The 71,785-nt window shown below is 42.0% G+C and overlaps 4 protein-coding genes across 5 annotated transcripts in view; all 4 read left to right on the top strand.

Moving 5' to 3' along the window:
- The window catches only part of Ms4a14 (membrane spanning 4-domains A14), a 17,113-nt gene extending 6,694 nt beyond the window's left edge, over positions 1–10,419 (top strand). Inside the window, exons 4-6 of the mRNA XM_050136492.1 lie at positions 3,058–3,207; positions 5,242–5,340; positions 7,807–10,419. Of these exons, the coding sequence (XP_049992449.1) occupies positions 3,058–3,207; positions 5,242–5,340; positions 7,807–10,419 (2,862 nt within the window). The remainder of the gene's footprint in view (positions 1–3,057; positions 3,208–5,241; positions 5,341–7,806) is intronic.
- Positions 10,420–18,043: 7,624 nt separating this feature from the next.
- Positions 18,044–33,266, top strand: Ms4a5 (membrane spanning 4-domains A5). Its single transcript, XM_050136490.1, has 8 exons — positions 18,044–18,193; positions 21,392–21,520; positions 23,117–23,173; positions 24,312–24,464; positions 28,128–28,198; positions 29,434–29,534; positions 32,496–32,585; positions 33,082–33,266. Exons 1-8 carry the CDS (start codon positions 18,044–18,046, stop codon positions 33,264–33,266), a joined length of 936 nt encoding a protein of 311 aa, XP_049992447.1.
- A 236-nt stretch (positions 33,267–33,502) lies between these two features.
- Positions 33,503–46,567, top strand: Ms4a1 (membrane spanning 4-domains A1). The gene is made up of 7 exons (XM_050137184.1): positions 33,503–33,617; positions 38,259–38,432; positions 38,873–38,992; positions 40,364–40,423; positions 41,897–42,133; positions 43,175–43,276; positions 44,875–46,567. The coding sequence occupies exons 2-7, from the start codon at positions 38,274–38,276 to the stop codon at positions 45,100–45,102; spliced, it is 906 nt and encodes a 301-aa protein (XP_049993141.1). The 5' UTR covers positions 33,503–33,617; positions 38,259–38,273; the 3' UTR covers positions 45,103–46,567.
- Positions 46,568–61,565: 14,998 nt separating this feature from the next.
- Positions 61,566–71,785, top strand: part of LOC126498723 (membrane-spanning 4-domains subfamily A member 12-like) — a 15,798-nt gene continuing 5,578 nt past the window's right edge. The window contains exons 1-3 of one of the 2 annotated variants that reach the window (XM_050137619.1): positions 61,566–61,685; positions 65,042–65,317; positions 71,488–71,625. In XM_050137619.1, coding sequence (XP_049993576.1) covers positions 65,048–65,317; positions 71,488–71,625 — 408 coding nt within the window. In that variant the 5' untranslated portion in view covers positions 61,566–61,685; positions 65,042–65,047. The remainder of the gene's footprint in view (positions 61,686–65,041; positions 65,318–71,487; positions 71,626–71,785) is intronic. The other variant, XM_050137620.1, reaches the window with a different exon arrangement.

The following is a 71,785-nucleotide window of genomic DNA, read 5'->3' as shown; positions in this document are numbered from 1 at the left end:
TAGTTAAATAATTTTTAATTGGGAGTAGATTTTTGCTCCTTCTCTTTCCACAGGGAATAGTTCACAACATCCGAGATCTCTTTTGGTTGTCAAAACTAGGTGGGATATACTATTGGCAGCTGGAGGGTAAGAGCCAGGGTTGTCTCTAAGCATACTTTTTGAATTTGTTTTTATTTTATGTGTAGGAGTGTTTTGCCCAAAGAGGCCAGAAGAGGGTATCAGATCCCCTGAAACTGGAGTTACAGATATTTATCAGCCACTATGTAAAACTGAACCTGGGTCCTCTAAAAAAGCAGCCAGCTCTTAACCACTGAGTCTTCCCTTCAGCCCCCTCTAAACAAGCTTTAAACCAATGGGAACATGGGAAGACTTCCTACAACAATAGAAAAATCATCTGAACAAAACATCTACAGTTTCAAAGTTGAAAAACACTACCTGAACCAAACCCACCCCAGAACCCTGTCACCCTCACTTTCTATCCCCAGCCCCGCCTCCAATGACAACAGGTGCTTTGCTCAGGGGCTGTAGTGCAATTTTTAATTGATCTTAATAATAAAAACCCAGAGTCAGATACTAGGGGGGTGAAAGTTGAAAGATCAGAGAGAAGCAGAGCAGCCAGTCACTAGTTCATACCTATATGAAATCCTCAGACCGAATGGGGTATCCCGTCGCTACAAGTCCTTAGACTGAATGCTGAATGCCTTCTCTATGAAACCTCAGACTGAATCCTGAGCTTCTGTCTCCTGTCACCTTATATTTCTCTCTCTGCCTGTCCTGGTTGTAGGACTGAGTCAGAGCTGCTTGGCTCTCATTGCTCTGTCAACTTGAAGGGAGATTCCTAAGAGCTACTGTGAGGACTGAGATAATACTTACAAAAGGCTTGGTGCTGTGTAAATATTCTTATTCTCAGCTAATCATTGCAGGAAGCCCTAGAGCTGTGGGCTTCCTCTCTGAGTCACTGGATCCGTTTTCATGGCTCTCTGTCAATTTCCTGGGGATAGTTACAAACCCTAGAGTGGTCCTAGGGAGAGGGATGAAGGCCTCCATCTGCTCCTCTGGAGATAGATGCTGATAGCATCTATATTGTCTTCTTCCAGAGCTGAGATATCCACAAAGGTTATCTATGCCTCGTGGAGAGCTTTACAGACGGAAGAAGGCATGGCATGACACACGGGGGTGGGACTGCATGGATGGGATGACCACAGTCACTTAGTTCCTAATTCCTTACATGATGGACAGTAAGGGTCTACCTGATATGACAATCCCATAATAAGGATCAGGTGGGACTAGGGCTGGGTGTGCTCTTTGTAAGACACAATCTGCATGAGGGATCATATATTCAGAGACCTGAGTCTGTTAATGTTCCCTGTGGAAGCCAAAACAGAGACTAAAAAGACCAAAAGACTTAATATGGAGAGTGTATGACAGATTTGCATGCTCCTTGGTTTTGTGTCTTTTTGGGTTTTGAGGGTGTGTGTATGTGTGTGTGTGTGTGTGTGTGTGTGTGTGTGTGTGTGTGTGTGTTTTGCCAAAACCAAATAAAGATCTTCTTCAATAAAGATCTCAGCTTAGGGTGAATAGCTGTAAGTGCACTTCCCAGTCTTGCCACAGCTCCAGGAATGTAAACTCATGGCTTCATTTCCAACCTTAGCAGACAAGATACAGCCCACAGAGGTACAGCATATACACTCTGGAATGACACTTTCTTTCTAAAAATTAAGAATGATGATGAAGGAAATAATATGATGCCCACAACACAGCTCTCTTGTAAGAAACTCAGACATGCCCACCTCTCCCATCAAATGTACTGGGAACGAATAAAAGGAATTAAGCAGAGGGTGCCCAACACCAACTGATCTATCTACAGTACAACTGGAGGCTCAGGGGACAGCACGCAGGGTGTAAGAAAGACTGGAAGGGCCAGAGCATCTACTGTACAACTGCATCTTCCATTATGACAGGGGATCTGGACCCGTGATCTCAACACCACCATGGTTGCCTAAATAAGACCTGAAAAATGACACCAACTGACATGCCAATACGAATGAGAAATATCATGGGGCTTCAGCCCAGAACTACAATCTAGTAGTTGAAGAACTATAATCTATGACTGCTGAGACAGGGGCAATCAATTTGTTCAGGGATAAGCCGCATAGATGATCTAATCCCAAGTGTTCAGTCCTAAAGAAACATACAAATGAACGATGCCTAATTAACTCTGTAGTTGTATTACAAATTTATACGTACATATATGTAAAAAATAATCGTTAATAATTAGAGGCCATGAATTTGAGGAGTGAGGAGACAGAACGCGGGAGAAGCTGGAGTGTGGGGGGGTGATGTAAACACAATACTCACATATGAAATTCTCATAAAATAAATAAAATAATTTTAAAAATTAAAAGGAACTAAGTGGAGCAATCAGCTTTTTATGTCTCCCATGGTGGAGCACGAAGACCAAAACAGGGCAACTTTAACCCCTAATCCAGATTTTACCATCTTTAACCAGACAGTTGTGTTGGTCATTGTTTGAAACTTCCTGGGGGATGTAAGTGAGGCAGATGGTGAGCTGTCAGTTCGCACATGAATCTTTATATGTCTGGGGCCTAATGTGGTAATGATATATATTTAGTATATGCACTAAATCTTTAGAAAATAAATTATTATAGTTAAGTCATTCTCATTTTCAAAGGTAGAAATTGAGACTCAGACAGATTAAATAGTTGGTACAAATTCTAATAAAAGCAGGACTCAAAATCAAATCTGATTTCCAAGGTGAGATACTTCCCAAGGCACCATGTCCTTCCAGGTTGTGAAAGATGGTTTGTGTTGAGATGAGATGGACATTTCAGGATCACTAACCACAGGGCATTGTTGGCCCATTCTACAGTTTGCTTTGCCTTCTGGCTTTGACCAGTCAGAACTGAACTTGTCAGACCTTCCAATCACATGGACCTGATGCAGACTCTAGAACTAGAAAAGTTCTGAGAATTTCCTACAAGGTATCTTTATCTTTAGTTTTTATTTATTTTACCATGTCTTAACCCTATTTTCCAGAGACCAGGAGTCACAACCATGAATATCCTCAGCTCGCTGGTTGCATTAGCTGGGATTGCCTTGATCCTCGTCAGCTTTACACAGCAGCACAAATTCTGCCAGGCGCCCTCCCTCGAAGGAACGTGTGTCGTAGGCAGAACGCTTCTCCTTGTGAGTGACCTGATTCTGGATGAGGAGTCTGTGTAACCTTAGCCAGGCAGGCTATGTCCACGGCACAATGATGAGTTGCTTTTTACCCCTGACCTCAAGTATAGCTGCTTCTAGAACCACAGTCTCTTGATTTTTAATCCTACTTATAGCTCCGGGGAGCTTGTGAGCTTGGTGTAACATTGTACAGCCTCCGTATCTTGGTTTGTTTTCTCTTGTAAAAATTTAAGATATTAATATAAAAGCTGCCTCATTGACCTGTGGTAAGGATTACTTCAAATAATACTTGATAAAGTTATAAATACTTAATAGCTATATTATAACTATTATTACTTCAATTGTATTAGAGTTTACTTTTTGCTAATCAAAAAGTTACTCTATTGGTATAAAACAAAATATTGTGGGAGAAAGTGAGGAGTTGCAATCTTTTAAATACACAAGCCATTTCATATCATTGTAAATTTTTACTTGGTAGCGTATATGATATATTAATTTATGAGGAAATATAATTATACATGTGGTTTTTATTTTGTTAATTTATTTTTGTATGTGTGGGTGTTTTGCTTGAATGTGGGACTACGCACCATGTGCATGCCTAGTGTCTCTGAAGCCAAGAGATGGTACTAGATGCTCTGGGACTAGAATTACAGATGTTTATTAGCTACAGTGTGGATTCTGGAAAGTGAAGCCAGGTCCTCCAGGAAAGAGCCAGTGCTCAAAATTTCTGACTATCTCTAGCTCCTAATTAAAATTAAGGTTTTAAGAGTCTATCATATAAGCAATACACGACATTAAATTATTTTAATGATTTTTTACGTTTATTTGCTTGAGGTATGTGTGGTCCACAATGCCACAGCTTGCATGTGAACATTCGAGAACCGCTTACAGGAGTTCTTTATCTCCTCTCAACATGAGGATTCTGAGGCTTAAACTAAGGCTGTCAGGCTTGATACCAAAGTGCTGTCACCATGCCAACCCCAACATCATTTTTAATCATGTCAAAGATGCCAATGGGCCTTTTCCTCTGGTCCCAAAGAAAACTCTGGACTTTTAATCTGTTTCTGATAGCAACATCTTGAAGACTTGGATCCTAGAATTTGAAAATTCGACAATAAAAACAAAAGTGAAGTAGAATCATGGGAAATTATCTCCTGTGATTTAATTCCTGTAATCATCTGTTGAAGTAAACTAAAGGACCTCTTTGAGTGTGCTGAGATAAGGTCCCAAATTATACTTGGGTTCCTAAGGAGAGTCAGAAAACAATTATAGGGAATAAAATCCTGCCCTACTCGATCCAAGTGCATAGATGGAAGTTTTATAAGGACTGGGGCCAGTTCTCTCCTGCTGGAAGGCAGACAGCACGGGACTTAACACAGCGGGGTGTGTACACACTCCAGGCCATTATCTAAGCTTCTGCAGGTGTTCAAAAGAAACTGAGAGACAGGGAGCTTTATTCACGCTCCCAGGGTAAGTGTGACCTTGCGCACAATATTGTACCCAGCTTTTGCTGCCCTCAGTATTTAAGCTTTTAGAATACCACACTGCGTGCCTCTCAATGAAGACACTACCTTAAAGTAGCACCTGCAAAATGTCAACCTGGGTACTCGATCCATCTTGTAGGTTTGTTTTAGTTGACACATAGGTGAATACATAACTGAAACTTTCACTTCCAAAACATGGGCATCCCCAGCTGCCTTGGGGCAGGAAAAAGCAGGCATTGGGGTACTGTATTCTCACACAGGAAACAAAACAAGGTTTGGTAATTAAATGGCAAGTGATTATAGGAATGCTACTGCATTCTACTGTGCCCTTTCTTGTTTCACTCCAAAGACTATCTTAGCCCTACTGATACTGGAGTTTGTTACCCACTCCTCATCAGAGAGACATGAAAATGATGCAATGTTTAATAGCGACAGAACAGTATGAATGTAAGTTTTCCCAAACTGGGTCATAGGGTCTAAAGTATTCTTGGCTTCTGTTTTTAAAGTGATGCTGCTTCTGTCCTAAATATGATTTCTTTCTCCTTCTTATTTTTAGGGAATTTTGTCCATTTTATTAATCATCACCATTGTGGAGTTCAGCATCTCTGTGACTATTGCATCCTTAAGAAGCAATTGCTGGACCAGTTCGAGAAAGGTGCGCCCAAGATTATCATGAGAATTGAATATCTGTGTGTGCGCATGTACGTGTGTATACACGTGTGTGTTCTGTGTGTATGTATACAGTGTGAGTGTGGAGATAGAAGGACAACCACAGATATTGGTTTTCACCTCTGATTTGAGAAAAGGTCTCTCCTGCTGCTCACTACTGTATACTCCAGGCCAGCTTGCCTACAAGCTTCCAACAATCCTGATTTTCTTGTCCTCCCACTTCCTCCCTCTAAGGATAAAAACAGCACAGAGGTTGGTACTACTGCATCCACACTGAGATCATCACCCCACACTGGCATCTATTTTCTGTGCAGAGGCAATATGCTCAAATGCCACACTGAAACTCCTAAATTAGGAAGATCAGAGGGGTCCAAGCTTAAGAGTGATGCTCACTTTAAAATAACTTGCTTTCCATCCTTGTACTATCTACTGTCCTCAGTCATCTCTGTTCATATAGAATTCTTTATCATCCTGAAAATAATAAAAAAATATGGGACTTTGTGGAAAATCCATAGCACTGTGACACCAGGAGCATATCCCCTTACTGATCGTTTATAATGTCAAACAATATTATACTCACTCAGTGTCAACATAATAACCATTTTAATATATAGCAACACCCTTATTCTACATCAAAATGAATTAAGATTTAACACAGGGATTAACTAACATCTCCGGTATGACAGAACATAGGATTTGTTCTGACTAGTGTGGTGCTGCTCCTGGCCGTGTTTTCTGAGTTATGACAGCAGTCTGGACTGTGCTTGACAGTGTTTTGATGTGGAATTCCCCTCTGTATGCTGTGAATATGTTTTATTACCACTGGTTAATAAAGAAGCTTCTTCGGCTGATGGCAGGGCAGAATAAAGCCAGGTGGAAAATCCAAGGAGAGATATATAGAGAGAGTAGGCAGAGTTAAGAAGACGCCATGTAATTGCCAAAGGAGACAGATGCCACTGAACCCTTACCAGTAGGCCATAGCCTTGTGGTAATACACTGACTAATAGAAATGGGTTAATTTAAGATGTAAGAGTTAATTAATAAGAAGCCTGAGCTAGGAGGCCAAACAGAGATGGAATTAATATAGTTTCTATGTGATTATTCAGATCTGGGTGGCCAGAAATGAATGAGACATCTCCAGTTACAGTGTTTGCTTGCTTCCTTGCTTGCTTTTAACTTTAAACAATCAAACACACCCATTCTAAGTATGCTGTACGACAAGTTTTGACAAATTACACATATCTACTTAATGACCATCACAATCAAGATGTAGTTCAACCCCACCATCCCAAAGGTTAATGTCGATTTTCATATACCTCTTAGCAGAGGTAGATCAAGAGGTTGAACAAGAGATTTTTATAGACCCATGCCCATTTCTTAATTAGGTTGCTCATTTGTTGTTGTTGAACTGTAATGTTTTATAATATATACAGTTTGGTAATTTCTTATCAGACACATGATCTATAAATATTTCATCCCACCCTGTCCCTTCAGAGTGATCCTGGCATCACTGTTGAAACTCAATGAACTATTTATATCATGCTTGTGTCTGGGTCCTCTATTTTACCTACCTGTCTATCTTACCATAACTTCATTGAGGTTTCAAAATAGGCAGCTATTATATCACCAAATATTCTTCTGATTAAATAGTTTTGCTATTCTGGCCTCCTTAAGATTCCATATAAGTTTGAAATATGTTTTATGTATAACTGAGAATGAGGATATTTGTATTTTGACACGGATAGCATTAAATCTGTATATTTTTGCATAGCATTGATTTTTTAAACAAGTTTATCTTGTTATAAAAAAACATGGAGAAGATCTCCATTTGTCTAATTCTTCTTACAAATACATTCAGCAATATTTTGGAGGTTTCAACGTAGAAGTCTTTCTTTCATCTTCTTGGATAGACATTTTTCTTGAATGTATCATTCCTTTAAATGATACTATAAATTAACTTCTTCCTCAGAACCTAGTACCTATTTCAATAGTAGGCATCGTACTGGGTGATTTTTATCATCATCTACTCATATGTTATTCTGGTTATAATTTTCAGCACTTAAAGGGTGAGTTCTGATTGTCTTTAATCACCAACATTCAGTTCATCTAAATAATTAGCAAATCAAATAGTAGACATTTGTATATGGACATTAACTAGATATTTCAAATATATGAATATTAACTGGATACTTTAAATGTCTTAGAAAATTTAGTATTATTCAGTATGAAAAAAGGCAATTTTGATCAAATCTCTTTGTTCAGTATCTAGGATATATGAATAGTGACTCATCCAAATCAATGCTGATGAATAGACAGCAAAGGCTGGAGAGCTTCATCTCCCTTCTACTTACATGTGCACATGAGAGAGGAAAGATAGTATGAGAATACAGTAAGAAAATGACAAAAGACAGCTGTGGCCTACTAACACTCTGTTTTCCCCTTGGTATTATAGGCTGTATTCTTCTTCCCTTCAGAAGTTCCTCAAAATACTGAACAGCCTGTGCCTGAAGAAAATAATCAATTACAATTTGAGTTCCAAGGAAAATCTTCCAGTGATAATACAACTTCAAATGTAACAGCCATTTTCTTAGGGGGTTATGCTTTATTCAAGTTAAGAGGCTTAAGAAATCCTTCAGCTCCCAAAAATATCTCACAGAAAAGTGATAAGGGTACATCTTCTATGCATGTTCCAGATGAACAGGAGACTATCCCTCCACCCTCCCTAGAGGAAGAAACTAAACTGGATGCTTTACCTCCCCCATTAACACCAAAGTCTTCAGAAAATATTCCTTCCCCACAAGAGTCTAGAAGCAATAACCTGAATGATGAGGACCTAGAATCTATTACACGTCAAACCTCTGATCTGCAACCCAAATTGATTGACGACCAAAATATGTCACCCAAATTTCTAAAAGCTCCATCTTCACATAATTTCTCCCCTTTGTTACCTGACAGTTTATCATCCCAAACATTAATGGCAGCTCTGTCAACACAAGTCTTACAATCTAAACCCCCATCATCCCGTATTTCACAGTCTTATGATCTGACATCTGAGGACTTGCCTTCTGAAGACATACCATCTCAAGAAACCCCACCCCAAGACATGCAATTCCAAGATACACTCACTCAAAGCATATCATCCCAAGAGACTCAATCAGAAGATATTCCATACCAAGATATACTAACTCAAGATATACCTTCCCAAGAGACTCCATCCCTAGAGACTCCATCCGAAGAGCTGTCATTCCAAGATACACTAACTAAAGACACATCATTCCAAGATACTCAATCTCAAAATACTCTATCCCAAGAAACTCCATACCAATATACTCCATCCCAAAAGATTCCACACCATTATACTCCATCCCCAAAGACTCCATCCCAAGAAAGCCCATACCAAGATATTCCATCCCCAAAGATTCCATCTCCAAAGATTCCATCCCAAGAAAGCCCTTACCAAGATACTCCATCCCCAAAGACTCCATCCCAAGAAAGCCCATACCAAGATATTCCATCCCCAAAGATTCCATCCCCAAAGACTCCATCCCAAGAAAGCCCATATCAAGATATTCCATCCCAAAAGACTCCATCCCAAGAAAGCCCACACCAAGATACATTAACTCTAGACATACCATCCCAAAGGACTCAATCTGAAGAAACTCCATCACAAGAGATTTCCTCTCAAGAAACTCCATCGCATGATTTGAAATACCAAGATGTACTATCTCCAGAAAAAATATCGCAAAGCACACAAACCCAAGATACAGTGGCCCATGACATGTCATTCTCAGATCTTCAAGCACTAAACACTGAAGTTCAAATCCAGCAAGATCCAGAAATATTTTATAGAGACATTCGAACAGAAGTCATGGAGCTGACTCAAGAGTGGAAGACTGATATGAGCAAGAAAACCCCAAGAAGACTTTCCTTATCCTTGCCAGGCAAACATAAAATATTCTTTCCCAAGAGACATTCCCTGGACCTACAAATCAAAGGTGACGAAGCCCCAAGGAGACATTCTGTAGACGTACAAAGGAAAACTTCAAGACGGAAATCCATAGATCAGCAAATCAAAGCCTGGCTATCCACAAAGAAGCACACCACAGAGAAAAAAGATGCATATACTCAAACCTCAGAGCTATTCCTCCACCAGCAACCTGATCAGCAGCAGGTCAAAGAGGAGGAAGTCCCAGTACAACAACCCCAAGATGAGCAAAGCAAAGACCAAAAATCTGTAGAGGAGCTATACCCAGGAGAACAGCTTAACAGTAAGGAGGAAGAAGATCAGCAGTCTGATGAAAAGCCACGTCCAGAAGAACAAGTTCAACCATCTGAAGATGAGCAGCCTCTAGAGCAGAAAGCCCTGAATAGCCAGCAAGAAAGACAGCAAGCGCTAGTAAGGAGAACCCCGATGCCGTCATGTTTGGACTGGGACTCCCAAAGCTTTCAGTTCTCAGAAAGGTCATGTTCATATTGGTCAACTCCATCCTGGCAGCCTGTTAGCCTGGGATCCCAGGACTGGAGAAGTCAAGGCTGGAGAAACAAAGATTGGAAAGCACAAGAATGGCAGTTTGAAATACAGCCTTCCCTGGACTGGGAATCCCAAGAGCTATTAGAAAGAGAATCCTTAAGGCAAAGGGCACTATATCAAGAAGTCCAACCCCGCAGCACCATAGTCCAACACACCCAAGATCGTCAATTGCGTAGCTTTGTATTTCAAGTAGGTCTGTGTCAAGGTAACGACCAACAATCTGGTGTTTTAAGAGGAGATATGTATGCTGCAGATGATGTACAAACAAGAGACAGGGAACCCCAAGACACAGAAGACATAGAAAATACATGCCAAAAACCAAAAGACCAGCAGTCAGAAGACATAAGGCCAGATAATTCCCCTGTTTCTTGTCAGAGCTTGGTTCCATACACATATATAACTTGTTTATCCAATATAGCTTCAGAGCAAGAGGTGCAGAACAATACACCCTGTTCAGATTCACCCAAAGATCTGAATGTCACTTCTTCCTCATGCTATCAAAAAGATCAACAGCAATCTGAGGACTCAAACTGACATACACATCTAACCAAAAACCACAGACCCCAGCTAATGGAGCCAGATGAGGAGGAAGCAGCTGATTCTCTAACCTGCGCTGGCTGTCTGATTCACTCACCAGAGATAAAGGGCATGCAGGACCTTCAAAGAACTCATTCCTTTTTCAAACAAAATGAAAACAAGCCAGATGTCAAGACTATATCAAAACCTTCTGGGAGTGAAGAAATAAATCTCATCTAAACTATAAAATTTTGTCATCGATTATAGTATTCCAATGTATGATTGTCAATTCATCCCACAGCTTACTGCTTAACGGATCTATTTTCTCATATGCTAATATTTTTTCTCCGCACATTTGTGTTGAAGATACGTGTACTATGTTTGCCCAATACTTGCTGAAGTAGGAAACAAAGCTAGAGAGAGAAGCGTAGAAGTCAGGGAAGTGTAGTCACATGCATATTCTAATAGAAAATATGGCAAACTAGACTGTATTGAAAGAAGCTGCAGAGCTCGCTCTCTCTCACATGCCTGCACTCACAGCTTTGTCAGTACTGGGAGTCAATTTCACCCTCTGTGGCCAAAGTGAATTGTGTTTAAAAAAAAAAACTCTCAGTTCCCCTCTCTGTCTTCCAAGCCAAGCACAGTTTTCTAATCCTCTTCCTCTTTGATGCCTTTGATAAAATCTTGCTTTTCTGTCAACTCTGAAGCTCTGCATTTTGCTCAGCTGCATGGTGTTTTCTTTGCATGTGTGTGCACCTGAACTTTCTAATCTGTAACTACAAAAACCTCAAGAACATGCATGGAAATGGATATTGAGGGTAAGGGCTAATTTTGGAAGCACATAATGTTGGACCTCACATACTCTTTATGTATTCTAACAAACTTCCTGAGCGACTTTTTTTTACCACAAAGTTGGGACCTGTGGTCAGTAAAGTCCAGTTATAGTACAGAAATAATGAGGGTGGGTAGAAGCATGTCCTGATAAAGAAGCAGGAGTGTCTGACACAGTGGCTCTTTCAGGAAAGGCCATCAGGGTCCTTTAAAGCAAGGGATTGTTCACACAGATAGCCGGGCCCCACTGGGGAGAGAGAGACCTCCTCCCCTGAAAATAGTAGACCCATCAGAATTCAGGGCTCATTGTTTTCAGATTTTCAAAGTCTTACCGTACTTAGCCATTCCAACTTTAGAATCTCATTTGTTCTTCCAGTGTCCTTACTTTAATAGCGGTGTCCCTGAACAACAGAGAATTCACCTGGTATTGTAGCGCAGCCAGTTGCTAAATGCGATTCTGCATTTTCAGAAATGTTATCATCTACAGATGAGCAGGGGATCCTTCAGACCACACAACAGTGGATCCTGTCTATCGTGCTTGATCTGGGAACTCAAACCCCCAAGCTCCTCCCTCTCTTTCCCTACTTGACTGCAATGAACTTCATTCTAATTCTGCACTCTGAGAAGTGTTTTCAAGCGTCCTGAGTAGTGTCACCCAGGCTCTCATATATAAATGCTCAATTAGGAGCAGGAGGTGGGGACATTTTATAAGATTCTGAAGCCAGGTCATGCCATGACTAACAGTGCTCTATGACTGAAAAGAGCCTCATTAGCATCTTTATATATGATGAAACTGGAGAGTTTATTTAGAAACTCCAGAAAAAATTCTGTAAGCGTTATTCTTTTTTAAATAATGGCCATCAGGAAAGGGAGGTAATTCTGTTCTGCAGAAGCTTTTCTTCAACCAAAACTTGTAGTAGTCATAGATGTCTGCGTGAACAAATCGTTATTAGATAGATGACAGACAAGTGGGTGATAGATGTTGCTTTATAGTATTAATCAAATTAACTCTTTGCTTTGGATTGAAATATCCTACCTCTAAATTCTAATGCAGAAGTCCTAACTCCTAAGATGATAACATTGGAAATAGAGCTTTTGAAGATACTAGGTTCAGATGAAAATAGAAGAGTCTGACTCTCATGGTAGGAGACTCTACTATAGGCACATGACTATAACTCTAGCACTCAAGAATATGAAGAAAAAATGTGAGTTCAAAGCCAGCCTGGGCTAGTGAGTTTGAAGCCAACTTAGGCTACACTGTGAAAAAATTTTACACACACGCATAGGAGGGGGGCAGGGGTGAAGATAGAGAGACAATGAGAAAAGGCAAGGAAAGCCAGGCGATTGGTGGCACACAACTTTAATCCCAGCATTCGGAAGGCAGAGGCAGGTGGATCTCTGTGAGTTCGAGGCCAGCCTGGTCTACAGAGCTAGTTCCAGGACAGGCTCCAAAAGCTACAGAGAAACCCTGTCTTGAAAATAAAAAAAAGAGAGAAAGAAAGGAAGGAAGGAAGGAAGGAAGGAAGGAAGGAAGGAAGGAAGGAAGAAAGAAAGAAAGAAAGAAAGAAAGAAAGAAAGAAAGAAGAAAGAAAAGGCAAGACAGAGAGGGAGGGAGAAAGAGGGTGGAAGGAGGGGAGAGAAACTTACATAGACACCAGAGAGCTGAGGAAATGTCATATAAAGGCATCAGAAGAAATCAACCACCTAAAAGCCAAGAGAGCTATCACAAAAACCTAAATTTGCTGGTATAAGAACGGCTGTGTATAGCTGTTGTTTGGGATTATGCTGGATTAATAAATTAGGGGTTGCAGATTCTCCTCCAGTAGCCGTGATCTCATCAACACTGAAAACTAGGTTTCTAGTACCAGATATGGTTTCCCTCCTGTCAAATGGGTCTTAAGTATAATTAAAGAGCTTTTGTTTTCCACCAAGATTTATGTGCCACTCTTACACTTAAGGTTATGGTGCCATGCTGGTTGGTGTGGTTCATTGGCATCATAGCTGGGTAAGACTATTGGTTTCCTTCCTCTTTTGGAAGCTTGTATGGTACCTTCTGGCACGCAAAAATTAGTCCTCAGGGAGGGGACATTAATGTCATTTCCAGATTACAGACAAGTGTAATCTTTACCCCACAACAAAGAAACTTCTCTTTGCATCAGACAGAGATCATTATAGAAAACCACAATGACTCAAAGTGTGGATTTGTGGAGCACAGTATTAGTGGAAGCATACAAACCAAAACCACACCTAAGGGCAGAGAAATTGTAAGAGCCACATAATCAGGGAGTTTGCTGTGAGATTCTGTCATGTAGTAACATCAAAGACCAAATCCATAAAGTCTTATTAACATGATTGCCCAGACAGGAACTGAATGAGGATGACACCAATTGACATACCAGACTGGATGAGAAAAAAGGCCACCATCTCTCAACTCTACACAAGGAACTATAGTACAGACAACTGAGGAAGCTGGGAGTGGGAGATTTTTCCCAGAGAAGGGCACACCAAATGGTTGTTCAGTGACAAATAGTTAGTCATGAAAACATACACATAAAGACTTAACAGGTTATATTTAGAAATATATAAGTATATAGTCCCAATTAGTGAAAAGAGAGGCCATGAATTTGAAAGAGAATAAGGAAGGGTATATGAGAGAGATTGGAAGAAAGGAACAAAGGGAAAGGAGACATGTTGTAATTATATTAATCTTAAAAGATTTGAAATCTAATTTTCCTGGTACCCAGATTTCATATTTTCAATTTTCTAGAATCAATAAAATTGTGCTGTTGAAATCCCTCAATCTCGGGTGCTTAGTTATGGCTAACACAAACCTTTCGTATTTTTTTTCTTAGATGGTAGAAAGAGCAAGGGCATTAAAAAATCATCTGACCTCATGAATCAAATACCATTTTGTCTTTGACAGAAAAATCCCTGGTAGTCAAAAAGGGAACACTACATATAGAGAGGTTATAGGGTCATATATAGTGATGCGTCAATGAACAGGAAATAGAAAGAATACGTCAGAAGATACATCCAGTAGGAGCTCCCTAGTGCCTGCCCTTGTGGGTTCTATAAAAAGTTTTCAATTTTACTTTAAAATAATCTATGCATCTTGACATGCTGCATAATTACTACGTGAAAGTAATAAGGATTCTGTGCAATGACAACACAGTGAAAAGAGTCGCCCCATTCATAAAAGTCAGACACCAGCCCAGGATAGCTCGGCAAAGCAGAAACCCCAGTTGCTTTCTTCCTCTATTGTTTCCTTGTGAGTCCTCCAAAATAGCTGAAAACATTGGGAGACATAATGGATTTTCACAGTCCTTCATGGGGGTAAGGTCTAGAGTCAGTGTTTATAATTTAAAGAGCAAATGACACCCAGAAGACTTGGACGTCCCCAGGCAGAGGACACCTGCCACTGTCCTGCTCTCTGCAGTTGGATAGGGGTCTTTGGAAGGAGAGCATTTTTCAGTATAAAGACATTTCAAAACAAAGAAAAATAGGGTTCATCTATAGCACGAGATCAATGAAAGGACACAGGAGCCGTTCTTGGGGGATCAGAGAAGACGTCTTGAACTTGGTCTGACTGCTAGCATTGTCATAACTTCCCAAGAACAGGTAGCAGCGTGATAAAGGTGCAGCAGTTTGAATCTAATTGTCCCCTATAAGCTCATAGAAAATGGCATAGGAGGTATGGCCTTGTTGGAGGACGTGTGTCACTGTGGGGGCAGGCTTTGGGGTCTCTTTAGCTCAAGCTTCCCTCAGTGTAACAGACAGACCATTTCCTGTTGCTTGCAAGATTAGAACCCTCAGCTACTTCTCCAGCATCATGTCTGACTTCATGCTACCATGCTCTCTGCCATGGTGATAATGGACTGAACCCGTGAAACCCCAATTAAATGTTTTCCTTTGCAAGAGTTCTCATAGTCATGGTGTCTCTTCACAGCAACAAAAACACTAAGACAAAAGGTTTGACTGGAGAACATTAAGGCCTAAAAGATAGCATCCAGTAATTCATAAACCACTTTAAGATTAGAGGGCCTTCCAGCTAAGACTCCTGACAGCAGTGGACGTATAGCCTGAAGTGGCCATCCCTGTGATCGGATTGGTGACTACCCAGGTTGTCATCAGGTTGTCACTGTTTATCCAGTGACTGACAGAGGCATGTTCAGAGACCCATCGCCAAACATTGGGCCCAGCTCAGGGAATCCTGCTGAGGAGAGGAAGGAGGGATTGTAGGAACCCGAGTGTCAGGAACATCACAGAAGAACACAGAGAAACAGCTAGCCTGGCTCATGGGAACTCAAGAGTCTGAACCAACAACCAGGGAGCCCTCATGGGACTGATGTAGACCCTCTGCATATATGTGACAGTTGTATAGCTTGGTCTATTTGTGGGACTCCTGGCAATAGGAGCAGGGGCTATCCCTGGTGCTTTGGCTGGCTCTTGGGAACCTCTTCCTCATGCTGGATTGCCTTGCCCAGCCTGAATACAGGGGGAGGTGCTTGGTCTTCAGCAGCTTGGTGTACAATGCTTTGCTGATGCCGGTGGGAGGCATGCCCCTTTCTAAGCAAAAATACAGAGGAGGGATGGATTTGATGTTGGGATGCAAAATAAATAAATAAATAAATTTCGGAAAGATTAGAGGGCCTTTCCTGAAAAGATGAGGTTTTATAATGTCAGAAAATAAGATATGTGAGGATATGTAAAGGTTTTCAAGGCTGAGCTCACACACCATCCATGTGTGAACAAACCTGAAATGTCTAATAGCAAACACTAGCTGCAATGCAGAAATACGGGACAGTACCATCCTCACAACTCACTGTGGTACTGTCAAGGTTCTTAAAGTTAAGATCATAGATACATATTCAGCTGGTAAAGAAACAGCCAAAATGAACTACTGAAATAAAGTGAGGCAGAATATTTGACCATCATGGTTAGAACAGAAACAATAAAAGAAGTAATGCTGACTGATAGTACTTTCATTTATTATTACCAAAACTTACTTACATATCAGAACATAATTCACACAAAATAGCTGTATTATATCATCATCACTCTAAATAAGACATGTTTCAATATATAAAATAATATGAATGTAGAAGCTAATGGATAACTTTATCTTGATCCTGGAACTAGTAAATAAACTTATTTGAGTATGAGACACAGAAAAGGTCATTGGAAACATGTATAAAATTCTTTAAAAATAAACATTTAATTTAACTCTTTAAAAAGGGTTTAGGATTAATTCTGAATTTTCATGCTCCAAGGATGAATCTTGTGGTGCATCATGAGAAGGGATGTGGATAAATTAAAACATAATGAACAATTAAGTTATTTCTCCACTTATCAGGCAGTTATGAGAATGTTACCATGCCTGGGAGGAAAATGGAGAAACGTGAAAAGGCCCACAGCAAAGCTAAAACATGGGCAATGAAGTTCACACAGCCCATTGCAACTGGGCATTACATTGACCCAAAGATTCCTGAACTCAAAAGAAATGAATCAAGAACATGAAGGCTGACCATCAGCAGGAATCTATGTTCATTTAAGGTGAATGTGAGGAAGGTACACTCAGAACAAACTGTGCCCTATGGATGTAACCTTCACCTATCAAGATGCTGGTCTCGACAGAAAACTCAGTGAAGGAAGGTTTGAAATCAACAGAAAGAGAGTGCACAGCAGTGCTGCACAGCTAGCTGGAGTTAGTAGTTAATAGTTAATAGCACTCTTACAGGGACCCACACTGGGCTGCTCAAAACCACCTTGAGTTCCAGCTCTAAGAACTGTGCCAACCTCTTCTGACCACCACAGGTGCCTGCACACATACACACATCACATAAACACACACACATGCACACACACACACATGCACACACACACACATGCACACACACACATACACGCGCGCACCTTAAAAAGTTAAACAAATTCTTTTTTTTTTTTTTGCTCATTTATGTCCTTGCAGTTTGACAGACCAGACCCCAGTAATGAAATAGTCTGTTCTTTTATCACTTGAGTCTAAACTGCCTACAGAATTTGCCAAGGCCAATGGGACACTAGTAAATGACTCAGCAGATGTCTGAGGAGCATTGTTGTCCTGGAAACAAAACAAAAGCCTGCAACTATGAGATGTGTGACTAAAGCTATCCCCACTCCTCTAACTACACAATCTATTAGCGGGCCACAGATGTATGATAGAACTTAGGAGGGCTTTATAGAACAGTACCAGCTGGGGAAACCAGCAACGTACATGGCAGAGTGCCCAAAAATATAAAACTGCAGTTCTTTGAAGTCACTATGCTGTGGGGTAATTTATAACATAAAGCTACAAAAACGAGGTGGCAAAAAAATATCTTTTAAGCGAGAAGCAACATGAATAAGGTGTGTGTGTTTTTTTTTAAATGGATAAATAGTTCTAAGGCCTGAGAGATTTTGTCCTCTCTGCATCAAAATGGAAACACTGGAAACTTGGGATCTAAAAGATTTCCCAGGTTAATATACGTATGAGGAAGTTGTAAGAACAGAGGGCTACGTGACTTGCCCAAGGACACAGTGTCTACTGACAAACCAAGACCACTAGTCAGCTTCTCCAATGCAATACACAGACGTGGGCACTTTAATTCATAGCTTTGGGCTCTTGGCCATTCCTGAGGTTCTATGACTCTGTGACTTTATGGTTCTATGGTTCTAAGCCAGAGGGCAATAATGCCAGTGCTCTAGACAGCCTCAGTACAGGAAACAAACATGGTCTAAATGGGATGACCAGCTACATCCTTCCCTTCCACTTAAAAAGACCAGCTACACCATCATGGATTCAAACAATAAGAATAGTCCCATGTTCCTGGTATTTCCTCCAGAGGTCGCCAGTCCAGAACAACAAACAACTCTTACAGCCTCAGCCTATAACGCCCAAAACCGAGTGCAGAAACTCCTTATTAGAAAACTGAAGGTCTTTGGGGTAAGTAAAATGTGTCCCTATGTATACTCTACACAGGGCGGGGTGGGTAAGAACTATCTGAGCACACATTCTTCAACAAGGATGAACTCCAACTTTCATTTCCACTCCAATTATGAAGTAAGCACTGTGCTTCTGTATAAATTGTGCACAAGATTCTGTGAACAGGAAAATACAGGATGAATAAATTCAATGTTCCTGGACTCTTAAAAATTATAACCTCCAAACTAACAAGCTTTGAGATTTTTCTAGTCAATTTCAGAAAGAAAAAAAAAGTTGCAATCAAGTAGAAGCTAGGCCAGATTCCCTAAGAGGCATACTGCAACACATGCTTTTATACCTTCCCACGCAAGCCCAGAAATGGGATGCTCAAGAAGGGAGGTCAGAGAGGGAGATAAAGGAAAGAGATACCTTGATTGAGGTAGTCGTTAAGGGACTAGCAAGAAACATGGCACTAAAGAAATTTCCAGGATCCACAAGGATGACCCAGCTATGCCTTTAAGCATCAGTGGAGAGGATGCCTAAACTGGCCTTCCCCTGTAATCAAATTGATGAATACCTTAATTGTCATCATAGAACCTTCAACCAGAAACTGATAGAAGCAGATACAGAGATCTAAGTGAAGCACTGAGCCTAGCTTCTGGAGATCAGTCCAAGAGAAGAAAGAGCAATATTATGAGCAAAGGGGTCAAAACCATGATGGTGATACCCACAGAAACAGCTGACCTGAGCTAGTGAGAGCTCACTGACTCTGGACTGAGAGTGGGGGAACCTGCATAGAACCAGACTAGGCCCACTGGATGTGGGGAACAGTTGTGAGGCTTTGGCACTCTGTAGGGTCACTGGCAGTGGGACCAGGATTTATTCCTAGTATTTTAACTGGCATTTTGGAGTCCATTCTTTTTGGGAGGGATACCTCGCTCAGCCTAAATATAGGGAGGACGGCCTTGGTCCTGCCTGGAAGTAGTATGTCAGACCTTGTTGACTCCCCATGGGAAGCCTTACCCTTTCTGAAGAATAGATGGGGAGGTGGGGGGAAGGAAGGGTGGGAGAAAGGGAGAGAGTGGGAATAGGGATAGCTATGTTTAATGAGAAGATTGTATTTGAAAAAGAAAATGAATAAAAACAATCTTCTAATTTGACAGTGTTGCTGACCACTTGCCCTTGGATAATCAATTCACAGGGTGGGGCTGGAGCATAGGAAAGATGAATTCTCCCTTCCTCAGAAGTCTTTAGTTGCCTGTGGTTCTCTGTCTACAGATGGAGTCCTGGCTCCATTAATCATCTCCTTCATTCTACAAATACTAATTTGATTTACCAAACCTTTCTTAAGAAAATGGGAAAGTGAGAGGTAGACAGGTATGTTTGAGGTTATAATGTCACCCATATCTTTGAGAATATTTTGTCCTTTGAACTCCAGTCTCCCATAATGGAAAATAGAAAGTAGACTTTTTCAGGGAAAAGACAAAAAGGAAATAAGAAAGATCATCCTATAGCAAGTGGAAGACCACTAGTGCAATCTGCTTCAGTCTTTCTTCAAATACAATGGAATCCAATTTTGAATGAAATCACTTATATTACTTTAACAAAATTGGAATTAGGTGCAAGCACCTATGTTAGTTGCTGTATTCACAGAAATAAATACAAGCTAGTTTTTCCTCACTGAGGAAATGAGGTGTCATTCAAACATAAAAATAGCATGAATATACTGAGAACTGTATTTCAATGGAGTATCTAATAAGAGTAAAAACAGTGACAGTGGCAATGGGAGCCCAGAGCTGGGACGATTAAAAGGGGATGAATACAATTCACAATGAATTGGACATTTAATGTAGATTCTGAAGAAATGATGGAATTCCAACAAATAGAAATGAAAGAAGAAAAGAGAAGCATACTAGATGCAGAAAGCACTGGAAAGTGATGCCCAGGAAGCAAAGGGAGGGGGTGGTGGAGGATAGCTGGGAAGGGTCAACCTGGGCTTAAAAGATTTAAGAAGACTAAGAATAAAAAGACTCAACCTGCCTGATAAATTAGTCATGTTTTAGCCACGCAGTATAATAGACCCAGTAATGAAGGTCTGTGATACAAGAAGAGGTAACAAGCCAAGAGGAAGCATAAAGAATCTCATTTTCATCTTAAGTGAAAGAAGTCAATGAGTGCCCTGGGTGAGGGACGGACGATGGAAGAATATCTCTGTATATCCACCAACACGCAGAAAAACAAAGTTATGAAATAAGCATCCCGATTTTGCCTACAGCAGGATGATGGGATACAAATTAAGTATGTATGATTTTGTAATTCCTTTGTCAGGTTGCTATTTATATTTTACCTGTATCCATTCATTTGTGTGCAGAGATGGTCATATGCATGCCACAGCACACGTGTGGAGGTCAGAGTGCACTCTCTCCTTCCACCATCTGGGTTTCAGGGATCGAGCTCTGCTTGTCAGGCTTGGTGTCAGGTATCTTTACCTGCTGAGCCATCCTTTTGGCTGAAGTATGCATGGTTTCACCACTAGAGATAATAGGAAAGTTAGCTACTTTGGGATTGTGGCACTCGGGGAAGTTGAAAAGAATAGGTGAACCCCAAGCCTAAAAGGATGACAGCATCAACAACAAAGTCAGAAAAACAGGCTTAAAGCAGGAAAGTGAGCCCATCTGAGGACATATGGATTGAGTTGGTATTGGGACATTTAAAAGGGACAAACACCCAGATATGACAAAAATACCTACCATACCTCTTAGGATTCAGCCACTAAAAGTTGGTACTGCAGCAAAAGACCAGATTGAGGCAGTAGAGTGAAAAGCTCATAAACGACAAAAAGCCCCCTGGGTCATACACTTTCTGTCCTTTCTGTCATTCTCACCAGGCTTCTCTAGCACCCACAGATCCCCTGCCTAGCATTAACAAACAGTAGGTTGAGAAGATGCCTTACGAGCATAGGCCTGGGTATGCAACCCTGCTTCAAAAGGCTCAGAGGATCACTCACCTCCAAAAGGATTTTCCTGAGAAGCCCCTTGGTTGGCCAAGCTGGATCCATAATTTAAATTCAAATCAGATGGAGGGATTAACAAAACATCAAGGAATATTATCCTTCCCTAGATTATATAGAGGGTGACGGCCAAATCCATAACTAAAGATTTAAGTAGAATGGACGCCGCCACTGTGCCTCTTCTGAGCTCACTTTCCCCTCTTTTGCAGACAACCCAGATCCTGTGTGGAATCATGAACTTTTCATTTGGAGTTGTTTTCCTTTTCACCTTGGTAAACCCATATCCAAGGTTTCCTTTTATATTTATCTCAGGATATCCATTTTGGGGCTCTGCTTTGGTGAGTACAGTGCATTTAGTTCAATTTAAAGGCATATCAACCAGGCAAGGTGTTAGTGAATGAATCCTTAGTTATGAAGCAAGACAGACTTGGGTATATAATTTTGTAGAAGATGTCACAAAGGCCTTAATAACCCCATTGCAATTATGTCTATCCTCCTTTGAATCACCAGATTGATGGTAGCCCATCTTTGGGTCTTGAAATTTTGAGAGAATATTCCTCTGGGTTTTATGGTTGTTTATTGGTCCATTAATTCATCCAAAATTTCTTGCAACACATGATAAGCTGTTTTTACAGAGCAAGACAATAAGGATCCAAATTTTAGTACATTGATTATCCTCCAATGGACATTCAGTCTAATAAGAAAGAAACCATGCCAAGAGATCAGCGTACTTCTTATACCTTTGTGGTGTTGTTTCTGATGTTGATAAGCAAGCAGTTTGCTCTGCAGAAAGTGAAGAAGCAGGGAAAACAGCTCCTAAATGTGCCTTCTGAGCCACGCAGAGATGTTTTTTTAATCACACATAGTCCACATTAATTTATCACCTTCTTAGCATCAGAGAAGGGACAGGGTGCGGGATTCAGTAGAAGACGGTCCCTGGCCACAAGTCCTCATACCACAGGCTATGACAAGTATTTGACAAGGACGCAGAAGCTGCTTCCAAAGGAAAGACACCTAAGTGTAAAGGGAACTTTCCAGTCATTTCCAGCAAGACCAGAGCTTAAAGGATGAAGGGTTGTTTACTTAGGTGAAAAGTATATACAAAGAGTGGGAATAGGGCAGTGTCTGGATATAAAGGCAGGGAGGTCTCATTGTCTGTCTGACGGTCTGGAAGAGCATCCACTACAAATGGGGCTGAAAAACGGGGCTGAAAATTTAAACATAGCTGGGACCAAACTCAGATTTTAAGTTTCCACTAAGCAACAAGGTTCCCATACTTGATCGACCTCCATAAAAATTGGTGTGTGTGCTTTCTTCCTTCCTTTCTTCCTCCCTTCCTTTTTCCTTCCTTCCTTTCTCTACTTTCCTTCCTTTCTTCTCTCCTTTCTTTCTTTACTTTTCTTCCTTCCTTTTTCTTCTTTCTTTTTTCCTTCCTTCCTTCTTTCCTTCCTTCCCTCCTTCCTTCCTTTCCTTTTTCTTTTCTTTCTTTCACCAGTCTGTTGACCAAAACTGTACCCAGTGTTCCCATCCAACAGAACACACTGGTTGGACTATAATGACTATATGACCTTAGTGTTCCTAAAATGATGACACTAATGTCATTTGGAAACTGAGTCATGATATCAATAACAGGAAATGGATTAGGAAATTGAAAGTCCAGTGAGGTAAAAACAGCCTCTTCTTCACACAGGTGGCTCAGCAGACCTAGCCCTTTTGTTCTCTCTGGACAGAGGTGGCTCACAAAGGACATGACCCTTTTTCGTCCTCTGTTCTGTGGACAGAGGTGGCTCACCCTCCTCACTTCCCTGGGGTTTCTGTGACCTTAGGAGAGAGGCATAGGGAAGAAGTGGACAGAGACATGACCTGAGAAACACTCCACATCAGCTTACCATGTCCATCATGGAGATACTTTTTATCTGTTTGTTTGTTTGTAGTTCATTAACTCTGGAGCATTTCTGATTGCACTGAAAAGAAAAACTACGGACTATATGGTGAGTTCTATTTCTGCCTTATAAAAATTATAATTACTACGTACTTTGCCTGGCTCTGAAAGTCATCATAGAGTCAAAAGTCATTAGCTATCAGGAGACTTTTCCAGGTTATTGTGTTTGAGTTTCATGTTCTACATAAAGACACTGAGGCACGGACCAGTCCAACTATTGTCTATGATCTTAGGTCGTTAATGCAGATTGGGTCTCAGTTCTCTAGTCATTCATTCTCTTCCATAAGTAGTTTTAGAGTCTACTGCAGACCAGATGCTTTACCAGGCCATAGTCTGACTCACAGGAACAGCACGATGTAGACAACCTAATTAAATCATAGACAGACTCCAGAGGTAAAGAATATGTTGCTGGTCTATGTAAATTTGTAGATATAGAGTATTCAATCTCACTCAAAGCAACAAAGACATTAGATAGTAATAAGTCAGTAAGTCATTTGAATCAAAGAACATCCTAACATTTTGTAATTTTAAAATATGTTTACATTTATTTATTAGGTATTGTATGGGGTGCTTGTTCACGCCACAGTGTACCCATGGCTGTCACAGTGTACCTGGGGCAGTCACACAAATGTACCCGTGGTAGTCAGTCCTCACGAAAGTCACAGTGTATCAGTGGCAGTCATGGTGTACCTGTGGAAGTCACAATGTACCTGCGGAAGTCAGAAGACAGCTTGTGGGAGCTGGTTCTCTCCTTCTACCATGTGGGTCCCAGGCATGGAACCCAGGTTGTCAGGTGGCAAGTTCATTTATCTGCTGAGTCATCTCACCAGACCCAAAAGTTTGAAATTTTCAGAAGATACCAGTGACAAAGTAATGAGTACAGTGTTTGGTTAAATACAGTCTTAAATGAACATTTAAACAGGCCACAGCTACCTCTATTTGAATGGAAGTTAACCCAGGTACAGAATTTGAGAGATGGAGAGGGGATCAAAGGTTGGCTGATTTCTCTCACCCACTGTGGACGAATGCCTAAAGACTATTATGAGCTGCAAAGGTTTTAAATGATCACATGGTGGTTTCTTGGTGTTTGGGACTAATCTAGCTCTCCAGTACTCACCCACCCCCTCTGCTCTGTCTGTGGCACAAGGCAGGCCTGAGTCTTGTGTTCTGTTCTGATTCTATTGCAGATAAAAATGAGCCAGATGATGAATTTACTTAGTGCCCTGGGAGCAACAGCTGGAATCATTCTCCTCATATTTGGTTTCCTTCTAGATGGAGAATTCATCTGTGGCTATTCTCCAGATGCTAGTCAGTGTGGTGCTATTACCACTCTGTTCATTGTAAGTCCCCTGCGCCATTTCTAGAATGAGAAACAGATGGTTTAAACAAAAAGGCTAGCACCCAGCACCATCCAGATAGTATTGTGGACATGTGTGCATTTCTTTGTACTCAAGACATTCAAGAGTCCACTGGACCAAACCAACATTTTAGCAGGCATTGTGGAGTAGAACAATAAACACTCAATAACTTATAAAGTGTATAAAACATGCACACAAAATAAGTATTATATATATAGAAAACAATACTAAAAGATAGAGGCTTAGTGGTATGCTTGTGGTTCAAAGTTCTCAATATACATTATAATTTTGTCTATGGTTTTTATTGATTTTAATGTTTAGATTATATTTCTGATAAAGTATGGCAAACTGAAAATAGACATTTCTGCTCTGCCCAAAATACAACAATAATTAGTGTAAAATAATGTAAAAGGTATGAATGAATCTATATAGAAATAAATTGATTGTCAAGTAGGCACATTAAAGACTGCTAACATGAGTATCTTCATGGTGGAATGCACACTTAATTGAGATGAGGCAACAGCTTTAACCCAAATGCCACCAAAAATTGATGAAGAAGTTCAAAACTACCTGAGAGAATGGGGTTCATGTAAAAAGAGAGCTGTTCTAAGACAGTGTTTTGTGTGATTGAGTATAATAGGACCCCCGAAATCAGATAAGGGGATCAGAGAAGAGGGAACTGGTTGGTCATGCTGAGCAGAACTTTCCAAATCAATCCTCTGAAAACAAAGTGCTACCTATAAAATAAATAAAACAAAACTCACTCAAAGACATTTAAAAGCCTCAAAAGTTTGCTATTTGCAAACTATAAGTTTGTAGAAGAAAAGCTTAGGACTTGGAATTTCTAAAACAGAATGTTAACGAACACCCAAGCTGCTTATGTGTCACAGCTGTGCATCAGTGTTGGCCTTCTGAAATCTAATTCTGAGAGGAAGGTGAAGGGCCAATGTCCACTCAAGGTAGGTAGGTCTACAGTGTCCTGGGCCCTCAATAGGCTTCCTAATCTTCAAGTAAGGATAAAACAGAAGGCCCTGCCCAAAGTGGTACAGAGGACTGATTGGACAGAGTAAATAGAGAAGAAAACAAACCCAAGAAACTGTATCCACAAACCAAACATCTGACTTCTTCCCACACCTCAGCCCCATCCCCACCCCCTGAGATTTTTAACTTTCAGTAGACACCAACTGGGTGATCCAAGAATGCTCACAACTTGAACTGGATCTTGCCAATGCTAAAAGATATATGGGGATAGATGAGCAATAGCTTCTCGAAGTCCCTCTAACTTTTTCTGACCCAAACTGAAAACATTGTATAAAAAGAAATGACTCTATGGATGGCAGCTAACAGGAACAAGATACACTGCGCTCCTCTGCCAATAATACAGTCTAATCATCACTCTTTGTGATGATTTTCAACAAGAGAATATATACATATATATATAATACTAGATATAATGTGTTTCTATCTATATAACATATAGATATGTTCAGAGAAGATTATATTGAAGCATTACTAAACCACCACCATCACCGGCACACCTCACATAGTCTCAAACAACAGTCCTTAAGAAATTCCAAAGTAGGTGTTCTACAAGATATGATACAGCTCATAGGCTGCTCCAACTCCTTGAGCTTAGCAACTGCGTGTTCTCCATTAAAGATTATTGGAGCAAAAGTGCCCTCCTTCAAAGTGCCAGCGGCCATTAACTGTGACTTTCTTATCTTTCTATTTTCCCCGTGCTAGTTTAAGGTTTAAGATAACTAATAGAGCCGGGCGGTGGTGGTGCATGCCATTAATCCAAGCATCTGGGAGGCAGAGGCAGACAGATCTCAATGAGTTCAAGGCCAGCCTAGTCTACAAGAGCTAGTTCCAGGACAGGCTCCAAAAGCTACAGAGAAACCCTGTCTCAAAAATAAATAAATAAATAAATAAATAAATAAATAAATAAATAAATATAAAAATAAAAATAAAGATAACTAATAGACAACCTTACTAACATGACAACACTGTGACAGTGTCTGGATGATATGTGTTCTGTAAGACTGAAATTAACCAGGCCCAAACACCAAAAACACATGACGATAACTATAGACCTATATTTCTTATAAATATAGCTGTTAAAGTCCCCAGTTAAATACAAGCATGTCGAATCTAGTGATGTATACACAGGATCACCAACTACAACCAGGTTTCATGTGCCCCAAGAACGGAATGTATATTTAAAGAAATCTATATATTTATTGTACCATATCAGCAAAACACTAGATGAAATCCACATGATATTTGAGTGGACATAGAAAATAAAACATTTGACTGAATTCACCATCAAATGACAAAAACACTCAACAAGCCGTGAATAGAGGAAGAACTTCCTCAATTTGATTAAGTCATCTATAAAATTCCTCAACTTGCTTTCTCTCTATCAAAAGCCTGGACATTTATTAATTGATGCATTCAGCATCCAGCAGGATTCAATCAGAAGGTCCCAGGCTGCAGTCAAGGAGTAATGAGGAAGTAGGATGGCAAGCAGAGACGTGATGTAAAGATGCATCATCATCTGAGAGGCAGAGTAGGAGCCAACATCCACTTACATAAACGGTACCCAGCTTCAGCCCAGTGTCGATCTCCACTGCGAACAAACCACCTATATATAAACATGTGTTACAAGAGCACTGCTGTGGCATTGTTCAAAGTAAAACAGCGAAAAGAAAAAAAAAAAGAAGGAAATATATCAGCTCCTGTCACAGAGGAGTAAAGTATTGAAATACTTTATACCATGACACATTGGATCACTGTTAAAATAAACCATGGGATCTTAAATAGTTATTCAAGCGATCATAAAAACACAATAGACAAATACAGCATAGAATAGACTGCCAATAACGTGAACCTTTGCAATGGCAACAGAAGGATCCAGTCTTGGAAGAGGGCAGGCTTTGACCAGCTCTGTGCCAGGGTCCAGCCTGTGAATTCCTGACCAAGTGTGTAGGGCTATGTGTGCTCTTAGCCGGCATGGTACCAACTACTTTAAAAGGTTTCTGTAGCTGGGTGGTGGTGGCACACACCTTTAATCCCAGCACTTGGGAGGCAGAGGCAGGCGGATCTCTGTGAGTCTGAGGCCAGCCTGGTCTACAGAGCAAGTTCCAGGACAAGCGCCAAAGCTACAGAAAACCCTGTCTTGAAAAACAAAACCAAACAAAATTTTCTATAGCAATTAGAAAGGACTGAGTGTGTTTCTAGTCTAGCTTTCTCTCCGTGTCTGCTTTTCTGTGTGCTGCTCTTTTTCTGGGGCAGTAGTTTTCCCTTTCCCCCTCTTTTCCTTGCCTTTTCGATTTTTGTCTCTACCATTTCCTATCTCTTGGATTTCTTCTGTCTTTGTCCTTCAAGAGACTACTTTTCTGATATGCACTCCTCTTTGGATGCTGTGCCTATGAAATGGAAAATTACCTGCCTATCATTTAGCAAACATTCTGCTTGATTTTTCTTAAAGAAAATAATGCTCTCCTATGCCATGCTAGTATAGTCCCATTATCCTTCACTAAGTTGAGAGGGGAGGGTTTATTGTGTAGTTTCGACTACTTCATTGTGACCAGAAAAGCTATCTCTGTCCTAATGTCCTGACTCCACTGTTTGCTTCTGTTGCAGGGGATTCTGGCCATGCTGATGATCTTCAGCATTACTGAGCTGCTCATCTCCCTCTTTTCCTCAGCTTTGTGGTATACCAGAGGATAACCTGGGGAATGCTGTTCTTGAATAGCACTGTGCAAATAAAGATGCAAAGCAATACCTCTCAGAGGATAGTATTCCTCATGAGAAAGAGCCAAGACACATACATACTTAAAACTCGCAGTTTTGAAGCAAAAGAGGTTGGGGGTGACTCAAGGGGGACCATTTTGGGTGATGAAATCCATTTTGTACCCTTGGAAGGCCACTTCCTCACCCAACAGAACACTCACTTTGGTGTGATCATTCTTCTTGCTCGTTGTGGCATGGCCACTCTGTAAGTAAAGATATGAACCGAAGTTCAAACTCGGGTGACCACGTCATCTGACTTCTCTACTCATGACAGTTTCCTGATAAGTCCCCCAAGAGACACCCACACAAGGGCTCCTGCTCCATGAAGCGGGAAGATTAATTGAAAGGAAGAATGAGTTGATGAGAAAATTTTGCCTTGAAGCCACAAGGCTGTCAATTGTTATGAGTCCGGCACCTGCAAGAGTGACTGCAGCACACTGTTTAGTTTTTATTTTGAACTTGACACGGACTACAGTTACCTAGGAAGAGGAATGGTCGATTTGAGTAGTTGCCCAGATAAAATGACCTGTGGTCATGTTTGGGGCACTGTGAGAGGCGATATCTCCTGCAGGTGGGGGGAGCTGTAGAGATGGGTCAGAGAGCAGAGAAAGCAGCATTCCTTCACGATTCCTGCTTCCGATTCCTGCTTTGAGTCTCAGACCTGACGTTCAAGCCAAACAGAACCCCCTTTCTCCTCTAAATTTCTCTCGGTTGTAGTATTTGCCATAGTAACAGAGAGAAGCAAATGAATAAATATTCAGTAATCAATGGTGACAGATACCGATGGAGCTACCATATCCCAGACTTTGTGTCAGATGGTACAGAGCTGCTCTCCTGACCTCACAAAACACCAAGGCAAATTTTGTTTCATCCAAACAAGGAAGCTGAAGCACGAAATGGGTAAGATTTTCTCAAGGTCACAAAGGTTACTGTGGTAGGTCACATCAACATGCAGTCTGGTTCCACAGCCCGAGAGGTGTCACTCCTTACCTATGGGTATCCATCTCTCAAGCTCTTTTTGGGTCTCTGAACCCCTTTATACCCTTCAAAGTTAAGAGCCATTCCATGGTGACAGAAATAATGTTTTCTCAAAACAAACTATATTTTTCACAGTAATGTGAAGAATATCACTGGTTTAATTCTCAAAACCCCTAAGGAAACAGTTCGCAGACTTGGCTGCACACTCACATCGTCTGAGAAACTTCCAGAAAGCCCAGTGCACCGTGGGCAAACACACATCACTTACATCAGCCCGTGGTACGAGCCACTCAATCAGTTTTCAGAGACTTACAGGTGATTCCAATGCAGAAGGGACTGCTTTAAGACATCATAGTGTGTGTGTGTGTGTGTGTGTGTGTGTGTGTGTGTGTTAGTGGGAGCAACTAGATACTCCTGATGACCCTTCCCTACAGTCCATCATGTCTCCTGCTCTGTAACTGGTGGAATACACCAGTATGTTCTAGTGAAAGAGCTAAAGGGAGAGCTGGGAAGATGACTCAAGTTAGGAGTATTCCTTGCTCTTGATTCCCAGCATCCACACTGGAGAGACCTGAGAAGTGAAGTTCCAGGGTCTCTTACACCCTCTTCAGGTTCCCATGACACCTGTATGATTGCGGTGCACATACACCCATGCAGGCACACACACATATACAAATAAAATATAAAACCATTTAATGTTCTCGTGTTGATTTTGAAAACGCTTTTGAACTCATGGATCCCAAAGAGATCCTGAGGATGCCAGAAGATTTTCAGCCCTCACTCTGAGCACCACAGCACTGGACCTCACTGCCCTACGCTAACTGATAGCAGTAGCACTGAGACGCTGCCCATGCCATTCCAACCGTCGTGGCTGCCCATTAAGGAAGGTCTGCCTTCGGCCACGGGCATGAGAATGAAACTCAAAGCAGCCCACTGTTCTGAGAGCACAAGGGCATCTCATTTAAAACCAGGATTTGAATTAAGATTCCTAACTGCAAACCTCATAGTTTATGCTGCTCTGGGCACAGGAAGAACTCCATCCTGTTCAAATGAATAAACTTACAAACTTCTTACATGTCAGCTCTAAGCTGGAAGGTGCATGTATGAGGGGGAGGGGCAAAAGACCAAGGTTTTTATTTCCCATGGATTGAGGTACTGGCCAAAGAATATTTGGTAACTGCGTGAGTGATGTTCAAGCTCTAGAAATAGTTAAAGGAGAAACATGACACGTAAAAGTAAGGCCTTAGCAGACTAATTATTAGATGTTATTTTATCATGCACAAGTCATGTGACATAAACAGAGGTTTTAAACACTATGGGCTTTAAATTCCAAGGCTAAAACTCAGTAACGCCTCCCTAATGCCTTGCTGTGAACCATCAGCACGTGGAGCTTTTAAGTCTCTGAGTAAATGGTATAGGGGCTTATAATTAGGATTTTCTTGCTTTTAAAACATTAGTTTTATCAGTTTCTAGCAGTGTGTTTACTGGCTAGTTTCTCCATTTCCTGAGCCTTGGTTTCTTTAATCATAAAGCTATCATTTGATACTATGTTGGCAGACTTTCTACACAGGCAGAGCTTGGTATATGAATGGACATCTGATGAATGTTACTTTCCTATTAAAACTGGGAAACATGCCTCCAGAATACAAAGAACTATAAAAATGTTAAGTATCTGAACTTATATTGTAAGTACAACATTAGGATCTTCAGGCCTGTAGCCAGATTCGATCTCACTTCAATACTGAACCTCAGTTCTGAGGACCCTGCTTCTCCCTTACCAATGCTCTGAAACAAAATCCCTCTGAAGGCAGATAACTGTGGGTGCCAGGGCTCTGCTAAGCAGTCAACAACAGGCTGTCACCTTACTTACTAATTCTGAGAAGCTTACTGGTCCTCACCTTCATGGGAGAAAAAGCCCAACAGAGTCCCTAGGTCTTGTAACATTCCAGAAGCACAAGACTCAGAAAAGCATAGCCCTGCTTTTAAAAGACATAGAAACCAATGGCTGAATAAGGAAATGTCAAAATAATCATAGTGTAAATTGCAGTCTTCAGAAGAGGGAAGCACAGTACTGAGAGATGGGGACTTGAGACTATGTGGGTCTGCAAAGGCTAACCAGGTAAAAGTTGTTTGTTCTACTTTTATGTACACTGTCAGACAGCATCTTTTCAAACTCAGAAGCATGGGATAAGGACAAGATGATATTTCAAAGGAAAGATTTGTTAAGGGTGTAATAGCATCAACAAAATGTCAAACATAAAGCAGGAGAAAATGGAGATTCCGATGCAGTATGGTTCACAAGTCCTACTTGTGGTGGGCATTTGAGCACGCTCAGTCCAAACCAGCCGAGACAACTTGAGTTGAAGATGTAACCTGAACTCGAGTCAGTTTGGGAGGATTCACATGGAGACAAGGCCATCTCACTGGCTAGAAAGACAAGAAGAATAAACATCCCACGGCAAAGAAAATGGAACTTAGGAAAAGATATGAAGGTTAGGTTGTGCATCCCTGCCTGGACAGGACTGTCAAAGGCTATACATCCACAAGGCCTCACCCTGCTCCCACACGCAATGCACTGAAAGGCACATATCTCTAACCCACCCACTATGCCTGGACACAAGCTGCAGGTCTCACAGTCATCTCCAGCCTGGAGAGCCTGGGTTGAGCATATTCTTAAAGACCTTAATTAGAAAAGTTAGCTCCCATTGTGACCGTACTGAGAAGTGGGCCTTAAGTGGTGATTAGCCATAAGGGCTCTGCCCTTACAAACACTAACACTGTCACCATGGAAACCAGTGAGTACCCATCCCCAATCCCTCCGTGAGTGTGTGTTCTCTGGCTCTCATGTCTTTCCCACTGGGATATCAGAGCACAAAAGCCCTGTCCGGCATGGAGCCATTGACCTGGAACCTTCCCAGACTAATAAATTGTAATGTCTTTGTTATTTATAAATTTGCAAAAGTTTTGGCTGTTTTACTGGAGCAGCACAATCAGACTAAGGCATTACATCATCATATCTACTGACACACTACAACAGATACATGCCCAAGAATCTTTAGTGGTCGGGGGACCTGCCATTTTCATGCCCCTCCTCACTGTAGCCGTTCTGACTAGTGACTGTCAGGCTGTCACCTGAGTTTTCTGAGTGGCAGTGTGTTCTCTACCCAAACAGCAGCTTGTCCCACTAACAAACTACTTCAGTAATGGAGGGATGACCCTTGTATGTTCCACCAAAACCAGCCTCCCCAGAAACGCTTCTGCTCAGTGGTCCTGATTATACGTCTCCGAACCAGCTTAAATGGAGAGGGGGAAACGAGAGGCGCGAGAGAGGTGAGTAGCCTCAGATTCGTTAATATAGTTCCTGTGTGCCAACCCTTCAGATTAAGTGGGCACAGTTACCTCTCTACACCTCTCTATCGCCAATGAAATAAAGTAATTGACAACGAAATTAAAAATTATTAAGAAGCCTAACATATGAGCATAGAGGTTGCATATGGAAGAGAGGATAATAATACCCTTAAGAAAATCTTTTATTCTCCTCCAGATATTTAGAGTTTCCCCATGCCAACCAACTCGCTCCACTTACCTCCTTGACCTGGCACTGAACTTGGCCACACAGCTCCAGGCAATACTACAGAGAGAGAGGGCAGCAGGAAGGTGGAGGAGAAGGGTGGGCTCATATGTAAGCGTGGCATTTCAGTTCACAGCACCCGAAATAGAGCTTGCTTGCCTCACGCTTCTGGGTGCATGTGCTATGGAGAACAAATGATATTTCAGGGCATTTCTGCTAAATTTGACACAAGATTTACATAGCCCCCTAGAACAGTGTATGCGCAAATGCGAAATGTGATTGAAAGGCGACAAGTCCAGGACTCCCAAGTGGACCTGCTCGGGGATTCTGAGTCTTTGCATGGGTGCCTCCCCACCTGCTCAACCCGAAAAGTGAAGCGTGAAGGTAAAGTCCGTCCCGCCGAGCAGCCCATCTCTGGAGAGTTTCTGGCGCCCTCCTAGCCCTTAGGGACCCACCACCCACAGCTGCTTCCAGGGTGGTGGCTGGAGAACTTCTTCTAACTAAGGTAGCATGAAGCACAGCCGACAGGCCCCGGGGGTATTTTTCAAGAAGTGAAACCTCCCGGTAAGGCACAAACTTTTTTGTATATCCTTTCTATCAAAGCAATGTGATTGGATCAAGTCTCAAGGTAGCAGAAGCGGCTGATTTCCTGTCACCTGGTGTCAATCAGAGGCACCAGCCCCAGGCCTGGTCTATCTCACCCATCTTCAAGTACTTGAGATAGGAGAAGCGGACAGCTGACTCAGCCCTGTCTAAACCGGCCCTTGAGCCTTGAAGACTTGGAGACCCAGGTAAGAAATGAGCTTGCTCTGTTTAAATGACTGGAAAGGGAGGTGGATGAGGAGAGTCGCGGTTTGAGAGACTAGAGAGTCTTTCAGACTGGGGTGCTCCTGGCGAGACTTTCAAAGGGCAGCGTGATTTCAGCTGTGGTGATTTCAAGACTGGCTGTGCCACCCTCCTCCTAACTGCCGCCCTCTCAGAATGGCTGTAGGCAATGGGTGGTGAGCAGAGGCCAGCACATGTAAGTCAGAGGATAACCGCAGGAGTCAGTTTTCTGAGGGAACCTGGGCCATCAGCCTTGCCAATAAGCCAGATAGCTGGTCTGATTCATAAGACCGTTTTTTTCTTGTGCTCTACCAGGAAAGGAAATCAGGATAAATCCGCAGGTGATAGGAGACGTAGAGAAAAGGCCCGTGTGTGAGGTACTGCAGTTGTGGAAATAGTGTGGTTTTGCTAGTGCCTGAATATGGGAGGGAGCTGAAGGAGCAAGAGTAAAATCTGCCTCCAAGCCTGAGTGTGTCTGTACACATCCATGCACACACGTGGAAGATGGAGCTTCATGGTAGATGCCTTCTTCAGTCACAAGACAGGTCCCTCACTCAATCTGAAACTTATGAATTCGGCTGGACTGGCTGGCCAACAAGCTCCAGGGATTGGACTTTCTGCACTGAAGTTACAAGTGCATGCTACCACAGCTGGAGTTCATGCGGATGCTGGGGGGCATGCTACCACAGCTGGAGTTCATGTGGATGCTGGGGGGCATGCTACCACAGCTGGAGTTCATGTGGATGCTGAGACCCATACTTAGGTCCTCACGCTTGTGACACATGACCTGAGCCAGCTCATAAGCCCCCTTGTTTAAACCTCTTAAGTCTGAGCAGTTGGCAAAATAAAGTGACCCAAGGCACTGTGCCCAGAGAAGGCCTTTTACAGAGAAGTTTCGGTTGAGCGGCAGAAACTGGTTGAAAAAAATGTGAGCGAAGAGGAAGTTGGGGAAGTGGCAGACAGCAAAATCTGACAAGCTGAAGTGAAGAAAGGGGAAATGGGGTGGTAGCGGGGGACCTTGCGAGACTGTTAGATGGGAGGTTAGGGACTAGGGAACAAGGTAGCACATTTTTGTTTGGATAAGGGCCAGGAATAATAATTATTCCGTGAGTATTTATTCCCTTATCAATCACAGCACATCTTATCCTAATTTTACAGAGGTCATAGATGTGCGTGATGCCACAAAAGAGCGAGAGTGGGTCCCGGGAAGAGGGATTTCTGGAAAGAGCAGCACCTGGTGGGAGGGACTGGGCTGAGAGGGTTGAGAAGGGAAGATGTAAGAAGATTCGCCTGCAGCCATAGGTGCAGGAGGGAGGAAGAATGAGTGCAAAGCTGTTCTGAATGGCAAAGGGGGAAGTTGAGGTTGGGGGCTTCAAGCATCTCAGCAGATGATGGAGTTAATGGACCTAAAACTTATTATTCAAACCAAAACCATAGAAGAAGCTGTGACATATTCAGGGGAATGAGAAGGTGATGTCTCTAGAAGTCAAAAAGGGCTGTGGAAGAAGCTGTGATATCTTGAGGGGGACGAGAAGGTGGTGGCTCTGGAAGTCAAAAGGGCTGTAGAAGTTGCAGTGGGGGATAAAATGGGATGGCGTGTGTGCAAATCAAGTTGTGATTTCAGTGCCAGCATTTTTCGCATTTGTGAAAATAAAGCCCTGTATCGTCACATTTTGACCAATGTGGTCAGTAACCTCTGCTAATCTATCAATCTTTTTTGTGAGCTGGAGTCCACTGAAGCCATTTTGTATAACTTATTTTAATGATAAGGCAAAGGGGGAGAAATCTACATTTGTGGAGGACATGGACCAGCTCGAATTCCACGTGTCTCCACTGGATGTAATTTTCTTGCACCATCTACAGCGCCCCCATGTGTGTGAGAAGGGGGGAGGTGGATAATTAGCATAAAATGGTATGTCAGTCATATTTGTTTATAAAATAGTAGTTTGTAGTAATATTTATTCAACACTTTGGAGAAATATAGTTATTAGAAAGATACTATTCTAACAGAAAGACAAAATGTTCTTCTCTCCATATTATTATTGCCAATAGTCCATACAGACAGCCCCACTAGACTCTGCCCAAATAAAAGGTTTATGTCAGCAACAACACAGAACCAAGACTTAAGGAGCCTCTGGTAACTACAGAAGAATTATAGTGCTAGTCCAGCCATTTTCATCTCCCCGAATAATTAATGATCTTGTACTTCAAGTCACCATCACTAAAATTAGTCCCCTAGAATGGAGTTAAGTGAACTTTAGTTCATTTCATAGTTGCCAAAAGATACTGGGAAAAATTACGGGGACCTCTATGCACCCACTAAAAGGAAATGCAATGCTTACTAAAAGAGAGAGGCATAAAAAAAAGCTGGGAAAAGCACATCTAGTATCTGTGGGGACACAGTACATGCTCAATTAAACAGCTACAGTCATACAGTGTAGCCTGGGGTTCACAGAATGGCCATCGGTATCAGTGGCTCCCCAACTACATATAAGGTCTTTGCAAAAGCATGCCCCACATCCAGGGACAGGATACTTATTTGTGATGAGAGCAAACTGGTTTCTGAGATTTTTCTAGATCTAGACCAGAACTCAGTTGAAAATTCCTTGGTAAGTAAATAATTTTTATTTTGTTTGGCGGTCTCGTGAGATGGTTTGTGGCATGAAGCAGATTCCCCTGGGGCCAAGTGACATCTGGTAATTTAGAACAGGAGGGAAATGAAGTGAGAAACTCTTCCCTAAAGCCCATGCTGCAGACAGCTCATGTTCTGTATCACTTTAGGTCGTGTAGAGTGTGCATATTTTGAAGAGAAAGGAAGAGAAACCAAACTGTCCCCCACAGGAGTCAAAGTAGTGAGTCATGGACACTGCAGTTGACAAGTTGAAGGCTTTACTGTAGATCATTAGTAATCACACATAACTTGTCTGCCTTGTCCTCTCCTCTGGAAAGCAGAGGCAACGATTCATCCCTTGTTGCCTCTACTGGGCTCAGAAGAGATGTCCCAGATGAGATTTCCTTGTAATTATAAAACTGGCAGAAGTTTAAGAGATTAACTCCTCAGCTCTCCGAGACATTAGCGTAAGTCTCAGGAGCCCGGGTAGTCTTAATTCCCAAGGCCTGTTCCACAGCTTACAATCAATAAAGATGAGGCAGAGGTGTGGTCCTAGAGAAGGATATCCAGGGCACAGGAAAATATCAAGGGAATTCATACATGTGGTTGACATCCAATAGTAACCAATGGATGAAAGCTCCCAGCAAACAGCATGTGAAGAAGGCTGGATGGCCTTAGCCTGTCAGAGCTGGGGAGAATGTGGTTCAGCACCTCATCGCCTCAGAAACAACCGTGAGCACTAACGGACAACACTCACTACCCTCTTCCCCTAGGCACATATACGCACTCATTCTTCAGAATTCTATGAGAAGGGTACTGTTCTCACTTTACAGATGGATAAAGTGGAAACTACAGCTCAGAAGTATATGAAAAGAATTACAACAAGGCAGCTGATATTTATTAAGATGCGCATGTTTTGCATAAATCTATCATTCCTTCAATGCTTACTGAGAAGCTTTAACACGAACATTATTTTAGCTGCTGGTCAAGAGGCAACAACGTCATTTATTTCTGTAGAGAGAAGACTACAATAAACAAGTAATTTGCCATAGTAATACTTGGAATGTGGTGAACAGAACAAGATGTATTGAGGCAGAGAGAATATGTAAGAGCATGCGTGATAGGCTGAGGGTTCAGACAAGGCCTCTGGGTATAGCCAATGTTTAAACCTGTATGAAAAAGTCACAGGAACATAAACCGTCACCATCTATCTCATACAAGCTGTGGGACAAGAATCATTACCACTTCCAGTCTAGAGCTGAAGAACCTGAGACCCAGAGAACTTGTCCAGTACCTCAGAGTAATTAGAATTAATGTTTCAGAGCACAGTCTGACTCAGGGGCTGTGATCTTATATGTGACGACAGAGCATTCTTGATGTGACCTGCTCAAAGTCAGAGTTGGAGGGAGAGAGAGGCCTAGAACCATACCTTCATGACTGTAAGGACAGTTCTTACCATAATCAGGCATGACACCTGTGGGCCACTATGCTGTTCAGAGACAAATAGATAAACAAGTCAATAAAAAATATGTTTTGCAGAAATCATAAGAAGAACACCAAAGGAGGGACCAGCTGGACAAACGCATAGATCAGGGATGAAGTTCAGTGATATTTTCCTAACGTTCACAAGGCCTTGGCCCAAGCACCAGCACAGACAAAATCCATATGAACATAAATTCATAGTTGTTATGGGAGTATAGCTCATTGGTAGAGTAACTGACTGCATAGTGGTTTGGGGACATTAATATGTGTTCAGACATGATTAGCAGGCATGCTAGCTCAGACTCCTGGGCCCGTATGGCCTTACCTGAGATAGATCCTCCAGATCCTTTCCTAGAGCGTAGGGCTAGACCTTGCCTCACACCTGAAGCTACTAGGAAGATGGCATGCCTCAGTGGCACCATCAAGAGAACACTAAGAGAAGTCTTAGGTAGTGACAGAAGATAAGATTGCCCAAGACTCTGACACTGATCTCACCTGACTGTTTTATTTTCAGAAGTTTGAGAAGAGAATGACAACACCCAGAAACTCAGTGAGTGGAACCTTCCCAATGCAGTCTACCAAAGGCCCCCTTGCCATGCAGCCTTCTCAAACGTCGAACCTCAGGAGGCCCTCTTCACTGGTGGGCCCAACACAAAGGTTCTTCATGAGAGAATCCAAGGCTTTGGGGGTAAGTCTGTTCTCTTCCATTCCACGCCCTGGAGATGCTCTGGCCTACAGATGCTAATGCTTCCGGCTATATATGGAACTCAGCCTACCTTGCACAGGCAGATCTAAGTGTGTGTGTTCTTTATATTTCACACAATGGGCTGAGCCAGAGGATACAAGGGAGTTACTACCTAGATCACTGCAAGATGATCTTATAGCATCTCTTGGCTTGGAGGTTAAGGGTCTTCCATTCTGGTCTATTGTTTAAATTCCAGACACATCTGTTCCTTGGAAAAACCCTGTGTGGTGGGAGAGAATGAGGAAGCAAAATTCTTGGCAGTGTTACTGCTCCACTTGGTACCTTTGCACGGTCTCTAACCCGGTCTCAGGCTTCCCACCTTGCCTTTGACCTCCACCCGTGATGGGCTCAGTTCACCACCAGTGCTTTTCTTCTCTCCCCAGGCTGTCCAGATCATGAATGGCCTCTTCCATATTTCCCTGGGGGGACTGCTGATGATCCCCACAGGGGTCTTTGCGCCCATCTGTCTGAGTGTATGGTACCCTCTCTGGGGAGGCATTATGGTAAGTTAGGATCAACAGCAATCCTTTGTAAGATCTTAAAGGAGAGGGAAAAAAAAGTCCAAGAAGATCTAGATTGTTTCTGTGTTAATGAAGATGGGCAGGAAGAAGGTTACTGGGTTGACATAGCTAAGTGAGAAGAAGACAGACTACACCACTTGGCTCGTGTGGTTGAGCATGGCCACGCTTCGTGTGGATTCACAGAATGGAGCTCTGTCAATTGTTCCCAGGGAAGGAAGACTGCACAGAGCAGGGTCTTTCCACAGCTAAGTCCAGGAGGGTGGGAGACACCAGATATTTGTGTTTGGGAAGGAGGAGAGATATGGGAACATCCAAGTACCTGCATCTCACTACAACTTGTTAGTTACTATGGAACCTGATGAAATTATTCCCATCCCAAATAACTCCTCTGTATGTCTAAATACAGCAACGTTCTTCTGGGCTACTTAATGTTCATGTTTCCCAAACTTATAATTTTGTGTGTGCCACGAGGCTACGTAGTTTTTTTTTTTTTTTTTTTTTTTTTGCCAGGACACTTTTCATGACTGTGTCCCTCTAATGGTGAGTTCAGAATTGAAGCTTTCAGAATGGAGGTAGATTGGTTGTAATACCTTTCTGCACTTGAACCTTAGGAAAGGATGTTGAGAAATAATCACTATTACTTCCTATCATGACCAACATTTTGGTGAAATGTATATACTCAAGATAAGTATGGCCTTATGCACTATGTTAAGGCTGTTAAATCACTATGACCCCAAAAGAACATTTTCACTTACTACAACTAGAGAGATGGGCTGGAGAGATGGTTCAGTGGTTAAGAACAATGACTGCTTTTCCAGAGGACCTGGGTTTAATTCACAGTACCCACACACATAAAATAAATAATAATTTACTTTTTTATTTTAAGGAGGAGAATAAGTATTTTAATTCATACCGACATTCTCTCCTACCTATGGCTCCAAGACACCAGTCCTAACTGTGTTTTAAAACTAGTGACTAAGTCAAATTAAGGAATAAATCATGTTACTGAGGGTAATTTCTTATGTTTCTATTTGATGATATAGGCCCAAAGGGTTCTCACTGAGACAGAAGTTTGAATTCTGTCTCTCTTATTGTCTTCCTAACTAATGGTCCCCTGAGGTTGAACAGCACAGAGTGGGTATGTGAGCCTGAATAACGAAGAAAAACAGCTACCTAGAAATAACTTAATGGGATAAAATTTGATACATAGTTTAATGAATGATACTGAAAATGCAGGTGGTTCCTTTCCAATAAATCATCAGTGGAAAACAGTGACCCTTTTCTGCCTCTCCCTCTCTGCTCCCTTTTCCTCCCTCTCTCCTTCCCCCTCCCTACCCACCACTTTCTTTGCAGTATATTATTTCGGGATCACTCCTGGCAGCAGCAGCGGAACAAACCTCCCGGAAGAGTTTGGCAAGTAATCGTATGGCTTTCCCACACACCAGACACAATGGCTACTTTCTCAATTGAAAACAAGTCCTGGGGACCCTTGGAGAGCTTAGCGATCATAGAGTCTCTAGGAGCGAAGGATCCTATCTCATTCCAGTTATGATGCAACTTTCTTCATAAAAACTACACCTGGCATCTGCCTTAAGTCTATCCATAGCAAGAGAATCCAAGGCAGAGCTCAGAAGACAGCACTCACAGCCTTTCCATGCTGGGTCCCCTGTAGAGATGATAGACCTGCCATATTCTGAAAGAAAGTCATTTCTCCCCCACTATTTAGGAAAATGTTCTGATCCATATGCTTGAGTCAGGCTCTAGCTAAGTCAGAACCCTGAGTAAGTGAATACAGGGGTACCCCTGACTTTTCACCCCATGAATGGAGGGACTAGTGCTGACATAGGGGATCAAGATAAAGATGAATGGGGTGTTGCGTGTGACAGTCTGGTGGAATCTGTAAGGCCTACAGTGTGTTCTCATCCTTAAGGATTCGTTTATAGCATCTTAAAAACAAGTAGCATACAGAATTCCTAAATCTGGATGGGGGACCAGATCGCACTACCAAATTTCTCTCCAGAAAACCCTCTAACAATACCTTCACTTGCTAACCTAAGTCACTGTGAGCTGGTAAGGATCTCAGAGGTTTGGGATGGCTCTTTTCTACACACGGTCTGAAAAATTCCATTTAGAGGAAGAGATAAAGTGTTTACAAATATTAAATACAACCAAAACTACCAAATTGCTATTAATAGGTCATGTAGCTAGGAATGAAATATGTGTTTCCTGAAACAGCCATCAATAATGCCATACCATTGTGGCACTTGGCATGGGATATGTCAAGCTTTGATCACCCATGCAGGACAGAGCAGTCACAACCACGTCCTCTGGCCTGCGTATCAAGAGACATCTGCCCTAATGGTATTGGGGGGAGACAGCTGACTGGGGGTGACACGGTCAGTAGGGAGTGGAAGCATTATTATGTCTGATGCATATTTTTTACTGGATGGTACAAACCTAGAAGGTTCTATCTATATCTGCATCAACCATCTTTAGTCATGATATAAAATCCTTCTTATCCCTCTGCCCACTGCCTCATTATGCAGAGTGATAATAATCTAGGTGCTCATTAAGTCTTACTGCACATCTGGGGAGATGGGGACAATGAAAGAAGTCCAGGGATACAACATGTGGGTAAGGGACCGCTGGAATTATGGATTCGAAATTGGGTGGATTTGGGTAGATGGTGATTGAATAAGATGAGAAGCCTGGAAAAGGAGGGAGAAGGAGGCTAAAAGATGTGCTTCACAGTGACAGAGAGGCTAAAAGCTATAGGGAGAACAGAACCAGCATTCAGGTGTGCCGGTGGCAGCTGGAACCCCACACCCAGCTTTAGCTTTTCTGCACAGAAATGAAATTGAATGAACAAACCTGCCTCTGTTCCAGGTCAAAGCAAAAGTGATAATGAACTCTCTGAGCCTCTTTGCTGCCACTTCTGGGATAATTCTTTCAATCATGGACATACTGAACATCACAGTTTCTCATTTTTTGAAAATGGAGCGCCTGAATCTTAGCAAAGCACCTAACCTGTACGTCGATATCTACAACTGTGAGCCGGCTAACTCCTCGGACAAGCACTCCCCATCTACGCGGTACTGCTACAGCATGCAGTCTGTGTTCCTGGTAAGCACAGAAGCGGGCTCCTCCGCAGAGCTGTGCTATGTTTTATTATGAGCATCAACTCTGGGTCCAGGTAGTCTGTGTCGGCTATTTTTTCTGAATGTGGCTTTGGGCAAAAGCCCTCCTCATAAACTGCTTCCGTTTCTCCAGCTGGAAAACATGGAGAGTGAGAGTGATACTGTGTAACTCCTTGGATTGATTTGAGAAACTAACTAGTTAGCATGAGCAAGGCACTTGGAATCATGGTACAGAAGATGCTAACTGTAACTTTATTATTTCTTCTGAGAAATGGGCTTGCTGTGTAGCCCTGGCTGGTCTGCTGCTGACTATTTAGCCCAGACTAGCTTCAAATTCGCAACAATGCTGCCTATTCCTGATGCTGGGATTACTGGCATGTGTCACCACACTTTATGTGTTCATCATTGTTAATATCATTGGTGACATTAATATTATTATTAATAAAAATATGGAAGAAATGCAGAGTTTAAAGGGGAAAGGCAATGTGTTTCCCAAGTGTTGTGGAGTTTCCTTGGTGTGATATCACATCCTCTAAAGTGGATCCAATTTCCAGGATCTCATGTAATCCAGGTTGGCCTTCACTTTGCTGTGTAGTAAAGAACCACCTTGAACTTCTGATCTTGCCTCCACCTCCCCTTGTGCTGGGATTACAGGCACCTGCCACCGTACCTAGTTTACACAGTGGGACTAGAACTCAGGACCTCAAGTATGCTGAGCAAGTACCCTACGCATGAGCTACTGTACCTGACCAAGGTGACAGAATTTAACGTGGGACTCTTTCTTACAAAGAATTGATTCTTCAGTTCCCTAAGCCCACCTTACTTTCTTCCTGGGTTTGGCACGTGGGCTGTAAAAACGCTGCCTTCAGTAGCAGCCAGTCCCCTCAGCGGTTCAGCTTACTCACCTGAAGAACTGAGCTGATTTGACGCTCAACCGAGTTCCCAGCATCAGGCGTCAGGCGTCAGTGAGCACCAAGCACGCCATCTGCCGTCATCTCATCTTTGCCTCTGTTCTGTTGGTTTCCAGGGCATTTTGTCAGTGATGCTGATCTTTGCCTTCTTCCAGAAACTTGTGACAGCTGGCGTCGTGGAAAACGATTGGAAAAGAGTGTGCTCTAGATCCAAACCTGTAAGTTGGAGTTGCCTGTCCACAACATCTTTCTAGAAAATTAGTATCTATAAAGAACTGTTCACATAGAATAACCTGACAAAAAATTTGAAACTAGGAACTTCATTGGAATAAAATGGTTTTATTCTGTTTTTGGACAACAGAAATGACCAGTAGTGGCAGCAGATGTTTTGAAGGGTAAGTGAGGCTATGGTCAAGCAGCTCCTGCAGTTCCTCACACCTGCACAGTGGGCCTGCCACCAGCTTTCCTTGTCCTTGGCTTCAGACTCCCACTCCCCCCTGTCTTGGTTACTGTCCTACGGCAGTGATAAGAGAGAACATTTATTTGGGGCTTACAGTTCCTGAAGATTAGCTAGAGCCCATGACCATCATGGGGAGGAGCATGGCAGCCAGCAGGCAGGCGTGGCTCTGGAGCAGTAGCTGAGAGCTCACATCTGATCCACAAGCATGAGGCAGAGAACTAACTGGAATGGCTCCGACTTTTGAAACCTCAAAGCCCAACCCCAGTGACACATCTCCTCCCACAAGGCCATATTTCCTAATCCTTCCCACAGTTCTACCAATCACAGAATAAGTATTCAAAAGTGTGAGCCTACGGGGGTGGGGGGGCATTCTTACGCATACCTTAATTACATGCCCCTCCCAACTTAATCTGTAACGTGGGATGGTTGAAGGCTGGAGGCTGATAAAGTTGCTGCTTCTTGGATTTTGCAGCGCTCCCCTCTCCCCCCACCCTCTTACCTCATTTCACTTCCAAAGCAATGTATTTCAAAGAGTCTCCAAAGCTGGGAAATATGAATGTTCCAATAGCAACCCTCTTATAAACTTCCTCAAAACTACAGACTGTAAGACTTAGCTTATAGTTTCAAACCCATCACTAATTCCTTCATTATATAGATGAAGAGACAGCAAACTGAGACTAACTTTCCATCATTATGATCACTAATGGCAAATTAGTTCTGGAATACAACTCCTCTATTTTGGTGTTATTTTTCCATGTGGTATGATTATTCTGGGAAAAGTAGCAAATGCCTGAAGTCCTTAACAATTAACTTGGACTAGATTTGGTGAGAATTTGCATGTCCAAGTAGCCAATCCTGGAATCTGTTGGAGGGAGCAGGGCCCCTTTCTGTCCCAGCCGCCCAGCTAGCTTACACCTGAAATAATCACACAGAAACTGTATTAATTTAAACACTGCCTGGCCCATTAGCTCTAACATCTTATTGGCTAACTCTTACATCTTGATTTAGCCCATTTCTATTAATCTATGCATCGCCATGTGGCAGTGGCTTTCCGGAGATTCTAACCAGTGTCCGTCTCCAGCAGAGAATCCATGACCTCTCTGACTCTGCTTTCTTCCTCCCAGCATTCAGTTCTGTTTTCCCCGCCTACCTAAGTTCTGCCCTATCAGGCCCAAAGCAGTTTTATTCATTAACCAATGAAAGCAACACACGAACAGAAGAACCTCCTATACCAGGCATCTATAGTATATGGCTAATTAAATGAAGAACATGAGAATAAGTTGGCATTTGAATATATGTAGAGTGTTAGGAGGCATGTCAAGGGTAAATGTCAAGAGGCATTTGTTTGTGTTCTAGAATGTGGTTCTGCTAGCAGCTGGACAAAAAAAAGAACAGACGATTAAAATGAAAGAAGAAATCATTGAGCTAAGCGGAGTATCTCCCCAACTAAAGAATGAAGAAGAAATTGAAATCATCCCAGTGCAAGAAGAAGAAGAAGAAGAAGAAGAGGAAACAGAAGTGAACTTTCCAGAACCTCCCCAGGAACAGGAATCCTTGCCAGTGGAAAATGAGATCTCTCCTTAAAAGTTTTTCCTCTATAAGCATCTTCATTTAGAGAGCTTCTAAGACACATAGTTACCCCTTCCTGCGGTCTTCCACGGCTAGTCTCCACGTTTCTACAGCTTATCTTTGCATAGAGAAGCCATATCTAGCTCTCCTTCCCATTTGGAGAATGTAGCAATTGGAGCAGACGGCGTTGTCCCTTGCTTGCGAGTCTTATGAGGGCAGAAATGCTGCAGGACTCCTCATCACCTTTCTCTGGGACGGGCATTTTCGTAGTGGTAGTGCTTTTTTTTCCGTTTTTCCAACAGCAGCTGCAGCTGATGGAAAGGACACACAACTGTCCCATCCACCTCTGAACTCTCCGACTCTACCTACATTTTTGGTGGAGTCCTTTCTGCATTGCTCTCTTAGGGAAAATAGAAGCAATGATGGAAGGGAATGAGGCACAGTTTTTTCAGGGGAAAGGTCACTGTGGTATGTTTCTCAAGCTTCTGGATCCCATTTGGAAAGCTGCGAAAGGCAGTAACTAACCCTGTGTCTGTACAAACAGCAGACCTTACACATAAGCGAGTCTCTGTGTCTTAACTTTGTCCAAACCCTGTTTCTGGGCTTCTGATCACATTGCTTACCTCCTTGAACCCTTTAGCCAAGAGAAGAAAGGATGGTGTGATATAACATGTACCCAAACCTCACACCATAGACAACAGCTGGGCTTACAGGGTGCTGTTCAGAGGATAGAACAGTTTACGGAACACTTTCATGTGATCTCTCACGACCATGAGAGAATCCCTAGCACTATTTTACAATTAAACTGAAAATAGGGAGCAAGCCAATGTATCCTGACCCATCACACCTAATGGCTGTGGGGACGTGACTCAGACCAGCTCTTCAAATCCTGATGGTGTTTGAAATGACCAAAGTATTTATACCCAATGTCTGCACGGCTATGAGCCATGTGTTGAGTCATAGAAAAGGTCAGAACTGGATTTGACACCATCTGATTACAGTATCAGAAAACCAGTCAAGACATTAACATGCAATCAGCTGGCAAGTTATAAGATGTAGATACTAAGTGCTATAAATTATCTCAGAAAGATCAAGCTTAGAAAAAACATAGTTAAGATGCCAACTCTCAGGACACCCTACTTTTCCACATCCCCTCTGTTCATGTGCAGGGAGGCTAGATCCTGACCTAGAAACACTGTCAGCCTAAGAAGATCTTGCTATACCCTATCAGTCAGATATCACAATCAGTTTGCTTTGAGGCATGATGGGTATATGGACAACTTAAGTTACACTCCTCAGAATATTCCCATTTTATGAGCAGTTACTGATGGGGAGGTACTTCCTGTAATTACAAAGAAAATGGAAGTTGAACATTTCCCCTTATGAAGCCTTCCAAACAAGCTCTAGATGAATAAAACTGTGTGTGCACGGCTGCAATGGCTGAGTCCACTCTTTGTATTTCCTTATTCGTGTTATCAGATTCTGCAGCCTCAGTTCATATTTATGTAAACCAATCGGTGTTAGAATAGAGACACACGAGGCATACTGAGCTATCCCTACAAACCTCACGCATGCTCCCAAGGAAATTATTCATCCAGTAGATCATTACTAATTACTGTTCCCTCTTGCAAGCCACAACATGATCCTCCACATCCAACATGGAAGGTGCCCTGCCTAAATTAAATAATATGGCAGTGGCTGGAGTAAAGGGGGGGGGGTGGTAAGAGGTGAGGAACAGCTGAAAATCTCTAAAAGAAGTATTCTAAGTTTCCCCTCTCTGATACTCATCATTTCCTTAAGGACTTTATCCATCGTTAGGTTTTCAAATAATCCATTTTCACCAAATTCTCATTTCTCTTTATGGGATAACTTTAATGTTTATTTAAAAAGAATGAAAATTGTTGCTGACCTCCCCTCAAGAATCTTCTGTCAATGTAGCATCCGATAACATTCCCCAATGGTAGACCTGTTTATCAAAGCAACAGATAATTTCTCTAGCTTTAAGTTAGATTTTCCTCTCAATTTTTATTTTTGTAAAAACAATTTTGTAGCCATAAAGAACAAAATCTTTTTTTTAAAAAAAAAAAAAGTGATTTGCCTGATATACCATGGCAGATACCCATGGTAGGCCTGCCTGTATCTGAAATGATGGAGGAGCAGCAGATGGGGAGGGGTAGGGGAGGGGAGGGGGAGGGGGGCATGGTGGGACTTTGATTGGGATGTAAAAGAAATAAACAAAAGAAGCTAGTTACACCTACTGACTAGATACACATCAGTGGAGAGGTTGCTTGGCTCCATTGTTTAGGGACCAACAATGAGGCAGAAGAGTATCAAGGAAGGAGGCATGAGGTGGCAGGAAGCTGCTCGCCTTGGGGCAGCTGGGGAGCAGAAAGACAGCTGAAAAGGCTTGAGTCCAACAGCTCTTCAAGGGCATGCCAAGCTTAAGCAGCGGATGTTTAGAGGGGACTTAAGAGCCAAACCATAACATGATAAGGCATAGCTGTTAAGAAAGGTATAATTAAAAATAAGACAAAGACCTTAACTTCAAAAATGTTAGTGCTTGATTGAAGACAATAAAATGTATACAAAGATAATGAGTTGGACTCCAGGAAAACTCAGTGGAAAAGGAATAATCATTTCAACAAATGATCACTGGGACACATGATAGCTACACACAAAATAATATAAATAGATAAGCTGAAAGTTTACCTCATACAGTATGAAAATACTAACTCAAAATGGATCAGAATCATAACTGTAAGAGCAGCCATTAAAAAAAATACCTAGAAGAAAAATACAGATTTAATATTTGTGACCTTGAATTAGATAGTAGTTTCTTAAATGTGATACCAAAGTAACAAGCATCCAGCAAAAAAAGCCATCATAAATTTAAATGTTGTGATTTTTAAATACTGTCATTTGACTTATGTGTGCTCATGTGAGCCTTTGTGAGTTTATTTGTAGCACACATGTCACGTGTGCGCTGGAGTCCGCAGAGGCCAGAGGGAGGGGTGTCAGGTCCCCTGGCACGAGAGACAAGTGGCTTTTAGCTGCCACGTGGTGCTGGGAACCAAACCCAGGCCCTCTGCAAAAACAGTTAAACACTACTAACAGTTGAGCCACCTCTCCAGGGCCTAGAAATTTTATGACCTGAAGGACACAATTTTCAAAAGTGTAAATACAACCCACATAAGGGGAAAACACAAATCCTGAATCTGATAAAGGTGCTGTCTCTAGAAGTCACAGAGGAAGCTTAAGTTAAATAATACCTGGACAAATGGCCTAATTTTATTTAAAATTAGCAAACGATTTGAGCACAGATTTCGCCAAACAAATTGTACAAATAGCCAACAAGCAAATAGGTTGTCCATTATGCACTATGAAAATGTGACTGAAAACCTCAGCGACAGACACAGCTTCGCATCATGAGGTCGGCTACCAACAGCAGGAAAGTAGCAAGCGCCAGTGAGGAGCAGGAGGGATCAAAATGCTCATAAAATACTGATCAAAACACAGGCTGATGTGATGAATCTCTTCGGAAAATTATTTTCCAATTACCAAAAATGCTAAATGCAAGGTTTCCATATGGCCCCAGAAGGTTGCTACCGGGCAGACAGATGCCCAAGGACAACAGAAATGTGAACACAAACCTGAGTGTAATTATCCACAGAAAAAAAACCTGAAAATTGGAAACAGCTCAAATATCTATCAACTAATGAAGGAACCGGAAAAATGATGGCCCAGCCATGTGAAAATTCACTCATCGGTTAAAAGGATGCTCTCTTTAGAAACTTAAAGACAACATGCTGAGGAGCAAGAAGCCAGTAAAACATTGTTTGATTCAACTTATATGACATGTTCAGAACGGTTTCCTGAAACTGGAGGTAGAGTGGCTACTAATTGATCTTTCCTCAATCCTGTGAATTTGATAAAAAAGAAAGAAAAAAAAATAACTTAAAAGAGTGGATTGCATGGTATTTAAAAGTGTTTTCAAAAGCTATCATGATATAAGAGGCAGCCGGGAATAACTAACTGACATTATAAGCCCCATTGCTCAGCATCCAATAATTGCTCAATGATACAGCATAAGAGAAAACTCAGTGAAGGTGAACTACGAGGAAAAAGAAACCACTTCATGAAACAGGAAGTATCTGAACTACATCTTAGCAAATAGGTGAGAATATATGCAGAGAAAAAGAGGAAAGACAATCCCTAAAAGGGAGACAAAAGTACATGAATTAGTCACCTAAACTTGATGGACTGAAAATGTGGGGACAGACGAAAGTCCCCAGAGGACAGTGGCTCTTCATTAGGAACGCTTGCACTACCTGTCAGAGAAAAGGGAACTCACATGCAAGAAAGTAAGGCAAGGACTTACAGTCCTGTTTTGGAAGTGTCTCAGTTACTCTTCTGTTGCTATTATAAATCCTTCATGACCAAAGCAACCTATAAAAAGAAGAGTTTTCTTGGGCCTATGACTTCAGAGAGTTTCTGAAGGTGGACTGAAGGCAAAGCCTCAGGAAGCTGGAACGGCAGCGAGAGCTCCCATCTCATCCACAAGCCAGGGGCACAGAGCACACCAAAATGGCTTGGGTCTTTTGCCACCTCGAAGGCTGCCCCCAGTGATGCACCTCCTCCAACAAGACCAGGCCTCCTAATAATTCCCCAATAGTTCCACTAACTGGGGAGCAAGTGGTCAAACCTATGAGCCTACAGTAGCCATTCTATTCAAGCCAGCACAGGAAGATAAGGAGAAAAAGCCTCAAGGGGCAAGGAAGAGAAGCAGAACACTGCCATGGAGACGTTCTCAAGAATGAGAGCTGAGCAAGGGCCACTGGGTCCAAGGTTAGGAGAAGTGTGTATAGGAAAGCATTAATAAGAAAAGATAGAGTCCAGTACACTGGAAAGTAAACAAGCTACGAAAAATTCACACTGAGAGTTGACTCTGCTTTTGAGATGTCTTTAATGTAAAGGAGAGAGATGGGCAGGGGTTTGAATAAGACTCAGGACATGAATCGGGTGGCACAGACCTTTAATCCCAACACTCAGGAGACAGAGGCAAGCAGATCTCTGTGAGTTCGAGACCATCCTGGTCTACACAGCAAGTTCCAGGACAAGTTCCAAAGCTACACAGAGAAACCCTGTCTCTAAAAAAAACAAACCCAAAACCAAAGAAGCTTGGCAAGAAACTGTTCAGACTAGGTACAAGGCCATGTTCCTTAGCAAAATGAACAAAATGTATTGCCTACCATCATCAGTGTCATTCTGAGGACAGAGACTAGCTGTACCAGCGCAGACAGAGTCTGTCTCCAGTAGGTACCCAGAATTCTGATGTGTTAGTCTGCATCCCAGCAACAGCTGTAGAGCAGAGGATGCAATGCATACCTGGCACTACATACTGCTCGTGTCACTTCCGGTTATCACTGATGTCCTAACACACTTCCAGGTGTCATTTCCAGTTAACTGAAGTCCTCATGCGGTGTTGACGGTAGTGTGTGGTAGGGCACCATGCTCTGGATCCTCAGCTTTGACAGGAATAACCACTACTGCCAACACAGTCAAAATAAATTTGCAGGTTGCAGCCTCAAGGACAAGGACTCCCAGGTTCAGCTGAGAAGTGGATGACTCTAAAATGTCCCAAAGCTCTTGTCGTGTAACAGCTCTGACATTAGTCGTCATTAGCTCTCGCAATAAGGGGCCACCCACCCCTTGTGACCTACAGCTCTGCTTTCATCTTTGTAGGAAATGAAACTTGTTAAAAATTGGCTTTTGCATGTTACAGGAAACAGCCGTGATGAGTCTTAGCATATGACAGGAAGTGTGTGCTGCAATATGTTAGAAAACATTATTAAAACAACTTAAGCAGATGACACAATTTTTTTCTTTTAAATAAACTTGATATAGGTGCTTGTCAAAAATAGTAAAGGAAAGCTTGTCCTCGGGTGTATTTACAGACCTTTTACCCACACAGAACTGCAAAAGAGTCATTTGAACATCTTTTCTCCTAGATGCACTGTATTGAATTAATTCTTTGCTTTTTCCTCACACTGTTCCATGTTTGAAATTTTACAGTATCATAGGTGAATAGCAGAGTCTTTCTTTCTTTGGGATAAGCAAAATGATGCCATGTCTTACCAAGCCTGACATGACAGATTCAATGAAGTATTTAGTTACATGACTAACTCTTAAGAAAAGTGCTGGAAGAGATATTTAAATATTAATGATGAGCCAGGCGATGGTGGTACATGCCTTTAATACTGGGGAGGCAGAGGCAGGGGAATCTCTGTGAGTTTGAGGCCAGTCTGGACTCTGGACTATAGAGTGAGTTCCAAGACAGTCAGATATACACAGAGAAACCCTGTCTTGAAAAAAAGAATAATAATGATGATCATGGTAATAATAATAACAACAACATAGAGCCAGAGATTCACTTTGATGAAAGTCAGAGGCCATAACATAAAAAGTCCCTAAGAGATGACTTGGTTTGACTCTAAGTTTCCCACACTTACTTCAATATTTCATTCTAAAATAGTCTGCCATCCAACACAATATTAATGCCATCATTTACTGTCCTGGTTAATTTCTTGTCAACAAGAAACAAGCAAGAGTTTTCTGGGAAGAGGAACATCAATTCAAAAATGCCTTGGTCAGATTCCCTGTAGGCAAATATGTACAGCATTTTCTTGATTAATGTAGGAAGGGCCTAGAACGAGACTCCAGACTGAGCGTACCTGAGAACAAGCCAGTAAGCACCACTCTGCCATGGCCTCTGCTTCAGTTTCTATCTCCGGTTTCTTGCCTGGAGTTCCTGCCATGACCCCTTCACAATGAAGAGAACCTGTGAGATGAAATAAACCCTTCCTTGCCCGGGGTTTTTTGGGCATGGTATTTATCACAGCGATAGAAAACTAACTAGGGCATTTCACTAAGTTCTTTGCTTTGCTTATTTTGATGTTTTAAGATAGACTATACCTACCAAAAGAAACTGTTGTTAACAATGCAAAAGCTAAGATTCTGTAAAATCAGAGAAGGACCAAGAGCAAGAAAAGGTGGCCTTCGAGATATGCCAGGCTCTCCGCACCTTCCTCACCTCTTCTCCAGTGAGCAATGCACGGTAGGGGGAGTGAAAACTGCCTTTGATGATGCAGGTCAGGGATGCCCTGTGTTCAATCCCTCACTTCTACTCTCTGACAGAAAGACAGGATGGGGCTCCACTCCTTCCCTCCAATCCCAGAGGGGAATATGGACTCTCATTCTTTTAAATAAGTGGAGCTCAGAACTGGAGAAGAATCAACGAGTGTGGTGGTTTGAATAAGAATGACCCCCCAAAGGCTTATATATTTAAATACTTGGTCCACAGTTGGTAAAACTATTTGGAAAAGATTAGGAGGTGCAGCCTTGTTGGAGGAGGTGTGCCACTGGGAGCAGGCTTTGAGGTTTCACCATTCCCAGTCAGGTCTCTGCCTTGTGGATGCGGCTCAAGATGGGAGCTCTCAGCTGCTGCTCCATCGCCATGCCTGCCTGCCTGCCTGCCTGCCTGCCTGCCTGCCTGCCGGTCAGCCTGCCTGCTGCATACTTGCTGCCACATAGCCATGAACTCACCCTCTGAAGCCGGAAGCTCCAATAAACTCTTTTCTGTAAGTTGCTTTGGTCATGGTGTCTTATCAGAGCAACAGAAAAGTAACTAAGACAGTGAAAGAGTACAAAGCAGACACTCAAGGCCAAGAGTGTGTGAAACAAGAGAAATTCTGCTTTTAAACCAAGGATTGTTCCTGCGCTGCAGCAACACCACGGGCCCTGCGCCTCACAGCAAGGCCTGTCCCCATGCAGGTTCCAGGTAATGGCTACCTATGGACCCGATATGCCTCTCTAATGGGGAGGCTAGATTTCAGAACTGTGCATTGCCCTGGTGTTCTAGTCATTGTTCTACTGCTGAGAAGAGACACTGGGATCAAAGCAAATCTTTGTTTGTTTTGTTTTGTTTTTCAAGAACTCTTGTTATGCCCCTGTCACGAGGGACACACCCCCCCATGAGACCACGGAGCCGATTTCTAATGAAAATACACAAGGATCTTTGTTTGACAAGCTTGTACCTGAACTTCAGCTCTCCAACACACAGACACAGCGGAGAGAGGGAGTGTGGCTCCCAACACAGGGAAGGGGGAGTTTTTAAAGAAAAATCCACAAGCGGGAAGTTACATGTCTTGGCGTTTCAGGATTGGGTAGGAGGTAAGGGACAAGGCTTTTTCTTTCTTTCTTTCTTTCTTTCTTTCTTTCTTTCTTTCTTTCTCTCTCTCTCTTTTTCNCTTCCTTCTTTATTTTTTTTTTTTTGAGACAGGGTTTCTCTGTAACTTTGGAGCCTGTCCTAGAACTAATTCTTGTAGACCAGGCTGGCTTTGAACTCCCAGAGATCCACCTGCCTCTGCCTTCCAAGTGCTGGGATTAAAGGTGTGTGCCACCACCTGGCTGACAAGGCGATTTTTAAAATCATTGGTTAGGCTAGTCGGTGCGAAACCACAGGCTGCTAGCAGGATATCTTCAGAAATATCTGAACCTCATTAGGTTTTATTGCCCTGTCTTCTAATTGGCTGCATCTACGGTATTTGCTCAAATTTCACTGTCACACCACATTTTGTAGCTATTTTTTCTGGAACTAGGTTCAACTCCCCGTCATCAGTTGTCTCAAGATGGGTATCGGCTCTCAAAATGGTGTCTGTGAGGCTACTTAGGCCCTCATACTCTTATAAAGGAAGACATTTAACTGGGGGCGGGTTTACCATTTCAGAGGATTAGTCCACCATGGCAGGAAGCATGGCCGCATGCCGTACACTGGAGAGGATGCTGAGAGCTACATCCTGATCCACAGGCTAGGAGTCAGGGGCTGAACTGTCAGAGGCTTTTGAAACCTCAAGGCCTGCCTCCAGTGACACACTTTCTCCAACAAGGCCATACCTCCTAATCCTTCCAAGTAGTGCCACTCCCTGGTGACTAGGCATTGAAATACAGGAGCCTAAAGGAGCCATTCTTACTCAAAACACCATACTTGGGTCAGCCTACATCATCAGGAGGAAAGCTTCATGAGAACAAAACCGTTCATTCCTAACCTCAGCCTCCTGAGCACCTGCTCAGTCAATAATCTTTAAATAACTACATCAGATTCTGTTCTTCAAGAACCCTGGGAAAATCACCTCATTACAATTTCCTTCAGCAACGCTGACTCCTCAGATTCAAACACAAAGACGTTCGCAAACTTCCCCACGAAGGAGAAGCATGTGTGTGAACAGATGTGTTAATGAGCTGGACTTAATCACGCCACAAGGAAAGGATATATAAAAACACTATATTGTATACTATGAGCTTATGTCATTTTTCATTTACCAATTATAATAATTAATAATTTAATTCAGAGATCAATGTTAAGTACATTGAGTTTTCATTCTCTTGGGTCAAATGTTCTGAGAGGAACAGGTATTTCGCAGCATATTCCTGGGATCCTCTTTTCTGATTCCTCATAAAGCCCTGTGACCTAAAGCAAAAAGGCAGGCCCCATTGGTGCACCTCAGAGCAGGCTGTTCTCCTAATCTTTCCAGTCCCCATGACAAGTCTGTTGCCTCCTCTAGGACCCCCCCACTGCCTTTGCTCTCCACATCCATTTCAACTCCAGCTTTGAAGGTTCTTTTCCTGTCTCTAAGACAATAATGGGACATCTTAGCAACCGCTCTAGGCAGCAAGCACACACAACCTATCAACCCTTTACTAGTGGGACTCAAACTCTTCAGTAAGCACATACTTTAAGACCAAAATACTTGTACCAAATAGACACACTATACTATTGCAATGTCAGGAGACATTTTCCTGCCTCTCCAGGTTTCGAAGGAACAGACCTTGGTGGCTAGCTTTAGGGATGTACTCTAATGGTTTAACAAGGGAGAGAAAAGGGAGAAAGGCCAAAACTCAACAGCACCATGTTTGCCATGCTCAAGCCTTTTTTGCCATGCTCAGTCCTGTTTGCCCATGCTCAGGCCTGTGTTTGCCATACTCGGCCTGTGTGTTGCCAATGTTGAAGTCTGTGCTTGCCATGCTTGGCCTGTGTGTTGCCAATGTTGAAGTCTGTGTTTGCCATGCTTGGCCTGTGTGTTGCCAGTGTTGAAGTCTGTTTTTTCCATGTTCAGGCCTGTTTACCCATACTCAAGCCTGTGTTGGCCATGGTCGGGCCTATGTTGGCCATGGTCAAGCTTGTGTTGGCCATGGTCAAGCCTGTGTTGGCCATGGTCACGCCTGTGTCAGCCATGCTTAAGACTGCTAGAGCCCTTCAGCTAGGTCACAGTATCTGCAAAGTAACTGGACCAAGGAAGAGCAAGAACACCTTATAAAGAAAGAGTCTGCCTAGAGGTGAGTCTGTGAGGTCAACAGAGTGGGGCATAGGGAACTTAAAGAACATCACCCATTGTCCACTCCACTTCCTCACTACCCAGATGACATGAATCAAGCTGACCACATGGGGACCTTCTCGGGTCTCTCTCAGGACTCAGCAACTGAAAATTAATGGTTAGAATGCCTCCAAAATTACAGCACACCAATATTGAGAATGACAAGGGCTGGTGATGATAAGGTGTTTATAAAACACTGAGTTTAACAGGTGGATTACACAAAATCTATGCACTTTGTAATTCGGTGAATTTTACAAAATTGTGTACATATGTATGTAAAGTGAATCCTGCTGATCCTGGGAATTATCCTCAGTAACAGTGTCTAGGTGTCCAGACACCTAGAAAGTGTGGGGGCTTTTGCTCCTCCTCCTCCTTCCGTTCTTTATTGTCTGTATGATTTAAAGGGCAATAGAATGTGATCTGGCATTGTATTAGTGAGGGTCAGAAAGCAAAGGGGCTGGAGAAAGGAATGAGAACGCAGCATCAGAACATGCTTCCCTATCAAGAAGATTGTTTCAGTACAGAATTCTGCCAGAATTTCAAAGAAGAGCTAATACTAATTTTCTTCACATTGTTCCACACAATAGAAACAGAAGGAATATTGCCAAATTCTTTTTATGGGGTACAGTTACCCTGATAACCAAACTACATAAAGGTTAAACAAAGAAAGATAATTAAGGACCAAGTCCCCTCATGAACATTGATGCAAAAATATCCAATAAAGTACTGACAAACTGAATCCAAGAATTCAAAAAATCAAATCATTCATGGTGGATGAATCAAAAAAAAAATCATCCACCATGATCAAGAAGGTTTCATCCTAGAGACGCAGGGATGGCTCAACATACAAAAATCTATCAATGTAATTCATCATATAAATAAACTGAAAGAAAAAACATATGATCATCTCATTAGATGCTGAAAAAGCATTCGACAAAATCCAATACCCCTTCATGATAAAGGTCTTGGAGAGATCAGGGATACAAGAAACATACCTAAGCATAATGAAAGAAATATACAGCAAGCCAACATCCAAGATCAAATTAAATGGAACTAAGCTCAAAGCAATTCCACTAAAATCAGGAATAAGACAAGGCTGTCCACTCTCTATATCTATTTCATATAGTACTCAAAGTTCTAGCTAGAGCAATAAGAAAACAAAAGGATATCATGGGGATACAAATTGGAAAGAAAGAAGTCAAACTTTCACTATTTGAAGATGATATGATAGTATACATAAGTGACAATTCTACAAGGGAACTTCTACAGTGATCTGACTCGATACAAGATTAATTTAAAAAAAATAGTCCTCCTATGTACAAATGACAAGCGGGCTAAGAAAGAAGTCATGGAAATAACACCCTTTACAATAGACACAAATAATATAAACTACCTTGGAATAACTCTAACCAAACAAGTGAAAGACTTATATGAAAAGAACTTTAAGTCTTTGAAGAAAGAAGTCGAAGAAGTGTAACATGAGGGCCTGCTTATTGGGGTTTATGTCCTGCTCAGTTCCCATAGCCAGTAAACCCCCAAAGAAAATCACACAGAGATCTCCATAAGATTATAAACTGATTGGCCCATTAGCTCAGGCTTCTCATTAGCTCTTGTAGCTTATATTAACCCATTATTCTTATCTATGTTAGCCACATGGCTCAGTACCTTTTTAAGCAGAGCAGGTCATATCCTGCTTCTTCAGTAATCTGGGTAGGACTCGGGAAGGAATGAGTTTCCTCCTTCCTAGAATTCTCTTGTTCTCATCGCCCCACCTCTACTTCCTGTCTGGTTGACCCGCCTATACTTCCTGCCTGGCCAATCAGCGTTTATTTAAAACATGATTGACAGAATACAGACAATTTTCCTGCACCACTTCCCCCTCTTTTTTTTTTTTTTTTTTTTTTTTTTTTTTTTTTTTGAACATTTTGTAAGGAGGAACGGGCTGCATTCAGTCCCAGACTGGCTTACACCTGGGTCTGCAGGCTGCCCAAAATAACCACAAAGAAATTATATTAATTTAATTATTACCTGGCCCATAAGCTCTAGCCTCTTATTGGCTAACTCTCACATCTTGATTCAACCCATTTCTAATAATCTGTATGTCACCACGAGGTCGTGGCTTACCAGGAAAGATTCAGCTTGTGTGACTTTGCAGCTTCATGGCGGCTCTCTCTCTGCTGCCTTCTTCCTCCCAGAATTCCGTTCTCTTTTCCTTGCCTATCTGAGTTCCTCCCCTTCAACTAGGCCAAGGCAGTTTCTTTAATAACCAATGAAAGCAACACAAATATAGAAGGGCCTCCTACATCAAAGAAGATATTAGAAAATGGAAAATTTCCCACACACATAGATTGAGAGGATTAACATAATAAAAATGGCAATCTTACCAAAAGCAATCTACAGATTCAATACAATACCCATCAAAATTCCAACACAATTCTTCACAGATTTCAAAAGAGCAATATTTAACTTCATATGGAAAAACAAACAAACAAACAAAAAACTGGGTAGCTAAAACAATCCTATACAATAAAGGAACTTCTGGAGATATCACCATCCCTGACTTCAAGCTCTATTATAGAACTATAGTAATAAAAACAGCATGGTACCAGAAAATAAAAAAAAAAAAAAAACAGCTAGACAGGTGGATCAACGGATGAAATCGAAGACCTTGACAGAAATCCACACACTTATGAACATTGTATTTTTGACAAAAAAAAGTCAAAAATATAGATGGAAAAGAGAAAGCATCTTCAACAAATGGTGCTGGGCATAACTGGATGTCAGTATGTAGAAGAATGAAAATAGATCCATATCTATGGCCCTGCACTAAACTCAAGTTCAAGTGGATCAAAGACCTCAACATAAATCCAACCACACTGAACTTGACAGATGAGAAAGTAGGAAGTAACCTAGAACATAATAGCACAGGAGACAAGTTCCTAAATGTAGCCCCAGTAGTAGAGAAACTGAGATCAACAATTAATAAACAGAAACTTCTGAACTGAAAGCCTCTGCAAGGCAAAGGATACTGTCAACAAGACAAAATGGAAGCCTATAGAATGGAAAAAGATCTTCACCAAGTCCACATCTGACAGAGTGATGTTCTCCATAATACATAAAGAACTCAAGAAAATAGACATCAAAATACCAAATGACCCAGTTTAAAAATGAGGTACAGATCTAGACAGAGAATTCTCAACAGAAGAATCTCAATTGTCCAAGAACATTTAAAGAATTGTTCAACATTCTTAGTCATCAGGGAAATGTAAATCAAAATATCTCTGGGATATCATCTTATACCTGTCAGAATGGCTAAGATAAAAAACACTAAAGACAATTTATGCCAGAAAGGATGTAGAATGCCTCAGCTCCTGATGTGAGTGCAAACTTGTACAGCCACTTTGAAATCAAAAAGGTGGTTTCTCAGAAAATTATTAACCAATCAACCTCAAGACCTACCACTCGGGCATATAAACAAAGAATGTTAAAACCACAAGGACACTTGCTCAACTATGTTCATAGCAGCATTATTTATAATATCCAGAACCTGGAAATAGCCTAGATGCCCCTCAACTAAAGAACGAATAAAGAAAATGTTGTACATTTACACAATGGAGTATTACTCAGCTGTAAAAAAAAAACCAATAACATCATGAAATCTGCAATCAAATAGATGGAACTAGAAAAAAAATCATCCTGAGTGAGATAACATAGACCCAGAAAGGTAAACATGGTATGTACTCACTCATAAGTAAATATTAGCTGTAAAGTAAAGGCTAACCAGGTTACAATCCACAGCCCGAGAGAAGTTAGGTGTTAGGTAACAGGGAAGGCCCAAAGAGGACCATATGGCTCTCCCTGGGAAGGGGAAAGAGAAGAGATCTCCTGATAAAGTGGGGGTGGGGCGAGAGATGAGAACACTAGGGATCCAGTTGAGCAGGCTAGGAGCTAGACTTGGGGGTAGAGTAATGAAATTTGAGATGTCTTGATGAGGGGACATTTCAGGGGGTTAGGGAGAAACCTGGTGTCAGAGAAACTCCCAGGAATCCACCAGGATGACCCCAATTAGGACTCCTAGCAATAGTGGAGAGGGTGCCTGAACTGGCTGTCTACTGCAAACAGATTGGTGACTACCGTAATTGTTATCAGAAAGCCTTCATTCAGAACTGATTAAAACAGATGCAGAGATCCACAGCCAAGCCCTGGAAGCCCTAATGAAGAGAGGGATACAGGATTGTACAAGCCAGGGAGGTCAAGGTCATGAGAGGGGAACCCACAGAGATAGCTGACTTGTGGGACCTCACCGACCCTGAACCAACAGCTGGGAGCCTGTATGGGACCAAACGAAGCAGTGTGTGTGTGTGTGTGTGTGTGTGTGTGTGTGTGTGTGTGTGTAGCTTGGCCTGTTTGTGGGGCTCCTAAGAGTAGGATCAGGACCTGCCCCTGACACTTAAACTTGCTTATAGGAACCTATTCCCAAGCTGGGTTGCCTGGCCCAGCCTTGATGCAGTGGGAGGAGCTTGGTGTGTCTTACTTCCTTGACCCCGATGGGAGGTCTGCCCATTTCTAAGTGGAGAGGAGTGGATGGGTGTGGGGAGGGAATGGAAGGAGAGGAGGGAGGGGAAACTGAGGTCAGTAGTAAAATAAATGAAAAAAATAATAATAAATTTAAAAATGTGCTATTTAAAACAAGACCCGGGACAGGGGCATTTGTTCAACTATGTTCATAGCAGCATTATTTGTAATAGCCAGAACCTGGAAACAACCTAGATGTCCTTCAATGGAAGAATGGATGAAGAAAGTGTGGAATATATACACATTAGAATACTACTCAGCGGTAAAAAACAATGACTTCTTGAATTTTGCATGCAAATGGATGGAAATAGAAAACACTATCCTGAGTGAGGTAACCCAGACCCAAAAAGATGAACATGGGATGTACTCACTCATAATTGGTTTCTAGAGATAAATAAAGGTCAGTGAGTCTATAATTTGATCTCCTAAAGAAGCTAAATAAGAAGGTGATCCCNTAAATAAGAAGGTGAACCCAAAGAAAAACATACAGTTATCCTCCTGGCTATGGGTAGTAGACAAGATTGCCGGGCAAAAATTTGGGATCTTGGGGGTGGGGTGGGATGGGGGTAAGGGGAGATGGAGAGAGAAAAGCGAGAAAGGGAGGATGGGGGGAACTTGGGGAAACAGGATGATTGGGATAAAGGAAGTTTGGATAGGGGAGCAGGGAAGCACATATCTTAGTTAATGGAGCCACCTTAGGGTTGGCAAGAGACTTGAACCTAGAGTGGCTCCCAGGTGCCCAGGGCGATGTATCCAGTTAGTTCCTTGGGCAGCTGAGGATATGGAACCTGAAATGACCCTATCCTATAGCCATACTGATGAATATCTTGCATATCACCATAGAACCTTCATCTGGAGATAGATGGAGATAGAGACAGAGACCCACACTGGAGCACCAAACTGAGCTCCCAAGATCCCAATGAGGAGCAGAAGGAAGGAGAACATGAGCAAGGAAGTCAGGACCACGAGGGGTGCACCCACCCACTGAGACAGTGGGGCTGATCTAGTGGGAGCTCACCAAGGCCAGCTGGACTGTGACTGAAAAAACATGGGATAAAACCGGACTCTTTGAACATGGCGGACAATGAGAGCTGATGAGAAGCCAAGGACAATGGCACGAGGTTTTGATCCTACTTCATGTTCTGGCTTTGTGGGAGCCTAGCCAGTTGGATGTTCACCTTCCTAGACCTGGATGGAGGGGGGAGTACCTTGAACTTTCCACAGGGCAGGGAATCCTGACTGCTCTTCAGACTAAAATGGGAGGCGGGGAGGAGGCGGAAATTTTTTTTTCAATAAAAAATTATATTTAAAAAAAAAAAAAAAAACAAGACCCGGAGCACACTTCCCAGCAGAAATGAGAGGAAAGTAAACTACAACACAGTCCCATGATTAGAGTGAAACCAGGCAATAAAAGGACTTTGGAATTATGTAGAAATGGGATAGGCTAGTTTGAAGCAAGGAAGTAAAGGTACTTATAAACTCCAGATAAATATCTGAGACCAGAACAGATCTTGGAGCTGAGAAAGAAAAGCCAGAGGTGCCGGGAAAGCTGCCTAAGTCCGCAGAAACCACTCTGCCTCTCTTTCTCCGTAGGTATGAAATGGGGCTGGTCTGACTGGTGGGTTCGCTGCTGCATTCTAGTCTCTGGGTTGCAGTCAAGTCTTGAGTCTGTATTGAGGCAGCTGATAAAGGAGGGAGAGAGAAACCCGGAGACGAAGACAATTACTATAAGGCAGGTTAGAGGCACTTCAAGTATATCTATATATGCATAACTATAAATCTCATGCTAAGGACAGTGGGTGCAGATGTATAAAATTCCAGGGACAGTAACCAACAAGTGGGAATCCTTGGAAATAATGTGGTGATCATGGGACCACATAGAACAACAGAGACACTGAAGCACTTGGATGAGACATTTAAGATGCTTCTTTCTGGAAAATGAAGGTTGGGGGGGTCCTTCACTGGGTCAGCATTTTATATTTGCTGAAAGATGATGCCTTTAGATGTATTGTTGCATGATTCTGTGAAAATATCTGTGTCACTCTGATGTTTCATTCTATGCTGTAATACATTGTAAATGATAGTATCAACTCCACTCTGTAGTACACTGAGTGTGCTACACTATAGTACCAATTTTACTCTGTAATTCATTGTAAACGATAGTATCAACTCTACTCTGTTCAAAGACAGAAAAGAGGAAAATAAAAATTACAATTGTGTTTTCCCACCTTTATTTGAAATTAGCTTATTGGCTAGTTTTTCTCTTATTTTTGTGGTCCCTATGCTTTCGAGTTCATGAAAACTTTGGTGTTTTTATGTATTCATGTGCTTAAAAATTAGTTGTGGTAGTTCTCATTTTTTAAAAAAAAAAAGACAACTGATGATAATAGCTTATCAATTGCTAAGTGGAAAAAAATGAACTAACTCTATTAAAAAAAAACATGACTCGTGACTGAACTTATTGGCTTTCCCTTCTGTGCATTCTCATTGTGACTGGATAATCAGTTAATCGTCATCCTGGCTTCACTTGTACTTGTGTACATAATATGTATGCATTGTCATTTTGGTATTAACCAAAAAGTACGGACTGGGTCATTTCTTATCATTTTCTAAAACAACAGCCTGATGTGGCACAAATATATCCTGAGGCTTGCATGGGTTTTATAGAGTCAGATAAAAATAGAGTCTGTATTATGTATGAAACTTCCATATGCAGAAACCAGGTAACATATATAAAATCAGAAATCGATGGTAAATAAATTGACTAACAAATTTAAACAATATATTTAAAAATATATGCAAAAATAGGCAATGGTCTTCAACAAAGACAATAATGTTCTCTGTGTGTCTATCTGTCTCTATCTCTATCCCTATTGCTCTTTCTCCCTCACCTTCTCTCACAGGGCAATCATTTCAATGGATTCAGTTTTTAAGCCCAGGAAAATTTTTGTACTGACTTATTACTATACCCCATCTCCTGTCTCCTCCCTCTTTGCACTGATCTCTTGAAGTCCAACCCTTTTTGCCAAATGGGCTTACATTCTCTACTTGAAATATGACTTTGGGTTCTAATTCCACAATAGTCGCTGCTGTTCTTCAAGCTATGCTCTACGCTGGCAAGTCTTCAAATGCCTTTATGAAAACTGCCATCGTTCAAACTTTGTATCAACTATTTAAATGGCAACATCTGTTGTTTTACAGCTTAGATGCAGGAGCTAACAGGGATTTAATTGAGAAAGATGCTCAAGGTACCACAGTTAGTGAAGTATCAGGTTGGAGACTAAAAAGTTCTGGAATAATATTTAGTCTCAGAAACTCGGTCTGTCACATGCATGGTTCCTGTTTCAATAGTTATTTGCATGTCATGAGGAATCACTCCTTGCAGCCCTAGAAGGAAGGTATTCTTTTATTGTTTTTAGCACTGTATTGCAGAGAAATAACAGAAAAGAAAGTTCGACAAAACTTTAGCTGGTGTCAGAGCCAGAATTCTAACCCCAAATTGATGCTTATAACTGAACACAGTACACACCTCCTGCAGTATGCAATGAATTTTATCCTAAAGAGTTCATTTGAAGCCTGAGGGGAGGCTTCACTAACTTACTGCTAATCTGTTACAGCAACAGATAGAAAACAATATTGATGTCAATAATGCAACTTGATGGCAAAGAAGGCGGTCCAAGATTAAAATTATTTGTTAGGGAAAGTCACTAGCTCACATATGGCCATTGATGTCAGTCTCCCTAATGTTATTTTATTTAGATAAACTGCTCTTGAGGGTTCTTATTCATTCAGCATCTCAGGCCCAATGTGCTGTTGGAATTCTTTTTCCTTTCTCGGGTTTTTGATAGGATGGAAGACAAGATAGTCATAGTTACTTTTGTCTCATGACTTAGCCAAGCCATTTCTAATATAAGACTTAGAATGCTTAGGATAGAATAACTATTGAAACATTTAGCATGTGTTTCTTGATTGATATTGTTTATGCTGGTTGGAATTCTAATTTTTATACTTGGTATTTGTTCTTATTGTATATAGTTTTGTATTGGGTTTGGAACTCTCTTATTTAGACAAAAGGGGGAGGTGCTGTGAGAACTCCTTCAGCCAATGGCCTTTGGGAAGCTGGCCCACTTTGGAGGTGGTCTCGGGTACTATATCAGCAGATGTAGGGGTGTGCACAAGCCCCTTGGCTGCTGGATTCAGTTCCAGGACTGCTGATCACTCCTTTTTCTGTGAGTTTACCCCTAAATAAATAAACCTTTATTATACCCCATTCTGGGCTAGTGTGAAACTATTTTAAATTCCAATACCAGTGTGGCCAAGGAAACTTGGATAGAAGTAAATCTCCATGATTAAATGTGGACAAAAGTCACTACCAATCCTTAAAGAAAGAAGAAAACTGCACACACACAAAAAAAATTGTGTTCAGTATCCTTGGATTCATTTTTGAGATCTTCTCTGTAAGCCATCTTCTTGTATTCACAGATGTCAAAGAGCCCTGGAGGAGGAATGTCTTCACCCTTTGTCGAAGTATAAATTATATAACAAACCCACTGGTGTAGCAAACCACTGGCATTTTAATAGGGGCACCTGTTCAGACCATGTGTTCAGAATCCTGACACTTCAGTCCCTCTTGCCTTCTGATGTCCTTCAAAAGCAATGAACTCAGAAAAACACACATGCATGTGCACATGTACATGAACACACTGCAAAACTCAATATGAAGAACTAAAAACGAAATGTATTCCCATCATCCCTCCTTTACTTCTTTTGAGCCCCAGGATATATGGGATTCCAAGGTCAAATGAGAATCATATTTTTATTGCTTGTCACTAGCCGGTATCTACTCACTTGCTCTCTCCCATTTGCATAGAAAATGGAAACTTGACAAGGTGTCCTTTCATTTCTTATCTTGGTAAATGTGTTACTTTTGTATGTTTTCTGCTGCTTAGGACATAATGACGTCTTCCCAGACAACTACCTACCCTGGGATGCATGTCGCCATTCCCAATCCTTACCCACCAACAAGCTCCATGGCTCTTCATCCTCAACCACCTCTGGGTTTTCTAAACACAGGAAACCAAGTACAGACTGGGCAACTTTCTTACATTACCTCTCCGGGAATCCTCACTACTCATCAGCTCAGTCTGGAAAATGTGCCAACGGGGCATCCAGCTCCAGGAACAACAACCAACCCCAAATTTAAAGATGCAGCAATGGCTCTTGGGGTAAGTGTATTTGCCACTAGAGTTTTAATGTTTCATTTGCAAGGTTTTTGTGCATCTGTCAGTTACAACAGCATATTGTTAAATGAGCAAAAATATTGGAAGATTGTTCTGCTAACTGTGCCTCTCCCTGAAAGAAAAGCTCAATCTGTGTATGAGTTACTCTGGGTTAATTTATTTTAGATTCAGTCGTAAGTCTAACAATTGACAGGAGACTTTTCCTACTTCTCGCTTGATCTCACTGCTGTGAAAGTCTTTTTAGACAACCTCAGCGCTGTCACTGGATTGGTTACACATGTATATTCTTATAAAGATGAATTAACTTTAAAGAGATCATTGAAAACTGTCTGAAAGGGAACAGAGCGACCAGCAAACAGTCTGGAGAAAGCAGAATGTGAAAAACCCTTGGAAATTTATGTGTTTGTTCCTTTACGTCGCGAAAGTTGATTTGAACTGGACCCCCACAATCTTGTTTCCATCAGCATTGGAAAGCAAGCCTGACGTGTAGTGAAGACCCCACACGCTTACGCAGAAGTCACCAGCATTTGTTAGCTTTCCCCATACCTCTTCACACACTCCCACCAATGTGTTATTGGTACAGCTCCAAAATCTTGGCTAAGGGAGTCAGTAGACAACAGATGTACTATGTACTTGAATTCTTCTAGCCATCTTACCAGCTAGTGCTTTTCGGCAATTTAGTTGAGTCACAGTGTTTCGGGCAAGTAAAAATAAACAGTGCTCCACCCTCCAGCCCAGCAGCTCTTCTACACTGGGAAGGTGGCTCCTTGGATCTTGCCCTGCCAAGGGGAGTGCATTCTCTGCAAACGCATAGCTCACAAAGCCAATTCACACAGTTGCTGAAAATATCTGGAAGTACAAAGCAGGAAGAGCCTCTGCCTTCAGGGGACCTATGGCCAAGCTGGGGAAATCAGGCTGCACACATAATAAGGATGCAATCTAGAGAGTGTGGAAGAAGGTGAAAATATACTATATAGATATTGACTGAGGCAAACCAGACTAAGAAAGACAAAAATCTTGTGTTGTCTCTCATACACATGTCCTGTCTTTTACTGTTAGGGGTGGGCGGGGGTGGCAGTGTGTGTGAGGAAGTAGAAAGGAGGTCACAAGAAGAGAAAAGAGGTGCTGAGGAAAGGGGGTGGGCAATAGGACGTATGTGACATGAAAACAGAAGGGAGGCTTGTGGGAGCGGACGGGTATGCAGAGGGTGCAAAGAAACAGATGAGAGTAGAGGAGAAAGAAAATATCAATAATTTCAATAATTTCGTTTGAAACTGTCATAACGAATCCTAGGACTTTATATGCTAACAAAAATTAAGTAAGCAACATACAGAGTGTAAGAGGGAGAAGAAGAAGCAGGCAGTGAAAGGGTAGAAACTTAAAGTTGATCAAGACGGGCACTCCAGTGGCATGAAGTTCAGAGTGAGCCACACAGATACCAGGACAAGAAAAAATGGCCAGTGTAAAGGCTTTAGAAGAAGATTGTGTGTGGTGTATTTGATGAACAGGAGGAGGCCAATAAAATAGAGCAGACTGCACAAAGAAAGGAACAGCTGGAAGGAGGCCAAAGGGGAGGTGGGGATAAACCTGTACATCTGGAGCAGACAGATGACTTTTACTATGTGGAACAAAGATCCATTTGAAGCATTCCTCCTGGCAAAAAAAAAAAAAAAAAAAAAAATGCAATCAAAATATATTTAAAGAAAAGGCAAAATTCTGCTAAAAATAAACTAAAATATTAATTAGCAGAAGCTGGGTCCTCTCCACGAAGACTGTGAAGCTACACCCCAAGTTACCACAATACTTTGGGGACCACAGATGGTGGGGGGTAGAATACTTGGTCCCCTCTGCTCAAAACTTCTGTGATGGTTAGCTTTAACTGTTAACTTGGCACAGCCTAGAATCACCTGAGAATAGAGACTCCATGAAGGATCTTCTGCATTGTGTTCCCCAGTGGGTGTGTTTTTGAGGCTTTGACTTAATTAAGTTCATTGATTTGGTAGAACCCAGCCCACCATGGGTGACGCCATTCCCCAGGCTGGGATTCCTGGGCAATATAAGAGTGGGGAAACCAGTCTGAGCGTGAACAAATAATCAGGTATGCATACATTTCTATCTCATGTGATATGGTTGGCTCTTTGAAGTGTCTGCCTTGACTTCTCTACAGTGACAGACTATATCCTGGGACAGCGAGCTGAAAATAAACCTAATCTAAATTACATTTTGCCTGTGATATTTTATCACAGCAACACAGGAAACTGGGGATGAAATCACCTGGGACAATCACCAAAAACACAGAAAACGTTGAATGTTTAAGTGCTTGGGGCTGTAGGTAATTTTAATCAATGAAGTGTAGAGCCAGGGTTATATGGGCAGAAAGAGGGGCCAATAGGGATGAAAAGTTATAACTGCCCTTCATCACGATGACAGCAAGGACGGGAAGTCTGTACCCAGACTGTGCTCCTAGAGAACGACTTGCGGAAACAAATCTGAAGTCAGATGCAGAAGTTTCCAGTCTGAGACACAGCATTGGCTAAAATGGGTCACCAGCTCTCAGAAGCTATGTCTAAAGGATGATGAACACATGTGGATGTGCAAGAAGAATTGTTCAGAGGGAAGGTTCGTGGCTTTCACAAGTCTCAGTGCATTTCAACAATGTATTATTAGTTTAGCATATTTATGAAATTGTTGTTTTTTTTTAATTCAATTTCATTTTATTCATTACTATTCATTGAGAAATTTCTGTGGCCCTAGTCTTCCTGGATAGATAATTTCAAGCATAAACTTCAGAAGAAATGGACTGTGGATATGTCACTGAGCTTTGGACCAATACAGCAGCTGTTGCTTCTCAGAAAACTATGTTTACTCTACAAAAAAAAAAAGAGTGATAAGAAAGTAAAAGGTTTTTCCCTTATCATTGGTGAAATCCTTCTCACCTGGTATCATATTTTAAAAACAAACAGTACAAGGACTAGAACAATGGTGCTGGGGTTAAGATCACTGGCTGCTCTGGCAGAGGACTCAGTTCCATTCCTAACACCCCTTGGTGGCTCACAGTTGTTTGTAACCCCAGTTCCAGGGCATCAGACCCCACTCCTCAGGCATCCTGAAGCACCACCAGGCATATAGATGATGCGCAGACATGCATACAAGAAAAACATCCAGACATGGAAGATAATAACTTTTAAAATTAAAAATATAAAAATATAAAAGCAAACGATGCTGTGTGTTTTACATCTTAAAATAAGAGGAATTAACAAAGAAAAGGTTCATTTGACTAGCATAATGACCAAGACAACCCAGAATGGGTGGAACCAAGCTAAGCCTGAAAGGACAGATTCCAAATGTGTTTTAGAGTCAGTCCACTGCCATGCATTCAGGGCATCTGCCCCTTCATAACGGTGTGCCCTTGGGCACTTGATTTTTATAGCTTTGCATCTCCACCTAGTTGTTGGTAGAGTGGCAGGAAAGATGTTTGGAGCATTGTCAGGTGTATGATTGACACTCTGGGGTGACTTTATCTCTACTGACTCCTTTTCTCGTGACTAGCACTGCCTGGACAGGAAATTGTGCTACTTCTGCAAGACAGTCACTATCACCCCAATCACAGCATTCTTTACAAACTAATAGACTCACAGAGGACACTAGGAGATTCTTAAGGACTCACATTTCCTAAAGACTTCTCTGGAGACCATTCGGAAATCAAACAAGGTGCTTCTTAAAAAGGTTTAGTGTGTGTGTGTGTGTGTGTGTGTGTGTGTGTGTGTGTGTGTGCAAGCACATATATGGAGGTCAGAGGGCAATTTGCAAGACTCAGTCCTGATGTGGGATTCCCCTCTGTAAGCTATGAATATGTTTCATTACCATTGGTTAATGAATAAAGCTGCTTTGGCTTATAGCAGGGCAGAATACAGCCAGGCTGGAAGGGATATATAAAGAGAGTAGGCAGAGTCAGGGAGACGCCATGTAGCTGCGGAAGGAGAAAGACACCAGACCTTACTGGTAGGCCACAGCTTCGTGGTGATATATAGATGAATAGAAATGGGTTAATCTAAGATGTAAAAGTTAGCTAATAAGAAGCCTGATCTAATAGGCCATGCAGTGTTGTAATTAATATAGTTTCTGTGTGATTATTCGAGTCTGGGCAGCTGGGAAATGAATGTGCAGTCTCTGTTTACACAGTTCTTCCCACCACATGGGGGTCTAGGAATCCACTCTGGTCATCTGTTTAGATCACAAATTCCTTACCCACTGAGCCATCTCACTAGCCCCTCAAACAGGGTTTATTCGTTTAATTAGTTAAATAGTCAATTTCCAGACCAACTGCAGTTTTCCCTCCCTCTCTGCCTCCCAGTCCCTCTCTTCAATCTCTGCCCCATCCAACTCTCCCCCTTTCTCTCCTTCTCTTCAGAAAAGGGCAGGCCTCCCATGTATATTAGCCAGCCATGGAGTATCAAATCACAATAAGACAAGGCACTTCCTCTCCTACTACAGCAACCAAGTAGGAGGAAAGGGTCCCAAAAGCAGGTAACAGAGTCATAGACAGACCTTTATTCTCACTCTTAAAGAGTCCCACAAGAAGACCAAGCTACACAACTGTAACATATGTACAGAGGGCCCTGAAAACTCTCTTGCTGCCAGTTCAGGCTCTGTGAGGCCCTACAAGCCCAGGTTAGTTGATTCTGTGGTTTTATTGTCCTTGGCCCCTCTGGCTCTCGTAATACTTCCTCCCCTTCCATGTGATTCCCTGAGGTCTGCCGAATGTTTGGCTGTGAGATTCTGTACCTGTTTCCATCTGTTGCTGGGTGAAGCTTCTCTGATGACAACAGGATCTATGAGTATAGAAGAATATCATTAGAAATCATTTCACTGGCTATTTTTTTTCTTTTTTGCCAGTCATGTTTGATTCTATCCTGGTCTCTGGGCTGTCCAGCCCCTGGGTCCTGACCCTCTAGGCAGTGTCGGGGTGGGCTCCCTCCCATTATATGAGTCTCAAGCTGGATCAGTCATTGGTTGGCCATTTCCATAATGTCTACATCACCTTTACCCCAGCATATTTTGTAGGCAGCACAGATTGTAAGCCAAAGATTCCACTGGAAGTCTTGCCTGATTACAGGAGATAGCCATTCAGAATCTGTATCCCCCATTGCTAAGAGTCTTAGCTAGGGTCACCCTCATAGATTCCTGGGAGTTTCCACTGTGCTAGGTTTCTAGTTAATCCTAGAGATTCCTCTGGTTCCAGTTGTCTTTACCAGTACTCTCTCTCCCTCCATCCTCTCCCCTCCTGATAACTCCTGTTCCCATGCCCACCCCTCCCCATCCAGACACACACTATTCCCCATTAATCTGTGATGTCTACTCTATTCCCCCTCACAGTGAGATACACATGTCCTCTCTTGAACCCTCCTTGTTACTTAGCTTTTTGGGTCTATGGATTGTAACATGGTTATTCTTTACAGTTAATATTCACCAATGAGTGATGACATACCATATTTGTCTTTCTGGGTCTGGGTTACCCCACCCAGGATGATCTTTTCTACTTCTATCCATTTGCCAGCAAATTTCAGGATGTCATCATTTTCACAGCTGTAAGTGTGTAAGTCTACCACAGTTTCTTTATCTGCTCTTTGGTTGATGACATGTAGGTTGTTTCTAGTTTCTGACTATTACAAATAAAGCTGCAATAACCATAGTTGAGCAGGTGCCCTCATGGTATGGTAGACCATCCTTTGAGTACATGCCCAGGAGCAGTATAGCTGGGTCCTGAAGCAGGTCAATTCTCAGTTTTCTGAGAAACTTTGATTTCCTAAGCATCTGTTCATGTTTGCACTCCCACCAGCAACAGAAGAGTCTTCCTCTTACTCCGCATCCTCATCAGCATGAGCTGTCACTTGTGTTTTTGATCTTTTCCAATCTGATAAGTGTAAGATGAAATCTCAGAGTCGTTTTGATGTGCATTTCCCTGACAGCTAAGGATTCCAAACAAGGGTTTGACTTGAGGCCCTTCCTTCCCTGTTGTTTCAGTATACATCAAATCGTTCACTGTTTGGGTGAGTTCTCAGAGATTCTGGCAAGATGGACAGTAAATAAACAGGAGTTTCATGGATTAGAAATAAAGAAATCATTTTAAAATACCTCTTTGTTTTCCTTTTCAGGCAGTCCATATCATAACTGGATTGGTGCATATTGGCTTTGGAATTGTTCTTGGGTTGCTGAGCATCAATTACCAAATGTCTTGGTCATTTTACTCTGTTGCTTTTATTGGTGGATATCCGTTCTGGGGCGGACTCTCTGTGAGTAGATTGTTGGACATCTCTTCCCTTACAGTCTATTCACAGCTCAATTCTTTTTTTTTAAATATAATTTTTTATTGAAAAAAAAAGATTTCCGCCTCCTCCCTGCCTCCCATTTCCCTCCCCATCTCCCTTTTCCCCCCTCCTCCCTCTCCGTTCC

This window comes from Alexandromys fortis, unplaced genomic scaffold (genome assembly GCF_014885135.2).
Source record: "Alexandromys fortis isolate MF-2015 unplaced genomic scaffold, M_Fortis_MF-2015_v1.1 scaffold_3, whole genome shotgun sequence".
NCBI lineage: Eukaryota > Metazoa > Chordata > Mammalia > Rodentia > Cricetidae > Alexandromys > Alexandromys fortis.
Note: the sequence above shows the minus strand (reverse complement) of the source record. Positions and strands in the feature narration are given on the sequence as shown.

Excerpts from the sequence above, each read along its gene's own strand:
- Ms4a1 (XM_050137184.1), top strand. The coding sequence starts at position 38,274 with ATGACAACACCCAGAAACTCAGTGAGTGGAACCTTCCCAATGCAGTCT. Across the intron at positions 38,993-40,363 it reads CTCTCTGGGGAGGCATTATG|TATATTATTTCGGGATCACT; the intron begins GTAAGTTAGGAT and ends CTTTCTTTGCAG. Across the intron at positions 43,277-44,874 it reads TGTGCTCTAGATCCAAACCT|AATGTGGTTCTGCTAGCAGC; the intron begins GTAAGTTGGAGT and ends TTTGTGTTCTAG.
- Ms4a5 (XM_050136490.1), top strand. The coding sequence starts at position 18,044 with ATGGATTCAAACAATAAGAATAGTCCCATGTTCCTGGTATTTCCTCCA. Across the intron at positions 23,174-24,311 it reads GAAAAACTACGGACTATATG|ATAAAAATGAGCCAGATGAT; the intron begins GTGAGTTCTATT and ends ATTCTATTGCAG. Across the intron at positions 24,465-28,127 it reads CTATTACCACTCTGTTCATT|GGGATTCTGGCCATGCTGAT; the intron begins GTAAGTCCCCTG and ends CTTCTGTTGCAG.